This window comes from Phyllobates terribilis, unplaced genomic scaffold, assembly GCF_046119375.1.
Source record: "Phyllobates terribilis strain yellow unplaced genomic scaffold, ASM4611937v1 Scaffold_19__1_contigs__length_20705806, whole genome shotgun sequence".
Classification (NCBI taxonomy): domain Eukaryota; kingdom Metazoa; phylum Chordata; class Amphibia; order Anura; family Dendrobatidae; genus Phyllobates; species Phyllobates terribilis.
Genome location: NW_027362779.1, coordinates 11,486,816 through 11,558,904, shown reverse-complemented (window position 1 = coordinate 11,558,904; position 72,089 = coordinate 11,486,816).

The window sequence follows — 72,089 nt, the reverse complement described above, 5'->3', positions numbered from 1 at the left end:
AATGACAAAACCGAAGGAAACAAACTGAAAGTTATATTATGGAGAACTAGAAATAGGCAAGCAGATAGAGAAGTGCTGATCCTCATGGACAGGAGCGAAGAGTCCTCGTTGTAAAAAGTGAATATTAATACTAATAAAGTATATCAGTTACCTGTCCCAAGTCTTTGTGCAGGATTTGTTCTGAGCAGGTCATTAATAAGGTCCTGAGCATCGGGGGGAGGAGCGCGATCCCAATCCCAAATTATGTCTCCTGTTATATAGAAAATTACAGAAAATAAAACCTCTGTTTTGGACTGTAAGATAAAGTAGAGGAAATAACTAAATTCATGTAATCAGTCAAAGCAATGATCGGATTATTCTACTTACCAGTGACAATATTTTTATAGAGCTCAGATAGGGAATCCCCATGAAATGGTACATATCCCACCAGAAACTCATGCAGGATGATTCCCATTGACCACCAGTCCGCAGGTCTTCCATAGCCTTTCTTCAGAATGATTTCTGGGGCCATGTAAAGCGGGGTGCCACAGTCCTGGAAACCGACAGAAGGTAGAAATGAGAATCAATTAAATAATTATTATGGCAAGTTCTCGACATAAAAAGCCAATGACAGAAGATAAAATATCAGTTGAAAAGTTCTCTAGAAATGAAGAACGTAGAGAAGAGACAATAGTGTGATGAGATTTGTAAAGAACCATCTAAGTTCCTGTAAGTGATGCCGACCTCATGGTCCTGGAACTCTCTGGCGATGTCCTCCAATGATTCCTTGTGGGTGTTGGTTTCTGGTATCATGACACCAACTTTTGAAATCCCAAAATCGGCGACTTTAATGTGTCCAGCCGGTGTAATCAGGAGGCTGTGAAAGAGAAGATGGTTTTAGGCTCACGGGCTGTGTGGTAATAAATGATAACTTTCCCCCCTTTATTATACTATAGGGGGCACTTACTTTTCTGGCTTCAGGTCTCTATGCAACACACCATAGCTGTGCAGGTATTCTACAGCAAGTATCGCTTCTGCAAAGTACAGGCGGGCCAAGGGGACAGATAAAGGACCCCTGGTGCTTAGGAGGGTCCCACAGTCTCCACCTATAGAAGAAAGGAAATATGAACGGTGAGGGGTTTATACAGCAGATCACCATGATGGATCATGAGAAGTGAGCGGAGACATTGGGGCAGGAGAGAATATATACAGATATAATGTATAGAGCACAGAATATTAGTCTGAGGTCATGGTGAGATGTCGTCCATGTCACTAATAAAGTGATGTCTCATCTCGTCTACAGCTGGCGATACTGACGTGCTCAGTGCGGACATACAGGGAGATCACACACATCAATGACTTTCCATAATATCTATAGTAAATGCTCTGCGGGGATGTAACCGTCCACGGGGACAAGTCCTAATGATATGAGCGGTGATAAGATGTCAGCAGACATGGGCTGAATATAATACATGTACATGTCCTACCTCCTACATACTCCATGACCATACACAGGTGAGATCTAGTAGGGAAGGAGCAGAGCATGGAGGTCACAAAGGGACAGTCAGCGAATGTCAGGATGTCCCTCTCCAGATAGGCCGCTTCCACATGTTTTGGAGTATCCAGGTCCCGCTTGGCAATTTTCTTCATAGCGAAGATCTTCTGTGAGTCTTTATGGTGAACTAAGTGGACGGACCTGGAGAGAAGAAGAAACCATGGTTTATAGTGAATCCTTATTAACAGTCCGTCTATAGAAGTCATTATATGGTCTTCTGTTCTAATGTTTAATACCAGAAGTCCGACCATTACTAGAAATCCACATCTAGAAATACATGAAATAATACTACATAGATCATCTATGGGAGGGTCTACACAATGCCACGTCTGCCAGACCCTCACTCAGGTCACATTATCACCTATGAGAAGTCTGCACAATGCCACGTCTGCCAGACCCTCACCCAGGTCACATTATCACCTATGGGAAGTCTGCACAATGCCACGTCTGCCAGACCCTCACCGAGGTCACATTATCACCTATGGGAAGTCTGCACAATGCCACGTCTGCCAGACCCTCACCCAGGTCACATTATCACCTATGGGAAGTCTGCACAATGCCACGTCTGCCAGACCCTCACCCAGGTCACATTATCATCTATGGGAAGTCTGCACAATGCCACGTCTGCCGGACCCTCACCCAGGTCACATTATCACCTGTGGGAGGTCTGCACAATGCCACATCTTCCACACCCTCACCCAGACCACATTGTCACCTATGGAAGGTTTACACAATGCTAGGTCTGCCAGACCCTCACCCGGGTCACATTATCACCTATGGGAAGTCTGCACAATGCCACGTCTGCCGGACCCTCACCCAGGTCACTTTATCACCTTTCACCTCAGATCATGTCCCTATGATAACACTGAATGGCAAAGCACAGAGGATGAAGCATTATCATAGGGAACCCTGAGAAATGTGGCTTATGCTAACTGAAATCTCACCCAAAAGATCCGCTGCTGATCAGCTTAGATGTTTCGTAGTCGCTCATACGCGGCTTTCTCGCCGGGATCAATGATTCCATCAAGTCCTTGAAAAGAAGAAGAAGAAGAAATGATATTAAGATCTAGAAGCTGCTGGAGAAAATCTCCAGATGCAGAAACGTCTCCTCCTATATTATGTCCCAGCTGATGTCACTGATCCGATAGGTGAGCAGAAACCTGCTGACGGATTCCCTATAATATAAACGCTATTATCTAATGCAATAGTGTCATCTCCTCTAATAATAGAGGCGCCCCCTGGTTATATGGGGGATAATACTGGACGGGTCATTCACACCCCGTGATCTGGTGATACACAGACATCTCCCTCTATAATACTTACACCAGCAGGTTCTTGGATCTCCGGGATCTCTAAGATTACACTGTCAGGATCCAGCAGCTCAGTTGTTTCTAAAATAGTGATAAAATGATGAAGAAATAAAATGTATTAGAGGATATTAATCCTACAGACATAATACAGCAATATAATGGAGAAATGACTATTCTGTATGGAGGACTATGTGGGGCTCATTATTCTTTATGGAGGACTATGTGGGGCCATTATATTGTATGGAGGACTATGTGGGGCCATTATTCTGTATGGAGGACTATGTGGGGCCATTATATTGTATGGAGGACTATGTGGGGCCATTATTCTGTATGGAGGACTATGTGGGGCCTATTATTCTGTATGGTGGAATATGTGGGGCCCATTATTCTGTATGGAGGACTATATGGGGCCCATTATTCTGTATGGAGGACTATGTGGGGCCCATTATACTGTATGGAGGACTATGTTGGGCCTATTATTCTCTATGGAGGACTTTGTGGGACCCATAATACTTTATGGAGGACTATGTGGGCCCATAATACTGTATGGAGGACTATGTGGGGCCTATTATTCTCTATGAAGGACTATGTGGGGCCCATTATTCTGTATGGAGGACTATGTGGGGCCCATTATTCTGTATGGAGGACTATGTGGGGCCCTTTATACTCTACGGTGGACTATGTGGGGCCCATAATACTGTATGGAGGACTATGTGGGGCCCATTAATCTCTATGGAGGACTATGTGGGGCCCATTATTCTGTATGGAGGACTATGTGGGGCTCATTATTCTGTATGGAGGATTATGTGGGGTCAATTATCCTGTATGGAGGACTATGTGGGGCCATTATACTGTGTGGAGGACTGTGTGGGGCCATTATTCTGTATGGAGCACTATGTGGGGCCATTATTTCATAAGGAGGACTATGTGGGGCCATTATTCTTTATGGAGGACTATGTGGGGCCTTTATATTGTATGTAGGACTATGTGGGGCCATTATTCTGTATGGAGGACTATGTGGGGCCTATTATTCTGTATAGTGGAATATGTGGGGTCCATTATTCTGTATGGAGGACTATATGGGGCCCATTATTCCGTATGGAGGACTATGTGGTGCCCATTATACTGTATGGAGTACTATGTGGTGCCCATTATACTGTGTGCTGGACTATGTGGGGCCCATTATTCTGTATGGAGGGCTATCGGGGGCACGTTATACTGTATGGATGACTTTGTGCGACCCATTATTCTGTATGGAGGACTATCTGGTGCCCATTATTCTGTGTGGAGGACTTTGTGGGGCCCATTATTCTGTTTGGAGGACTTTGTGGGGCCCATTATTCTGTATGAAGGACTATGTGGGGCATTATTCTGTATGGAGGACTATGTGGGGCATTATTCTGTATGGAGGACTATGTGGGGCCCAATATTCTGCATGGAGCACTATGTGGGGCCCATTATTCTGCATGGAGGACTATGTGGGACCCATTATTCATTATGGAGGACTTTGTGGGACCCATTATTCGTTATGGAGGACTTTGTGGGACCCATCATACTGCATTCTGGTTGGCTCGTGACTTTTTCCAAGTTTTTCATTTTGGCTCTCTGTATGTTTGATTAGAGAGTGGAAAGAGTAAATGTGAAATGATCCCCTGTTCTCTTTAATATCCGGATATCTCCTGTAGAAGGTTGTGTGATCGGCTCACCTGTAGTCAGATCGCTGCTCGGTCCCGGCTGACTCGTATTAGGGTCAGGGGTTTCTGGGGTCACATTTTGCTCGTCTTCGGTGTCGCTTTTTGGTGTCTCCTGATTGATAGAATATATAGAATTACCACGAGGAACCTTCCACTAAATCACCAAATCCACAAATCAGGAAGGACTGAACCTGCATTTACAGACGCACCAACTGTAACTATACAGATCAGCCGCCATCATGAGGACTTTTATCAGATAAAATGGATTAAGATGAGGTAGCATTGCAAAAACATTAATATGGATAATAGAGGGAGACAGAGGCGGAAATACAGACTTCCCACCACTGAGCTGTGACTACATCAGCAGAATACAGACTGCCATCAGCAGAGACAGGCGGCCATATTACCTCCTGTGCTTGCCAGGAGCTGACAGGGAGGCCGATAAGATCTAACACCAGATCTTCTGATATCTGGCTGGTGATCTGGAGAAGATGAGAAAACAAGGACGTGTGATAGAGAAGATGATGGATCCTTACCGGGCGTTCCGATGAGCGGGCCGGACCTTCCAGTACACACAGGACTTTTTCGGCCAGTTCTTTAACAAAAGACAAATCTCTATATTGAGATCTTTTTTCAGCCTATAAAGAAGAAAAGAAACACAAATGAAAAATCTCGAGATGAGAAAGATCACAATGGAGGCGGCCATTGTATCTGACGTCTGCTCCTCTCTGCAGATACAATGACTACATATCTGGGGTCTTGTCCTGTTTTATATTGGAAGAAAGAAGAAGCTTCTATCCCACCATTATTATCCATTATTGTGGAGAAGACTTGTGCGGAGCGTCCACCATTTACCTGCTGTAGTAATGTCCTGATGTTCCATAGCGAGAAACTGCAAGTGCTCAGTCACTATGGAGCCAACAACGGCAGCCATGACCCTGTGTAGATTGTACACAGTGACTGTGAGCTCTGATGTCATAATGGCCGACCATCACTAGTGATGTCATCATGGAATCTTGTGATGGAATCTTATAGCGGCTGCTCTGCACAAATACATGCTGCCAAGCAATATTTAAAGTGTGTGGGGGCTCATGCTGTATATAGGGGGCTATGTGAGGGCTCAGCTATTTATAGCGGGCTATGTGAGGGCTCATACTGTATATAGAGGGCTATGTGAGAGCTAGGCTGTATATAGTGAGCTATGTGAGGGCTCATACTCTAAATAGGATTCTGTGTGTGAGCTCATACTGTACATTGGTGCTATGTATGGGCTCTTACTGTATAAAGGGTGCTGTGTGTGGGCTCTTACTGTATATAGGGTATGTGTGTGGGCTCTTTCTGTATGTAGGGGGATGCCAGCACACTTAATTCTGCTCAATAATAAGTGATACAGTTAATAATATAAAATATAATTAATATGTTAATATTGAGCAGAATTAATTTCAGCCTATTGGTTCAGCCTACACAACAGTCACATTTCTCATGTGGCCCCTCAGTAATATTACTTTCCCACCCCTGCTCTATTATGTATAGCGCTCTGTTATGTGTAGTGCACCCGAGCACCTGCATGTTAATCGAATGACTTATCACATGATCTATCAAAGGGAATTATGTGCCATGTCATGTGATACATCGGGTGCTGGGGGCTCACGGCTCCTAAACTGCCCAGGGCCCTGGCTACTCTTAATACGTTCCTGCTTCTATCCCACCATTATTATCCATTATTGAGAAGTGTTATGCGGAGCTTCCGCCACTTACCTGCTGTAGTAATGTCCTGATGTTCTGAGGTAAATCCGTCAGATACTCTGAGGTGAGATGACCTCGGTGGTATTTGGTCAGGCAGTCCCTTACAAGCTCCACCACCAGCCGGTGAGTGAAGCTGAGGACGCCATCGGGTGGTAGAAGCACAATCTCAGGGCGATTGGTGGTAAGAATCTCCCATAGAGCTTCTACTTGAAGATTGTCCAAAAGTAATTCAGCCATAGAAACTGCAAGTGCGATCAGTCACTATATATAATAGCGAGAAACTGCAAGTGCGCTCAGTCACTATGGGATAGCGAGAAACTGCAAGTGCGATCAGTCACTATAGAATAGCGAGAAACTGCAAGTGCGCTCAGTCACTATGAAGCCAACAAAGGCAGCCGCGACCCTGTGTACATTGTATATATAGTGACTGTGAGCTGTGATGTCATAATGCCCGACCATGACCTGTGATGTCATCATGGAATCTTGTGATGGAATCTTCAAGGAATGGCTCTACACACATACATGCTGCCTAGCAATATGCTTTTTTGGCCGTCCTCTTTTATTTCCAAATACAACACAACCAGGATAAGGGAATGTTCACACGTTGCGTTTTTGCAGCATTTTTTTCCACACCAAAAACCAGGTTTTACTCCGGAAAAACACTGCATACAATCCACACTTATTTGCTGTGTTTTTGCAGTGTTTATACTTGTGGGTTGTTTTTTTTCATTCATTTGAATGGGTGAAAAATGTTGCAAAACCCCTGAAAGAATTAACATCCTGCAAATTTAAAATAAAAAAAGGAAAAAAACGCAGCATGTGAATGAGACTTTAGAAATCTCATTCTCTAAGCTGGTACTGTAAAACGCAGTGTTTTAGCAGCAGAAAAATAACCCTGAAAAAAATGCCACTTGTGAACATTCCTCAAAGATATAATACTCATATTATGGGAAATATTGTGTATATTTATTCCGCGCGTGTCTTTTTTTACCAAATAACATTTACCTCATTGGTTGGAGAGTTTACTATTAACAACTGTGACAAATATTGAAGAATTAATGATAAGTGCCCCAAGTGATCAATCATTTACGTCATTAATGGTGATGGGCAAGCACTAAAATGCTCGAGTGCTCGATGCTCGGGTCGAGCACATTGGAATACTCGGCTGCTCGACCCGAGCAATGAGCCCAATGTAAGTCTATGGGAAACTCGAGCATTTTTCAGGCGGCTCCCCCCGGCGGTCTGCAGAGGGCCTAAAAATTGCCCAAATCGATGGGAACAGTGCTCAAATGACATGGGAACAGCATGGGGAAGACCCCTGGAAGCATTTCTGACTCCCAGGTCACTGCTGTCAACAATGTTGTCAGAAGTATTTACGCCACTTTTACGGACTCACAATAAAATATACAAAAACGAAACCAAAATGGATTTTCCTGGGAAGTATGTTAAGGAACATCCTTTCCAGAGTTATAACTTGTATATAAGGGAAAATAAATAACCAAAAACAAAAATACTCCTCCACACGTAGCGTTTTTGATGCGTTTTTGCACTTTTGCATTGCTTTCAACCAACACAAATGCATTCACCAGGAAATGTCATTTTAACATTTTACAACCTTATCTGGCCATGTGTTGTGTGACACATCATCAGACACATGCATACAGTGCTGAAAAGACATGGAAACAGCATGGAAGCATCTCTGACTCCCAGGTCACTGCCTAAAAGTGTGCCCATCATAAGAGATGCTTGGCGCATGCGAAGATGCCTCCCGCCATGGACCTGTCGTTACAGACTTGCAACAATCACCATCCACGTCCTTGTCCCTCCTCAGCGTTCAGTTCCTTGGAATGCAAGTGCAAGTATGCAGGCAGCCACCAACCTACCCACCGGCTGCAATACTATACTGACAAATTTTTGACAGCTACTTGCACTTGAAATGTAGCCTTTTAGGCTCGTGGAGGCGGAAGCTTTTCATAACCTCATGTCGGCGGCGGCCGGGTGTCCATACTCTTTCCCCAGCCACCACTATATTTCCCGGTATCGCCTCTGCCTTCCACAAGCACGGGTCCCACAACATTACCCGTGCCCTCCCCAGTGCACTTACTGGGAAGGACCGCCTAACCACAAACATGTGGACAGGTGAACGTGGCCAGGGACGGTACGGAGCCAGTCCACAACTTTTTTTTGCTGACAGTTGTATTTAGTTCGGTGAAAGGACTGGCATAGAGGGAAACCGTATCTACCCTGGGTGTCATTTCTCCCAGGAAGTCCTGTAATTCAGCTTGTTGCAGAAGCAATGGCAGTCCGTCCAACATCAACTCGCACTTGTCGGTGGTGCTTTAACACACACACATCTTTCTTTTCGCATTTTATTTCTTGAATACAGAGTTGGACAATGGCCTGATCTGTAATGCTTTTTGAGAAATAACATGCATAAGCATGGCCGATCCACATTAAAAAAGCAGCCACAGAGTGTCCGGAAACCTTCCCCCACAATTTTATTAGCCAGGGCAGCTTTTCGGCAGGGTTGGACGGGCCCACCAGAGAACCGGAGACTACTCCGACGGGCCCTGACTTCTCCTTCTGGAGAGTTCATAGTGCCGAGGTGAGGCCATGATGATGATAGAGGCCACCATCTGCTTAGTTTTCTGTTACTTGGAATGCAAGTGCAAGTATGCAGCCATCCACCCACCCACAGGCCGCAACACTAAACTGCCAGATTTCTGGGCAGCTGCTTGCACTTGAAATATGGCTTTTTAAACTCGTGGAGGCGGAAGCTGTCCACAATCTTATGGCGGCGGCGACTGGGTATCTATACTCGGTCCCCAGCCGCCATTATTTTTTCCGGTATTGTCTCCTCCTTCCACAAGCATGGGTCCCACAACATTACCCGTGCCCTCCCCAGTGGAAGGACTGCCTAACCACAAACACGTGGACAGGTGAATATGGCCAGAGACGGTACGGAGCCAGTCCACAACTTTTTTTGCTGAGAGTTGTATTTAGCTCAGTGAAAAGACTGGCATAGAGGGGAACATCATACTGTGTGTGGGGGAATGTACTATGGGAGCATCATACTGTGTGGGGGGAATGTACTGTGGGGACATCATACTGTGTGTGTGGGGGAATGTTCTCTGGGGACACCATACTGTGTGTTGGGGGGAAATGTACTGTGGGGACATCATACTGTGTGGGGGGAATGTACTGTGGGGGCATCATACTGTGTGTGAAGGAATGTACTGTGGGGGCATCATACTGTGTGTGGGGGAATTATACAGTATGTTGAAGGAATGTACTGTGGGGGCATCATACTGTGTATGTGTGGGAATGTACTGTGGGGGCATCATACTGTGTGTGGGGAGGAATGTACTGTGGGGAATCATACTGTCTGTGGGGGGAATGTACTGTGGGGAAATCATACTGTGTGTGGGGGAATGTACTGTGGGGACATCATATTGTGTGTGGGGGGAATGTACTGTGGGGGTATCATACTGTGTGTGGGGGAATGTACTGTGGGGACATCATACTGTGTGTGGGGGAAATGTACTGTGGGAGCATCATACTGTGTGTGGGGGGAATGTACTGTGGGGACATCATACTTTGTGTGGGGGGGATGTACTGTTTGGACATCATACTGAGTGTGGGGGAATTTACTGTGGGGGCATCATACTGTGTGTGAGAATTTACTGTGGGGACCTCATGCTGTGTAGGGGCATTATATTGTGTGTGAGGGGGAATATACTGTGGGGGCATCATACTGTGTGTGTGGGAATGTACTGTGGGGGCATCATACTGTGTGTGGGGAGGAATGTACTGTGGGGGCATCATACTGTGTGTGTGGGGGGAATGTACTGTGGGGGCATCATACTGTGTGTGTGTGGGGGGAATGTACTGTGGGGACATCATACTGTGTGTGTGAGGGAATGTACTGTGGGGGCATCATACTGTGTGTGGGGAGGAATGTACTGTGGGGCCATCATACTGTGTGTGGGGGGATGTACTGTGAGGACATCATACTGTGTGTGGAGGAATGTACTGTGGGGGCATCATACTGTGTGTGTGAGGGAATGTAATGTGGGGGCACCATACTGTGTGTGGGGAGGAATGTACTGTGGGGCCATCATACTGTGTGTGTGGGGGGGGGAAGTACTGTGAGGACATCATACTGTGTGTGGGGGGGAATGTACTGTGGAGACATCATACTGTGTGCGGGGGGGAATGTACTGTGGGGGCATCATACTGTGTGTGGGGGGGAATGTGCTGTGGGGACATCATACTGTGTGTGGTGAAATGTACTGTGGGGACATCATACTTTGTCGGGGGAATGTACTGTGGGGGCATCATAATGTGTGTGTGAAGAGCTGTTTATCATCGTACAATGATTGAATAACGGGAGCAGATGATTTATAAAAAGCACTGAATTATATGGTGTGGATTTGCTGCTACTGTGTCACCCCAGGCCTGGATGCCACAAACTTGTAAGGCTGTGTCTGAGAGCAGGAGGGAGGTTCTCTGGTCATGGACCATTAGCATGCAGCACCTCCTGTTCCAGGCCAGTAGGGGGAGCAGGCTGCCCCTATAAAAGCTGGTACTGAGGGCAGGGTTAGGGAGACCAGGACCCACTTCTGAAGCATCCAGAAGGGTTCCCAGAAGAGAGGGACAGGTCAGCGGCAGCTGAGGAGTCCAGGAGGCTAAGGAGGAACAGCAAGCCAGGGACAGAGGCGACGAGAGCTGGTCCTGGATGAGAGAGAACAACATACCGGACACTGGGATCCGAGGCTGTCAGAATTGCAAGTCCTGCAGCAGATCATCTACTTGCGAGGGATTTTAGGTCCCTTGGCCTAAGAAGCCTGGAAGGTCCGCCACACAGAGGGACCAGTACAGCACAGACAAGCTATAGGTACCTAGGGCCCGAGTCGCAAGCCATACAGGCGTAGTACACGGCCAGCTCAGGGACGTGGGCTATCATACCACTAAAGGGGGAGATAGTCAGCAAGGGCAGAGAGAGAACGGTAGGCCTACCCACTCACCCTGACCAGTGGAGCTCGCCCGAATGCCCTCAGACACCCAGGTCCATTCCTTCCTGTACTCCTGGTGGGTCTGTGATAAGATCTGCAGTAAAAGACCCTGGACTGCATTATTGGACTCTGTGTGATTACTGCTGCGCCTGCACCATCACCCCCAGCATCCTATTACATTGCCCTGAGGCTACACTCCTCCCATGGGGAGTTGTACTATTCCCTGCTGCACCCCCAACACCAGCCTCAGCGGTCTGCCCCGCAGCGGCGGTCCTCCCTGACCGCAATCCACAGGTGGCGTAGTCGGACTTTCAAAACCTACAAATACACTGCCACAGCATTTGGTCTGACCACCCTGAGCCACGGGACCGGGTCGCCACTACTACTCCCAGCATTGCCCTGTTGTCTGGTTCCGAGAGCCCCACGGCCCAGGGGGCGAGTCACTACAAGTATGGATAGACGATACAATAAGCTCTATCGTAACATGTAGCAGCGAGTCAGCGGAATGTATCAATTCTAATATTGAGCAGAATTGATTTCAGCCTGTTGATTTTTCCCTCCAGAACAGTGGAGGGCTCCTCGGGAAAATAAATTGGCCATCCCTGGTATAACGTAATACTAAAATCTCACAATTTATGAGAGAAAACTGTATTTTATAACGATGCTTCCGTGCATAAATCGAGAGAACTTCTTTTCATCAGACGACCCCTTTATCACCTATCCAAGGTGATCGGTGGTGTCCAACAGCTTAGAGCGGCACTGATGGGCAGAATGCGCCACTTTTATCACTTTTGGAATTGGGCAGCGGTGCACATGCTCAGTCTGACCTCCATTCTTGCCCTTTGGGGCTGCAGAGCGCTCTGCTTTTTCCAACAGCTCCATTGAGAATGAATGGATCAGTGGTCGGGCATCCAACCAGACGCTCAATTTTGTAACAGGGATAGAAATAGATGAGAAGATGCACTTAACTGTTTGGCCGCAGCAAGAGTGCATCGAGTGCCTGTGCTTGGTTTGAACAGTCATTCTGTGCTGACAGAGTCCCTTTAAGGCCTCAAACCTATTAGATAATTGTCAGCCCTACATTGTTTCTGGGCAGACAGTTACACAAGATTATGTCCCATTTCATGAAGATTGGCCTTTTACACGCCTGTTTTAGTGAAGGATTAGCTGGAAAAACCTGCGGCGCTGTTAAGCCTCTCCCCAAGAAGCTCCGCAAGGCTTCAAAATTTTGCCGGTACTGGTCAAGACTGGTGGACACATGGGAAAAGTCAAATTTTGGCAAAGTTGAACAATCTGCATTGTGTGTAATATTTTATGATACAATAAATGATTAGAAAAATGCAAGTTTTATTAATGAGAAAAAAACTGAACTTTGCAGAATTTGTTGGCGACATAGAAATATGTAAAAAATATAAAAGTGTAAAAATTTTTTTACAATTTTTGATGCTTACAATAAAAACTTGAGCAATTCCCCCAAAAATCATTAGAGCCATGAAATCAATACATATACAGATGAAACCAGAAGTTTCCATCCACTATATAAAGAGACACATCTGCATGTTTTTATCAATATCTGACATGAAATCAGAATAAATCTTTCCCGTTTTAGGTCAATTAGGATTACCATCATTTTTGATATTTTCCAAATGCCAGAATAATGAGAGAGAGAGAATGTTTTAAGGCATTTTTATTACTTACTGCAAAGTCTTAACATTATTCTAATCACTAATCAGTGTGTATATTTGTTCACTACACAATAGAATCCCATAATTTCTGCCTATTCACATCTTAGTATTATGTATGATCAGGTTAGAGTGTATGGCTGCTGAGCGCTAGCATTTATGGGCGCCTCCCCCTGACCTTGGCTGTTTCTGGCTCTTAGACCCTGCTGGCACGCACTGCCGTCATGTCCGTGACTGCACTGCCGGCCTGCGGGTCAAATGCCAGAAGCCGCAGAGTCACATGTGGGGCGGGCACAGAATGTCTCGCGCCGTATACCAGCCAGAACACATACCGGAAAGTCAGGTGACACACTTTTTCTCTCCGGCTCGGTTCATGATTGGATTAGGCTCCCTATATAACATCTGGCGTTCCCCTCCCTGGCACGACCCCTGAGGAAGTGTTGATGAAACGCGCGTCGGGGTGGAGGGACGCGTGCTTACCCTGCCTAGAAGCTGCCATTCTAACCAGGTATTTCTTTCTCATGATGTGTTGAGCTGTTTTGTCTATTTGTGGACAGTGCCACTATTACACTATAGTTATTCTATGGGACCGTACCCAGCCTCTTTTATGTACCCAGTCTCCCCTGATAGATATACTAACATTATTAACCGCTATATGCATTAGTTTCTTTGAGGCTGGAAACAATACGTTATCTTTATCTAAGCACTTTGCACTTTTTTGCTGGACAGTCGACTCTATATCATCATATGCACTGCCGCTTTACATTTTATAGGCGTATCTCAAACTCATCAGTGATAGTCTAGTGACCGTTATAATAGCATATGCATTTCTTTCTTTCTATTTTTGCCACATGAGCGGTTATTCAGATTGAAATCTTTTGTAGTGCATTTGTATAGTCACATTATTTCAGTAATGGGGTAATATATGGTTATTACTCTTGCTGCGCAGATATAGGGTACATCATTTGTTTGTCCCTCACATTTGAGGCCCCTGGTATTTTAATTATTGTTATTTTATGTTCTAATAAAATTATATTGTTAATATTATTTGAAGTGTTCATGTTTTTGTTTATCCTACCAGGGTTCTGGTTATAGCAGAATCAATTTTTGATATATATAAAGTCAAAAGTTTACATACATTTCATTAGTATTTGGTACCATCACCCTTAAACTGAATGACTTGGGTCAAACTTTTGGGATATCCTTCCACAAACTTCTCACAATAGTTGGTCGGAATTTGGACCCATTCCTCCTGGCAAAACTGGGGTAACAGATCCAGGTTTGTAGGTCGCCTTGCTCGCAGCAAGTGTGCCCATAAATTTTCAATAGGATTGCAATCAGAGCTTTGTGATAGCCACGCCGAAACATTGACTTTGTTATTCTTAAGCCACTTTGTTCCCATTTTGTCAATATGCTTCGGGTCATTGTCCATTTGGAATACCCATTTCCGCCCAAGCTTTAACTTCCTGGCTGATGTCTTGAGATGTTGCTTCAGTATTGCCACATAATCTTCTTTTCTCATGGTGTCATCTATTTTGTGAAGTGAACCAGTCCCTCCTGCAGCAAATCAACCCCAGATCATGATGCTGCCACCCCCATGTTTCACAGTTGGGATGGTGTTCTTAGGCTTCCAAGCTTCTCCCTTTTTCCTCCAAACGTAGCGATGGTCATTATGCCAAAAAAGTTCAATTTTAGTTTCATCAGACCACAGACATGTCTCCAAAAATTAAGGTCTTTGTTCCTGTGTGCATTTGCAAACATTAATTTGGCTTTTTTATGTTTCTTTTGGAGTAACGGCTTCTTCCTGGCAGAGTGGCCTTTCAGCCCATGTTGATACAGTACTCGTTTCACTGTGGTTATTGACACAATCTTACCTGCTTCCGCCATCATCTTCACAAGGTCTCTTGCTTTTGTCCTTGGGTTGATATGCACGTGTCGGACCAAAGCACGTTCATCTCTGGGACACAGAACCCGTCTCCTTCCTGAGCGATAAGATGGCAGTACATTCCCATCTTGTTAGTACTTGCGTATAATTGTTTGTACAGATGACCGAGGCACCGTCAGGTATCTTGAAATTGTATCTAAGGATGAGCCAGACTTGTGCAAGTCCACAATTCTCTTCCTGATATCTTCGCTAATTTCTTTAGACTTTCCCATGATACTACAGAAAAAAAAACTATTAGAAGCTTCCAAACACATTACATCATCATATGGGCAGTCCAGAATTGTTTAAAGGCATAGTAATCTTAGTGTGTGTAAACTTTTGACTTTGCAGTAAGTAATAAAAATGACTTAAACATTCTCTCTCTCTCATTATTCTGGCATTTGGCAAATTTTAAAAATGATGGTAATCCTAATTGACCTAAAACGGGAAAGGTTTATTCTGATTTCATGTCAGATATTGAGAAAAACATGCAGATGTGTCTTTTTATATAGTGTATGGAAACTTCTGGTTTCAACTGTATGTGTGTGTGTGTATGTATATATGTTTATATTACACATACAGTTATGGCCGAAAGTGTTCACTCCCTTGAAATTGTTTCAGAAAATGAAGTATTTCTCCCAATTATTGCTGTTACACATGTTTTGCTATACACACTTTATTTTCTTTGTGTGTATTGCAACAACACATAAAAGCAGAAAAAAAGGCAAATTGGACATAATTTCACACACAGCCCCAAAAATGGTCTGAACAAAATTGTTGGCACCCTCAACTTTAATATTTGGTTGCTCACCCTTTGGAATAAAATAACTGCAATCAATCGCTTCCTATAACCATCAACAAGCTTCTTACACCTCTCAGCTGGAATTTTGACCACTCTTCTTTTGTAAACTGCTCCATGTCTCTCATAGTTGCTGCTACTTCATACCTCTCCAGCGCTATGTTTCCATCCATTTCTGCGGGCTTCTTGAAGTATGTTTGGGGTCATTCTCCTGGAAGAACCATGACCTAGGACGCAAACCCAGCTTTCTGACACTGGGCACTACATTGCGACCCAAAATCCGTTGGTAATATTTTTCAACAATTTTGGTTCTCAAGTACTCAGACAGTTCTCTTCTCTTTCTGTACTCCATGCTTAGTGTGGCACACACAGACACAATGCAAAGATTGAGTCAACTTCTCCACTTTTTATCTGGTTTCAGGTGTGATTTTCATATTGCCCACACCTGTTACTTGCCACAGGTTAGTTTGAATGAGCATCACATGCTTGAAACAAAGTTGTTCACCCACAATTTTGGAAAGGTGCTATCAATTTTGTCCGGCCCATTTTTGGGGTTTTGTATGAAATGATGTCCAATTTGCCTTTTTTCCTTTTGTTTGTTTTTTTCTTTTGTTCCAATACACACAAAGAATATTAAACATGTGTATAACAAAACATGTATAATTGCAATAATTTTCTGGGAGAAATACTTCATTTTCTGGAACAATTTTAAGATTGCCAACACTTTCGGCCGTGGCCATATATAGTAGCTGAGTACAGGTGGCTGCTGGGGCCCCTGATACCATTACTATGTGGCCCTTACACCTGATATACAGTGGTGGCCAAAAGTATTGGCACCCCTGCAATTCTGTCAGATAATACTCAGTTTCTTCCTGAAAATGATTGCAATCACAAATTCTTTGGTATTATTATCTTCATTTAATTTTCTTGCAAAGAAAAAACACAAAAGAGAATGAAGCAAAAATCAAATCAATGATCATTTCACACAAAACTCCAAAAATGGGCCAGACAAAAGTATTGGCACCTTCAGCCTAATACTTGGCTGCACAACCTTTAGCCAAAATAACTGCGAACAACCGCTTCCGGTAACCATCAATGAGTTTCTTACAATGCTCTGCTGGAATTGTAGACCATTCTTCTTTGGCAAGCTGCTCCAGGTCCCTGATATTTGAAGGGTGCCTTCTCCAAACTGCCATTTTGAGATCTCTGCACAGATGTTCCATGGGATTCAGGTCTGGACTCATTGCTGGCCACCTTAGAAGTCTCCAGTGCTTTCTCTCAAACCATTTTATAGTGCTTTTGGAAGTGTGTTTTGGGTCATTGTCCTGCTGGAAGACCCATGACCTATGAGGGAGACCCAGCTTTCTCACACTGGGCCCTACATTATGCTGCAAACTTTGTTGGTAGTCTTCAGACTTCATAATGCCATGCATACGGTCAAGCAGTCCAGTGCCAGAGGCAGCAAAGCAACCCCAAAACATCAGGGAACTTCCGCCATGTTTGACTGTAGGGACCATGTTCTTTTCTTTGAATGCCTCTTTTTTTCCTGTGCACTCTATGTTGATGCTTTTTCCCAAAAACCTCTACTTTTGTCTCATCTGACCAGAGAACATTCTTCCAAAACGTTTTAGGCTTGCTCAGGTAAGTTTTGGCAAACTCCAGCCTGGCTTTTTTATGTCTCGGGGTAAGAAGTGGGGTCTTCCTGGGTATCCTACCATACAGTCCCTTTTCATTCAGACGCCGACGGATAGTACGGGTTGACACTGTTGTACCCTCGTACTGCAGGGCAGCTTGAACTTGTTTGGATGTTAGTCGAGGTTCTTTATCCACCATCCGCACAATCTTGCGTTGAAATCTCTTGTCAATTTTTCTTTTCCGTCCACATCTAGATAGGTTAGCCACAGTGCCATGGGCTTTAAACTTCTTGATGACACTGCGCACGGAAGACACAGGAACATTCAGGTCTTTGGGGATGGACTTGTAGCCTTGAGATTGCTCATGCTTCCTCACAATTTGGTTTCTCAAGTCCTCAGACAGCTCTTTTGTCTTCTTTCTTTTCTCCATGCTCAATGTGGTACACACAAGGACACAGGACAGAGGCTGAGTCAACTTTACTCTGTTAGAACCCTCCTGTTAGTTTTTGCTATCTTGTGTTTTGCGGTCACGTGACTAGCTGCCTATATATTCCAGCTCCGCCCTTCTGGCTTTGCTGGACTTCAGTGTTTTTTGCCTGTCTCTCTAGCCAGGTGCTTCGGTGCCTATCTCTGTCTAGTTTGCTTGGTCCTCTGGACCTCTAGTACTTTTTGTTCAGTTTGTATTTTTGCTCTGCAACAACTTCTGTTAGGAGGTGTCCATTTTTTGTCCCAGTCCTTAGTTCTTTTAGGGACCCCTCCCTTTATTCTATAGGTCTCTGTTCAGACTAGCCGAGGATGAAGGCGGGTCTGTTCACAAAGAACAGGCTGCCCGCTACATCGTAGGGATTCAGCTTAGTCTTACTGTAGGGACAGCTTTTCCCTTGCTTTCCTTAGTTTATGTTGCAGATCATAACATAATCCATGTTAACTGGCTGCAAGTGTGATTTAGTTATTGCCAATTGTATCCAATTTGGCTTTAGGACAATTCTTTTTGTGTTTTTTCATTGAAGACAAATTAAATGAAGATAATAAGACCAAAGAATTTGTGATTGCAATCATTTTCAGGAAGAAACTGAGTATTATCTGACAGAATTGCAGGGGTGCCAATACTTTTGGCCACCACTGTATAGGAGCTGAGTACAGGCAGCTGCCGGGGCCCCTGATACCATTACTATGTGGCCCTTACACCTGATATATAGGAGCTGAGTACAGGCGGCTGCTGGGGCCCCTGATACCATTACTATGTGGCCCTTACACCTGATATATAGGAGCTGAGTACAGGCAGCTGCCGGGGCCCCTGATACCATTACTATGTGGCCCTTACACCTGATATATAGGAGCTGAGTACAGGCGGCTGCTGGGGCCCCTGATACCATTACTATGTGGCCCTTACACCTGATATATAGGAGCTGAGTACAGGCGGCTGCTGGGCCCTTGATACCATTACTATGTGGCCCTTACCCCTGATATATAGGAGCTGAGTACAGGCGGCTGCTGGGGCCCCTGATACCATTACTATGTGGCCCTTACCCCTGATATATAGGGGCTGAGTACAGGCGGCTGCTGGGGCCCCTGATACCATTACTATGTGGCCCTTACACCTGATATATAAGGGCTGAGTACAGGCGGCTGCTGGGCCCTTGATACCATTACTATGTGGCCCTTACACCTGATATATAGGAGCTGAGTACAGGCGGCTGCTGGGGCCCCTGATACCATTACTATGTGGCCCTTACCCCTGATATATAAGGGCTGAGTACAGGCGGCTGCTGGGGCCCCTGACACCATTACTATGTGGCCCTTACACCTGATATAAAAGGGCTGAGTACAGGCGGCTGCTGGGGGCCCTGATACCAGTACTATGTGGCCCTTACACCTGATATATAAGGGCTGAGTACAGGCGACTGCTGGGGCCCCTGATACCATTGCTATGTGGCCCTTACACCTGATATATAAGGGCTGAGTACAGGCGGCTGCTGGGGCCCCTGATACCATTGCTATGTGGCCCTTACACCTGATATATAAGGGCTGAGTACAGGCGGCTGCTGGGGCCCCTGATACCATTACTGTGTGGCCCTTACACCTGATATATAAGGGCTGAGTACAGGCGGCTGCTGGGGCCCCTGATACCATTACTATGTGGCCCTTACACCTGATATATAGGAGCTGAGTACAGGCGGCTGCTGGGGCCCCTGATACCATTACTATGTGGCCCTTACACCTGATATATAGGAGCTGAGTACAGGCGGCTGCCGGGGCCCCTGATACCATTACACTGGTGCCTTGTTATTAGGTCAATTCCATTATAAAACATTGTATCCGTCATTGTTGAGCTCTGCTGGGACTGTGTATCCCGCCTGCATTGCATAATGGGGCCCCTGAATACTCTGCACATAAGGGCCCATAGCTCTAATTATGTTGTTTGCAATAGTCGCCCTCCTGCCACCCTGTAATATCGGGTCCCTGCCTGGTGTGGCCCCTATGACTTAATGTCCCCCTGTAAGTGCAGTACACCAGTTATCAGTCTACACGGCCAGGGTCCGGGACCCCTGTTGTTTTTGTTCTGGCTTTGTAATATATGCTCATTATCAGGGCGCCCTCTTCTCAGACATCCATCTAATCATCCGTCTGTCTCATCCATATTTGCCATATGGAGGTTTCCAGAAATAGGGCAGAACCTACTGGACTTCTGTGAAAGTTGACGAATCTGTTGAGCGCGGCTGAAGCCTCCTGGGAGCCGAGGTAAAATCAGTGGCCGTGGTAAAATTGTGGAGCGGTGGGGTCTGAAAAAGGAATCATGACTATAAGGACAACGTTTGCACAAAGTTATTTCTTTCGAGCCCAACAGCCACTGTGTAAACCTGACAAAAATGCCCCCATCTATCCATCCATTCATCACTCTCATACTCTGTCTATGCAGGTATGTATCTCATCATTCTTCCTTACGGAGTTTCACATGGCCCAGTCGGGGCTTTGGTCCGAACTTCCCCACAAAACTGGATTCGGTAGTGTGACGAGGCCATAGGCTTAGTAGACTGCGCCTCCAGTAGGCGTACACACCTGATGCACGACAGAGGGCACATTCACTCTGTCTGGACCATTATAGTCTATGGCCACGTCAGATCATATGCCCGAATCCCGTTCAGGTAAAGGCTGCAGCAGGTGGCTGCTGCCTTCTGTGCCCCTCTCCTCCGCCACTGCCATTCCCCCCAACACTCAGAGCCACAGTGTATGTATATATATATATATATATATATATATATATATATATATACACTACTCAAAAAAATAAAGGGAACACTTAAACAACAGAATATAACTCCAAGTAAATCAAACTTCTGTGAAATCAAACTGTCCACTTAGGAAGCAACACTGATTGACAATCAATTTCACATGCTGATGTGCAAATGGAATAGACAATAGATGGAAATTATTGGCAATTATCAAAACACTCTCAATAAAGGAGTGGTTCTGCAGGTTGGGACCACAGACCACATCTCAGTACCAATGCTTTCTGGCTGATGTTTTGGTCACTTTTGAATGTTAGTTGTGCTCTCACACTAGTGGTAGCTTGAGATGGACTCTACAACCCACAGAAGTTGCTCAAGTAGTGCAGCTCTTCCAGGATGGCACATCAATGCGTGCTGTGGAAAGAAGGTTTGCTGTGTCTGTCAGCGTAGTGTCCAGAGGCTGGAGGCGCTACCAGGAGACAGGCCAGTACACCAGGAGACGTGGAGGGAGCCGTAGGAGGGCAACAACCCAGCAGCAGGACCACTACCTCCGCCTTTGTGCAAGGAGGAACAGGAGGAGCACTGCCAGAGCCCTAAAAAATGACCTCCAGCTGACCACAAATGTGGATGTGTCTGCACAAACGGTTAGAAACCCACTCCATAACGGTGGTATGAGGGCCCGACGTCCACAGATGGGGGTTGTGCTCACAGCCCAACACCGTGCAGGACGCTTTGCATTTGCCACAGAACACCAGGATTGGCAAAGTCGCCACTGGCACCCTGTGCTCTTCACAGATGAAAGCCGGTTCACACTGAGCACATGTGACAGACGTGACAGAGTCTGGAGACGCCGTGGAGAGCGATCTGCTGCCTGCAACATCCTTCAGCATGACCGGTTTGGCAGTGGGTCAGTAATGGTGTGGGGTGGCATTTCTTTGGAGGGCCGCACAGCCCTCCACGTGCTCGCCAGAGGTAGCCTGACTGCCATTAGGTACCGAGATGAGATCCTCAGACCCCTTGTGAGACCATGTGCTGGTGCGGTTGGCCCTGGGTTCCTCCTAATGCAGGACAATGCCAGACCTCATGTGGCTGGAGTGTGTCAGCAGTTCCTGCAAGATGAAGGCATTGAGGTTATGGACTGGCCCGCCCGTTCCCCAGACCTGAATCCGATTGAGCACATCTGGGATATCATGTCTCGCTCCATCCACCAACGTCACGTTGCACCACAGACTGTCCAGGAGTTGGCGGATGCTTTAGTCCAGGTCTGGGAGGAGATCCCACAGGAGACCATCCGCAACCTCAGGACATTACATCAAAGTTGAATGAGCCTGTAGTGTGTTTTTCCACTTTAATTTTGGGGGTGACTCCAAATCCAGGCCTCCATTGGTTAATAAATGTGATTTCCATTGATGATTTTTATGTGATTTTGTTTTCAGCACATTCAGCTTTGTACAGAACACAGTATTCAATGAGAATATTTCATTCATTCAGATCTAGGATGTGTTATTTCAGTGTTCCCTTTATTTTTTTGAGCAGTGTATATATAAATATACCAGGATGGGGGATATTAACAGAATTGGGGGACATTACCCCTATAACAGTGTAAGCAGCAGACCCCCTCCCCCTTAACAGGGCATAATGACCACATTTTTTGCTTACATTTTTTTTCTATTTTCCTCCTCTAAAACCTAGGTACGTCTTATGGTCCGGTGCGTCTTATAGTCCGAAAAATACGGTATATGCATTCAGCATATATATACTACTAGCTATTGAACCCGTTCTACGCCCGGGTGGCGAGCATTTTTATTGGTATATGGTCTCCCATGCTGGTATGTGCTGCCCCCCTCCTTGTATTTGTGCTGCCCCCATCCTGTCCCCACCATCCAATCCTGGTATGCGTGGTACCCCTCACCCCCAATCCTGGTATGCGTGGCACCCCTCACCCCCAATCCTGGTATGCGTGGCACCCCTCACCCCCAATCCTGGTATACGTGGCACCCCTCATCCCTATCCTGGTATGTGTGGCACCCCTCATCCCTATCCTGGTATGTATGGTACCCCTCATCCCTATCCTGGTATGTATGGTACCCCTCATCACTATCCTGGTGTGTATGGTATCCCTCATCCTGGTATGCATGGTACCCCATCCCTCATCCCGGTATGCATGGCACTCCATCCCTCATCCCCAATCCCGGTATGCGTGGCACCCCTCATCCCCAATCCCGGAATGTGTGGCACCCCTCATCCCCAATCCCGGCATGCGTGGCACCCCTCATCCCCAATCCCGGCATGCGTGGCACCCCTCATCCCCAATCCTGGCATGCGTGGCATCCCTCATCCCCAATCCCGGCATGCGTGGCACCCCTCATCCTCAATCCTTGTATGTGTGGCACCCCTCATCCCCAATCCCGGTATGCGTGGCACCCCTCATCCCCAATCCCGGTATGCATGGTCCCCTCACCCCCCAATCCTGGTATGCGTGTTACCCCTCACCACCCAATCCTGGTATGCGTGGCACCCCTCACCCCCGCAATCCTGGTATGCGTGGCACCCCTCACCCCCCAAATCCGGGTATGCGTGGTACCCCTCACCGCCCAATCCTGGTATGTGTGGCACTCCTCACCCCCCAATCCTGGTATGTGTGGCACCCCTCACCGCCCAATGCTGGTATGCATGGTACCCCTCACCCCCAATCGTGGTATGTGTGTTATCCCTCACCCCCCAATCCTGGTATGCGTGGTACCCCTCACCCCACAATCCTGGTATGTGTGGTACCCCTCACCCCTCACCCCCAATCTTGGTATGTGTGTTACCCCTCACCCCCAATCTTGGTATGTGTGTTACCCCTCACCCCCAATCCTGGTATGTGTGGTACCCCTCACCCCCAATCCTGGTATGTGTGGTACCCCTCACCCCCCAATCCTGGTATGTGTGGTACCCCTCACCCCCCAGTCCTGATATATGCATGGTACCCCTCACCCCCCAGTCCTGATATATGCATGGTCCCCTCACCCCACAATCCTGTTATGTGTGGCCCCCTCATCCCTTTCACACTGTACACACATACACAAAAAAAAAAACAGTTATACTCACCTTTCTTCTCTGTACTGTAAATGTGTCTTCAGTAAAATGACGCCGGATAGCGCAATGCGCATGCGTCAATCTGACGCCTTCACTCCGCCCCCGGTCTCCAGCAAAGAGAGGCGCCGCAGCAACGCTCCTCCCGGTCAGGTAAATATGTAAGTATGGCGCCGGAGATCGCGGTATGCGTTCAGTGTCTACGCATCCCGCGATCTCCGGCGCCATACACCTCCTCTTACCTGTAACGGCTGGATGCCTGCTTCTCTCTGGAGCCAGGCTGCGCATCACGCATGCGCAGTTTATCGAATCTTCAGACAAAGACACGCATGCCGCCTTATATATACTATGGTAGATCGGCCCACTCAGTTGCACACAGAAGTAGCCACCGGAGCGCCGTCTCCTTAAGTCTCTCACTGGTTTATTTGTAGATGCTGCATAAGCCAGTGAGGAGTTAGCAAAAATAAATACGTGCTTTCTGACCTAAGGAAAAACAAAACATAACATACAGCCGTGTTGCTGTGGGGATCTGCCCGCTCAGGAGAACAACCATCCACTAGTTCAGCTTTTCCTTCTTAGGACACAAAGCGCTGGAGTTCCTCTCTACAGCCCTACTGAACACTGAATGCCTTAGAAGGACGACTATATACATCCTAGTCCCCACCCTGGGGTGGAGATATGGTGAATGACCTCCCAACCCGTTCTATGGTCGTTCACAAAAACCCAGCCCTTAAAATGGCCGATTAATCCCTCTCAACACATAGTATGCTGGTGTAAAACTTATGGGCTTCAAATCACTGAACCTAATAGCCTCAGTGAAACATACCTCCCCTCCAGCACTTTGCCAGTGACTTTGTCACCATGTATATATAATCAGCATACTGTATATATATTATAAGCATACTCTATATATCCTTTTAAAAGCAGAAGTGTCAATAAATTATTTTTATCAGTTAACAAAATGCAGAGTAAAGTTTGATGGATGAACCAAGATCTCAGTAATAATAATTGTATTTTTTTTTTATTAATATTAGGATAGAAGGGAGGGACAAAACCAGGAACAGAATCAGTAGGCAAACTCATAGTCAGGAGGACAGCCGGGGTCAGATACCAGGTGATCAGTAACCGCCACGTCTGCGAGCAGTATGAATACCGTGGAGCCTGGTGACAGAGGTGATACTGAGATTGTCCGGGCAGAGATGTAACAGTCAGAAGGCCACCGGTAGATGGTGAAGGTCCTTCTGTACAGCTCCAGCAGTGATGGTGGATCTGCTGGACTTCAGGGCGCTGGATGCGGAGGTTTACCGTCTTTTAGATGTCTCTAGGGGAACGGTGACAACACGCAAATACGCGAGCAGCCCTGGATAATCCACGCCGGCAGGATGATAAGATCCGGCGGAAGATGGAACCTATGAGAAGAGAAGGAAATATAATGTAAGTGATGGGACTCCATATGACATGATACTACTGTGCGGTCACTGTGGCCGGACGCAGAGGAATCTCATCACACAGAGGTCAGGGATCATCGTCAGCCATCATACATGTGACAATCCCATCACCGACAGATGACATCTGCTCCACATGAATTATTCTCACTGACGACATCACACAACATGGAGATGACTCTCACACTTACCTCGTCTCTTTTTCCCCTTTTTCCCATTTTCTGATTTTTCGTTGTCAGCTGGAAATTCTGATCAGAAAGAAGAAAAAACAACAACTCACTAAAGACATATTGTTATGGGGTCTGCATTGTATCGCTCCTGTATATAGTACATAGATTGTTCTAGTCCTGTCCCCTATAGTCCTGACAATCTGGTATTACACAATAGGGCAGAATAAGTCCTATATACCGGACATGACCTCATATGAGGGGCATTAGATGTGTCACTAATATGGAGCAGTGAACGCCCTGTGTGCCGCCATATGGTGCATCCCTAATGAGCGATATTCTACTATAGGAGACGATATCTCATTATGATGGCGGAGGTTACTGGATGCAACAATGTATCACAGAATCCATGATAATACTGTACAAAATTACAGAAATGGAGACACAGTATGGGCCCATGGGCAAAGTAATTGGGTTCCTTGAAACATGGATAACATAGGAGACCCATTAAAGAAAAACTATGTGGAAATATTTCACCCTTGATGACAACATTCACATTGTTTGTGCTATAGACATGTACATACCTGACAATGGGGACGAGGATGGCAAGCTGGTTATAGCATCGTCTCTAGCAGATTCAGGAAAAGATCCTTTCTGCCTGTTAGGAAGAAGAAAAACGTGTAAATCACAAGTAAATTCAGTATAAATGGGATTGTCTCACTAGAAGAACCCTGACTATAAGGCCTAATAGGACATATGAAAGTCATAGTGGGGAAGTCTCCTGCTCAAAACTACCTTCTATGGAAACAACTAGCAACAATGGCCGGCATGTAATACTACATATCTCCTGCAGTGTGGGCAAAACTAACATTGCCTGACCGGCAGCAATTATGGGTTGTTATCTCCAGCGGATTCTGAAGCCAATAGCCAATGACCGCTGATCATGGGGCGGTGGATGCTGCATTCAATATTATGGTATTTATGTCCTATATTTGGTATTGTGCACATATATTAGCCTGGAGCTCCCAATAATGACCCCATAATCTACTCACATATCTGAGATGTTTCTGCTGGATGCCGGGGTACACTCTGGAGGAAACTTGATAGCGGTGGTACAGAGCTAAAAAAGGACAAAAATAAGATATGAAATTCAATTTTTTACTTTTAGAGGTCTTTTTATGTATTCTGGATTTATTGATCACTTACTTTAGAAAGCCTTTTAGAGGATGTTGTAAAATTTTGGAAGAAAAGGCTCTCATTATCCTCACTTGTGTCCTTCTCCTCTGAGACAATAGGCTTGTTTGTATCAGCATGATCTACAAGACATAGGTAATGAAGTGTTATTAGCGGTTGTCAGTATAACACAGTCACCATTTATCACTACTATTAATGGGAACCGATTGTCACATATTATTGAAGACGAGACAAACAGCCGCTTAGTCTAGATGACGTCTTCTACTTACTGATAAATAAGCTGGTGTCCTCATCTGAAACAAGCCGAGGAATGTACTCCGGCTTCTGACTTAGAAGGTTTTCAAATTCTAAGTCACTCAGGAATGGATAACTCTTGATCTCAAATGCTCCTCCTGGAAAAAGAAAAACAAAAGTGATGCGGACATTGTTAGAGGCTGCTCCATATCTGAACAGTATATCTTAATCTTAAGTAATGACAAAACCGAAGGAAACAAACTGAAAGTTATATTATGGAGAACTAGAAATAGGCAAGCAGATAGAGAAGTGCTGATCCTCATGGACAGGAGCGAAGAGTCCTCGTTGTAAAAAGTGAATATTAATACTAATAAAGTATATCAGTTACCTGTCCCAAGTCTTTGTGCAGGATTTGTTCTGAGCAGGTCATTAATAAGGTCCTGAGCATCGGGGGGAGGAGCGCGATCCCAATCCCAAATTATGTCTCCTGTTATATAGAAAATTACAGAAAATAAAACCTCTGTTTTGGACTGTAAGATAAAGTAGAGGAAATAACTAAATTCATGTAACCAGTCAAAGCAATGATCGGATTATTCTACTTACCAGTGACAATATTTTTATAGAGCTCAGATAGGGAATCCCCATGAAATGGTACATATCCCACCAGAAACTCATGCAGGATGATTCCCATTGACCACCAGTCGGCAGGTCTTCCATAGCCTTTCTTCAGAATGATTTCTGGGGCCATGTAAAGCGGGGTGCCACAGTCCTGGAAACCAACAGAAGGTAGAAATGAGAATCGATGAAATTATTATTATGACAAGTTCTCGACATAAAAACTCAATGACAGAAGATAAAATATCAGTTGAAAAGTTCTCTAGAAATGAAGAACGTAGAGAAGAGACAATAGTGTGATGAGATTTGTAAAGAACCATCTAAGTTCCTGTAAGTGATGCCAACCTCATGGTCCTGGAACTCTCTGGCGATGTCCTCCAATGATTCCTTGTGGGTGTTGGTTTCTGGTATCATGACACCAACTTTTGAAATCCCAAAATCGGCGACTTTAATGTGTCCAGCCGGTGTAATCAGGAGGCTGTGAAAGAGAAGATGGTTTTAGGCTCACGGGCTGTGTGGTAATAAATGATAACTTTCCCCCCTTTATTAAACTATAGGGGGCACTTACTTCTCTGGCTTCAGGTCTCTATGCAACACACCATAGCTGTGCAGGTATTCCACAGCAAGTATCGCTTCAGCAAAGTACAGGCGGGCCAAGGGGACAGATAAAGGACCCCTGGTGCTTAGGAGGGTCCCACAGTCTCCACCTATAGAAGAAAGGAAATATGAGCGGTGAGGGGTTTATACAGCAGATCACCACGATGGATCATGAGAAGTGAGCGGAGACATTGGGGCAGGAGAGAATATATACAGATATAATGTATAGAGCACAGAATATTAGTCTGAGGTCATGGTGAGATGTCGTCCATGTCACTAATAAAGTGATGTCTCATCTCGTCTACAGCTGGCGATACTGACGTGCTCAGTGCGGACATACAGGGAGATCACACACATCAATGACTTTCCATAATATCTATAGTAAATGCTCTGCGGGGATGTAACCGTCCACGGGGACAAGTCCTAATGATATGAGCGGTGATAAGATGTCAGCAGACATGGGCTGAATATAATACATGTACATGTCCTACCTCCTACATACTCCATGACCATACACAGGTGAGATCTAGTAGGGAAGGAGCAGAGCATGGAGGTCACAAAGGGACAGTCAGCGAATGTCAGGATGTCCCTCTCCAGATAGGCCCCTTCCACATGTTTTGGAGTATCCAGGTCCCGCTTGGCAATTTTCTTCATAGCGAAGATCTTCTGTGAGTCTTTATGGTGAACTAAGTGGACGGACCTGGAGAGAAGAAGAAACCATGGTTTATAGTGAATCCTTATTAACAGTCCGTCTATAGAAGTCATTATATGATCTTCTGTTCTAATGTTTAATACCAGAAGTCCGACCATTACTAGAAATCCACATCTAGAAATACATGAAATAATACTACATAGATCATCTATGGGAGGGTCTGCACAATGCCACGTCTGCCGGACCCTCACCCAGGTCAAATTATCATCTATGGGAAGTCTGCACAATGCCACGTCTGCCGGACCCTCACCCAGGTCACGTTATCACCTTTCACCTCAGATCATGTCCCTATGATAAGACTGAATGGCAAAGCACAGAGGATGAAGCATTATCATAGGGAACCCTGAGAAATGTGGCTTATGCTAACTGAAATCTCACCCAAAAGATCCGCTGCTGATCAGCTTAGATGTTTCGTAGTCGCTCATACGCGGCTTTCTCGCCGGGATCAATGATTCCATCAAGTCCTAGAAAAGAAGAAGAAGAAGAAATGATATTAAGATCTAGAAGCTGCTGGAGAAAATCTCCAGATGCAGAAACGTCTCCCCCTATATTATGTCCCAGCTGATGTCACTGATCCGATAGGTGAGCAGAAACCTGCTGACGGATTCCCTATAATATAAACGCTATTATCTAATGCAATAGTGTCATCTCCTCTAATAATAGAGGCGTCCCCTGGTTATATGGGGGATAATACTGGACGGGTCATTTACACCCCGTGATCTGGTGATACACAGACATCTACCTCTATAATACTTACACCGGCAGGTTCTTGGATCTCCGGGATCTCTAAGATTACACTGTCAGGATCCAACAGCTCAGTTGTTTCTAAAATAGCGATAAAATGATGAGGAAATAAAATGTATTAGAGGATATTAATCCTACAGACATAATACAGCAATATAATGGAGAAATGACTATTCTGTATGGAGGACTATGTGGGGCCTATTATTCTGTATGGTGGAATATGTGGGGTCCATTATTCTGTATGGAGGACTATGTGGGGCCCATTATTTCGTATGGAGGACTATGTGGTGCCCATTATACTGTATGGAGTACTATGTGGTGCCCATTATACTGTGTGCCGGACTATGTGGGGCCCATTATTCTGTATGGAGGGCTATCTGGGGCACGTTATTCTGTATGGATGACTTTGTGGGACCCATTATTCTGTATGGAGGACTATCTGGTGCCCATTATTCTGTGTGGAGGACTTTTTGGGGCCCATTATTCTGTTTGGAGGACTTGTGTGGCCCATTATTCTGTGTGGAGGACTATGTGGGGCATTATTCTGTATGGAGGACTATGTGGGGCCCATTATTCTGCATGGAGCACTATGTGGGGCCCATTATTCTGCATGGAGCACTATGTGGGACCCATTATTCATTATGGAGGACTTTGTGGGACCCATTATTCGTTATGGAGGACTTTGTGGGACCCATTATACTGCATTCTGGTTGGCTCGTGACTTTTTCCAAGTTTTTCATTTTGGCTCTCTGTATGTTTGATTACAGAGTGGAAAGAGTAACTATGACATTATCCCCTGTTCTCTATAATATCCGGATATCTCCTGTAGAAGGTTGTGTGATCGGCTCACCTGTAGTCAGATCGCTGCTCGGCCCCGGCTGACTCGTATTAGGGTCAGGGGTCTCTGGGGTCACATTTTGCTCGTCTTCGGTGTCGCCTTCTGGTGTCTCCTGATTGATAGAATATATAGAATTACCACGAGGAACCTTCCACTAAATCACCAAATCCACAAATCAGGAAGGACTAAACCCGCATTTACAGACGCACCAACTGTAACTATACAGATCAGGCGCCATCATGAGGACTTTTATCAGATAAAATGGATTAAGATGAGGTAACATTGCAAAAACATTAATATGGATAATAGAGGGAGACAGAGGCGGAAATACAGACTTCCCACCACTGAGCTGTGACTACATCTGCAGAATACAGACTGCCATCAGCAGAGACAGGCGGCCATATTACCTCCTGTGCTTGCCAGGAGCTGACAGGGAGGCCGATAAGATCTAACACCAGATCTTCTGATATCTGGCTGGTGATCTGGAGAAGATCAGAAAACAAGGACGTGTGATAGAGAAGATGATGGATCCTTACCGGGCGTTCCGATGAGCGGGCCGGACCTTCCAGTACACACAGGACTTTTTCGGCCAGTTCTTTAACAAAAGACAAATCTCCATATTGAGATCTTTTTTCAGCCTATAAAGAAGAAAAGAAACACAAATGAATAATCTCGAGATGAGAAAGATCACAATGAAGGCGGCCATTGTATCTGACGTCTGCTCCTCTCTGCAGATACATTGACTACATATCTGGGGTCTTGTCCTGTTTTATATTGGAAGAAAGAAGAAGCTTCTATCCCACCGTTATTATCCATTATTGTGGAGAAGATTTGTGCGGAGCGTCCACCATTTACCTGCTGTGGAATGTCCTAATGTTCCATAGCGAGAAACTGCAAGTGCTCAGTCACTATGGAGTCAACAACGGCAGCCATGACCCTGTGTAGATTGTACACAGTGACTGTGAGCTCTGATGTCATAATGGCCGACCATCACTAGTGATGTCATCATGGAATCTTGTGATGGAATCTTATAGCGGCGGCTCTGCACAAATACATGCTGCCAAGCAATATTTAAAGTGTGTGGGGGCTCATGCTGTATATAGGGGGCTATGTGAGGGCTCAGCTATTTATAGCGGGCTATGTGAGGGCTCATACTGTATATAGAGGGCTATGTGAGAGCTTGGCTGTATATAGTGAGCTATGTGAGGGCTCATACTCTAAATAGGATTCTGTGTGTGAGCTCATACTGTACATTGGTGCTATGTATGGGCTCTTACTGTATAAAGGGTGCTGTGTGTGGGCTCTTACTGTATATAGGGTATGTGTGTGGGCTCTTTCTGTATGTAGGGGGATGCCAGCACACTTAATTCTGCTCAATAATAAGTGATACAGTTAATAATATAAAATATAATTCATATGTTAATATTGAGCAGAATTAATTTCAGCCTATTGATTCAGCCTACACAACAGTCACATTTCTCATGTGGCCCCTCAGTAATATTACTTTCCCACCCCTGCTCTATTATGTATAGCGCTCTGTTATGTGTAGTGCACCCGAGCACCTGCATGTTAATCGCGTGACTTATCACATGATCTATCAAAGGCAATCTTGTGACATGTCATGTGATACATCGGGTGCTGGGAGCCCACGGCTCCTAAACTGCCCAGGGCCCTGGCTACTCTTAATCAGCCCCTGCTTCTATCCCACCATTATTATCCATTATTGAGAAGTTTTATGCGGAGCTTCCGCCACTTACCTGCTGTAGTAATGCCCTGATGTTCTGAGGTAAATCCGTCAGATACTCTGAGGTGAGATGACCTCGGTGGTATTTGGTCAGGCAGTCCCTTACAAGCTCCACCACCAGCCGGTGAGTGAAGCTGAGGACGCCATCGGGTGGTAGAAGCACAATCTCAGGGCGATTGGTGGTAAGAATCTCCCATAGAGCTTCTACCTGAAGATTGTCCAAAAGTAATTCAGCCATAGAAGCTGCAAGTGCGATCAGTCACTATATATAATAGCGAGAAACTGCAAGTGCGCTCAGTCACTATGGGATAGCGAGAAACTGCAAGTGCGATCAGTCACTATAGAATAGCGAGAAACTGCAAGTGCGCTCAGTCACTATGAAGCCAACAAAGGCAGCCGTGAACCTGTGTACATTGTATATATAGTGACTGTGAGCTGTGATGTCATAATGCCCGACCATGACCTGTGATGTCATCATGGAATCTTGTGATGGAATCTTCAAGGAGTGGCTCTACACACATACATGCTGCCTAGCAATATGCTTTTTTGGCCGTCCTCTTTTATTTCCAAATACAACACAACCAGGATAAGGGAATGTTCACACGTTGCGTTTTTGCAGCATTTTTTTCCACACCAAAAACCAGGTTGTACTCAGGAAAAACACTGCATACAATCCACACTTATTTGCTGTGTTTTTGCAGTGTTTATACTTGTGGGTTTTTTTTTTTCATTCATTTGAATGGGTGAAAAATGTTGCAAAACCCCTGAAAGAATTAACATCCTGCAAATTTAAAATAAAAAAAGGAAAAAAACGCAGCATGTGAATGAGACTTTAGAAATCTCATTCACTAAGCTGGTACTGTAAAACGCAGTGTTTTAGCAGCAGAAAAATAACCCTGAAAAAAATGCCACTTGTGAACATTCCTCAAAGATATAATAGTCATATTATGGGAAATATTGTGTATATTTATTCCTCGCGTGTCTTTTTTTACCAAATAACATTTACCTCATTGGTTGGAGAGTTTACTATTAACAACTGTGACAAATATTGAAGAATTAATGATAAGTGACCCAAGTGATCAATCATTTACGTCATTAATGGTGATGGGCGAGCACTAAAATGCTCGGGTGCTCGATGCTCGGGTCGAGCACATTGGAATACTCGGCTGCTCGACCCGAGCAATGAGCCCAATGTAAGTCTATGGGAAACTCGAGCATTTTTCAGGCGGCTCCCCCCGGCGGTCTGCAGAGGGCCTAAAAATTGCCCAAATCGATGGGAACAGTGCTCAAATGACATGGGAACAGCATGGGGAAGACCCCTGGAAGCATTTCTGACTCCCAGGTCACTGCTGTCAACAACGTTGTCAGAAATATTTATGCCACTTTTACGGACTCACAATAAAACATACAAAAACGAAACCAAAATGGATTTTCCTGGGAAGTATGTTAAGGAACATCCTTTCCAGGGTTATGACTTGTATATAAGGGAAAATAAATAACCAAAAACAAAGATACTCCTCCACACCTTGGGCTATGTTCACACGTAGCGTTTTTGATGCGTTTTTGCACTTTTGCATTGCTTTCAACCAACACAAATGCATTCACCAGGAAATGTCATTTTAACATTTTACAACCTTATCTGGCCATGTGTTGTGTGACATGTCATCAGACACATGCATACAGTGCTGAAAAGACATGGGAACAGCATGGAAGCATCTCTGACTCCCAGGTCACTGCCTAAAAGTGTGCCCATCATAAGAGATGCTTGGCGCATGCTAAGATGCCTCCCGCCATGGACCTGTCGTTACAGACTTGCAACAATCACCGTCCACGTCCTTGTCCCTCCTCAGCGTTCAGTTCCTTGGAATGCAAGTGCAAGTATGCAGGCAGCCACCAACCTACCCACCGGCTGCAATACTATACTGACAAATTTTTGACAGCTACTTGCACTTGAAATGTAGCCTTTTAGGCTCGTGGAGGCAGAAGCTTTTCATAACCTCATGTCGGCGGCGGCCGGGTGTCCATACTCTTTCCCCAGCCACCACTATATTTCCCGGTATCGCCTCTGCCTTCCACATGCACGGGTCCCACAACATTACCCGTGCCCTCCCCAGTGCACTTACTGAGAAGGACCGCCTAACCACAAACACATGGACAGGTGAACGTGGCCAGGGACGGTACATAGCCAGTCCACAACTTTTTTTTTGCTGACAGTTGTATTTAGCTCGGTGAAAGGACTGGCATAGAGGTAAACCGTATCTAACCTGGGTGTCATTTCTCCCAGGAAGTCCTGTAATTCAGCTTGTTGCAGAAGCAATGGCAGTCCGTCCAACATCAACTCGCACTTGTCGGTGGTGCTTTGACACACACACATCTTTCTTTTCGCATTTTATTTCTTGAATACAGAGTTGGACAATGGCCTGATCTGTAATGCTTTTTGAGAAATAACATGCATAAGCATGGCCGATCCACATTAAAAAAGCAGCCACAGAGTGTCCGGAAACCTTCCCCCACAATTTTATTAGCCAGGGCAGCTTTTCGGCAGGGTTGGACGGGCCCACCAGAGAACCGGAGACTACTCCGGCGGGCCCTGGCTTCTCCTTCTGGAGAGTTCATAGTGCCGAGGTGAGGCCATGATGATGATAGAGGCCACCATCTGCTTAGTTTTCTGTTACTTGAAATGCAAGTGCAAGTATGCAGCCATCCACCCACCCACAGGCTGCAACACTAAACTGCCAGATTTCTGGGCAGCTGCTTGCACTTGAAATATGGCTTTTTAAGCTCGTGGAGGCGGAAGCTGTCCACAATCTTATGGCGGCGGCGACTGGGTATCTATACTCGGTCCCCAGCCGCCATTATTTTTTCCGGTATTGTCTCCGCCTTCCACAAGCATGGGTCCCACAACATTACCCGTGCCCTCCCCAGTGGAAGGACTGCCTAACCACAAACACGTGGACAGGTGAATGTGGCCAGAGACGGTACGGAGCCAGTCCACAACTTTTTTTTGCTGAGAGTTGTATTTAGCTCGGTGAAAAGACTGGCGTAGAGGGGAACATCATACTGTGTGTGGGGGAATGTACTGTGGGGGCATCATACTGTGTGGGGGGAATGTACTGTGGGGACATCATACTGTGTGTGTGGGGGAATGTACTGTGGGGACACCATACTGTGTGTGGGGGGGAAATGTACTGTGGGGACATCATACTGTGTGGGGGGAATGTACTGTGGGGGCATCATACTGTGTGTTGGAGAAATGTACTGTGGGGGCATCATACTGTGTATGTGTGGGAATTTACTGTGGGGACATCATACTGTGTGTGGGGGAAATGTACTGTGGGAGCATCATACTGTGTGTGGGGGGGAATGTACTGTGGGGACATCATACTTTGTGTGGGGGGGATGTAGTGTGGGGGCATCATACTGTGTGTTGGAGAAATGTACTGTGGGGGCATCATACTGTGTATGTGTGGGAATTTACTGTGGGGGCATCAAACTGTGTGTGGGGAGGAATGTACTGTGGGGAATCATACTGTCTGTGGGGGGAATGTACTGTGGGGACATCATACTGTGTGTGGGGGAATGTACTGTGGGGACATCATATTGTGTGTGGGGGAAATGTACTGTGGGAGCATCATACTGTGTGTGGGGGGGAATGTACTGTGGGGACATCATACTTTGTGTGGGGGGGATGTACTGTGGGGGCATCATACTGTGTGTGGGGGAATTTACTGTGGGGTCATCATACTGTGTGTGAGAATTTACTGTGGGGACATCATGCTGTGTAGGGGCATTATATTGTGTGTGAGGGGGAATATACTGTGGGGGCATCATACTGTGTGTGTGGGAATGTACTGTGGGGGCATCATACTGTGTGTGGGGAGGAATGTACTGTGGGGGCATCATACTGTATGTGTGGGGGGAATGTACTGTGGGGACATCATACTGTGTGTGGAGAAATCTATTGTGGGGACATCATACTTTATGGGGAGGAATGTACTGTGGGGGCATCATACTGTGTGTGGGGAGGAATGTACTGTGGGGCCATCATACTGTGTGTGGGGGGGTGTACTGTGAGGACATCATACTGTGTGTGGGGGGGAATGTACTGTGGGGACATCATACTGTGTGTGGTGGAATGTACTGTGGGGACATCATACTTTGTCGGGGGAATGTACTGTGGGGGCATCATAATATGTGTGTGAATAGCTGTTTATCATCGTACAATGATTGAATAACGGGAGCAGATGATTTATAAAAAGCACTGAATTATATGGTGTGGATTTGCTGCTACTGTGTCACCCCAGGCCTGGATGCCACAAACTTGTAAGGCTGTGTCTGAGAGCAGGAGGGAGGTTCTCTGGTCATGGACCATTAGCATGCAGCACCTCCTGTCCCAGGCCAGTAGGGGGAGCAGGCTGCCCCTATAAAAGCTGGTACTGAGGGCAGGGTTAGGGAAACCAGGACCCACTTCTGAAGCATCCAGAAGGGTTCCCAGAAGAGAGGGACAGGTCAGCGGCAGCTGAGGAGTCAAGGAGGCTAAGGAGGAACAGCAAGCCAGGGACAGAGGCGACGAGAGCTGGTCCTGGCTGAGAGAGAACAACATACCGGACACTGGGATCCGAGGCTGTCAGAATTGCAAGTCCTGCAGCAGATCATCTACTTGCGAGGGATTTTAGGTCCCTTGGCCTAAGAAGCCTGGAAACTCCGCCACACAGAGGGACCGGTACAGCACAGAGAAGCTACAGGTACCTAAGGCCCGAGTCGCAAGTCATAAAGGCGTAGTACACGGCCAGCTCAGGGACGTGGGCTATCATACCACTAAAGGGGGAGATAGTCAGCAAGGGCAGAGAGAGAACGGTAGGCCTACCCACTCACCCTGACCAGTGGAGCTCGCCCGAATGCCCTCAGACACCCAGGTCCATTCCTCCCTGTACTCCTGGTGGGTCTGTGCCCCGAGCAACTACAGAGTCCAAATGAAGATCAAGATGACCTTGAATCCGCAGAGGACAAGGAAGAGATGATCAGCACAGTTCTCAGAGAGTTCCCCCGGACCTGGACTCAGATAAATGGCGCAATACTGGTACCCGTCCTACACTTCCTTCAGCCTACCCAGCAGGAGCCTACCGGAGAGCAAGAAGAGCAAGTGACTCGCCCCCTGGGCCGTGGGGCACTCGGATCCGGGCAGTGGGGGAACGATGGGAGTAGTAGTGGCAACCCGGTTCCGTGGCTCAGGGTGGTCAGGCCAGTGGTAGTCCGTTATGTGCTGATGTTTATGTCTGACTATGCCACCCGTGGATTGCGGTTATTAGGAACCGCCGCTGCATGCAGACCGCTGGGGCTGATGAGGTGTGCAGCTAGGGTAGTGTGACTCCCCACGGGAAGAGTGCGGCCCCAGGGCAGTATAATGGATGTTGGGAGTGATGGTGGTGAGAGTCCCAGTACCGGTAGTGCTGGAGGCGCGAAGGAGCACACAGACAATAGGTTGCAGTCCAGGGTCTTTACTGAAACAGGTAAACTGACCCATAAACAGTCCCAGCTAGGAGGGGACCTGGATGTCTGAGAGCAACGGGGAAATTGGCCCTGGTCAGGGTGAGGGTGTAGGCCTACCGTGCTTTCTGCGCTCCTTCTGGCTATCTCCTCGTTATAGGGTAACAGCCCACGTTTCCGAGCTTTCTGTGTATTCTCGCCTGTATGGCCTGCGACGTGGGTTCCTTTCTGCTCCCAGCCTTGTACGGCTTTACTGGTCCCTTCGGTTGTGGCAGGGCCTCCAGGCTTCTTAGGCCAAGGAATATACAGTCCCTTGCGGACTGGTTCTCTGCTGGAGGATGTGGAATCCTCCCAGCCTCAGACACCAAAGTCTGGTAAAGTCAGTCTCTTATCTGCCAAGACAGGCTTGCTTCGCCTCTTGTCTCTGGCTTGTGGCTCTCCTCCTGCCACACTTCCTCTTAGGTGCAGTGCAACTGTCTGTCCCTGTTCTGCTCTGGGACAAGTCTCAATGCTGAGACAGGCCATCCAGTTCTCCCTAACCCTGCCCCCAGCACCAGCTTTTATAGGGGCAGCCTGCTCCCCCTACTGGCCTTAGACAGGAGGCATTGCATGCTAATGTTCCCCTGACTAGAGAACCTCCCCCTTGCTCTCAGACACAGCTTTAATTACACTTGTGGCATCCATGCTAGGGTGACACATTCCCCCCTAGTGAAATTTAGTACTCCGGGACTAAACAATATACAAAGACAATATGCATACCATAAAACATTAGTATACAAGTGACGCACAGATTGAGTTCTTAAGGTCACAGTGTGGTCTGTGACCAGGTGTCCATATCACCAACACAACGGGGAGCCTTAACCAGGTGGGGGTCTGTCCTACCCCAAGTCCTTTACAGTCTTAGTTCATTCCTTGGTTAGGCTCCGAACGCAGTCCATACAAGGTCCTGGTTATAAAAAGTCCATAACCTGTGAGTCCTTAACCCACTGTCTGGTGGTGGACCAACCTGGCTTTCCCCACTAGCGTTAGGGTTACAGCTACCAGCTGGGTGTACAGGTAGGGCAGGCAGCTGTCTGCAGGTTCTTTGGCTTACCGCAGGCATGGCAGGCTCACTGTCAGCAGAGGGTTGACTCTCCTGGGCTGCTGGTACAGGCTCTTCTGCCTCTGGAACCGCTTGCTCCTCTTCACTTTCCGGCTCTGGTGTTGGTTGTTGCTGTGCCGGTTGCAGGAAATGCAGGACAGGTACCACTATGGCATCATTTATGCGAGTTCAGGACTGAGGGAACTCTCCGAGAACGGTGCTGATCATTTCTTCCTTGTCCTCTGCGGGTTCAAGGTCACTCTGATCCTCTTCTGCACTACGGAGTTGCTCGGGGCATCTTTTGAGGTGGTCTCTGGAGACAACACTAGTGGTTTCTCCTCCGTCCTTGGTGATTACGCACACCTTTGGGTTGTCATGGTCAGACTGCAGTACGGTGTAGGGTTCCCTTTCCCACTGGTCGTCCAACTTATGTAGCCTTCTTTTTCGCTTTAGGACTTGCTCACCAGGTTCTAGGGGACCAGCAGGGGCGTGTTGATTGAAGAGTTTTTCTTGCCTCTCTCTCACCTGGGCCAGGCTCTTCTCCACACTCTCCTGTACCTTCTTGTACTGCAGTTGCCTTTCCGTATCCCAGTCCGCATCCGGGGAGGTGTCCTCAGGTATTAGGACTCCCATCTCCAGGTCTACGGGCAGCTTACCTGGTCTAGCTCGCATCAGGTAAGCCGGGGTGCAGTTTGTAGCATTCACCGGGATATTGTTGTATAGGTCTATTAGGTCCGGCAGTTTTTCTGGCCACAGGCTGCGTTCCTCCAGGGGCAACGTCTTCAGGAGATCAATGACTATATTGTTCATCTTCTCACACATCCCGTTGGTTTGTGGATGGTAAGGCGTTGTCCGAATCTTCTTACAGCCATAGAGGTTGCAGAACTCCTGGAAGATTTCAGCCTCGAACGCTGGACCCTGGTCTGTCAGGACCTGTTCCGGATACCCGTGTGGATGGCAGAAATATTGCTGGAAGGCTCTGGCCGCTGTTTGGGCTGTCAAGTCCTTTACCGGGACCACCACGAGAAAACGTGAATAGTGGTCCACGATTGTCAGGGCGTAGATGTACCCTGACCGGCTTGGAGCCAACTTGACGTGGTCTAGAGCTACCAGCTCAAGAGGCTGCGTGGTGACGATGGGCCTCAAGGGTGTCTTCTGGCTGGTGCGGTCCTTCCTTCTTAGGTGACAAGGGCCACAGTCTCTGCACCACTTTTCTACAGCTCCTCTCATGCCGACCCAAAAGAACCTTCCTCTTAGCTGGAACTCCAGTTTCTTCCAACCGAAGTGTCCCGCTCTGTCATGGTAAGCTCCCAGGACCATAGCTGCATCCCGCCTTGGAACCACGACTTGCCAGGTCAGCTCATGCGTCCGGTGGTTGACAATCCTTCTGCACAACTTGCCTTCGTAGAGGAACAGCTTGCTCTTCTCTTTCCATAGCTGCTTGGCTTCCTCTGGGGCATCTGGATCTAGGCGGGCGTCTTCCCGGGTCAGCAGATCTTTCACCAGGCGGACTGCAGGGTCACTATCTTGGGTCTCGGCCCAGCTGTGGTGAGGTAGGGGATTGATCATCACGGTTGTTAGATCCTCCTCTTTCACGCGGTGGGAGTATTGAGCGACTCCATACCGGTGAAACGCGGGGAGTTCTACCTCCTCCAGCTCTTCTGGGTCTTCGTCACCTTCAGGTAAGTGAGGCATCCTCGACAGGGCGTCTGCGTTGGCATTGGTTTTGCCGGCCCGGTACTTCATCACGAAGTCATAGTTGGAGAGACGGGCCATCCACCGCTGTTCTAGGGCACCCAGTCTTGCATTGTCCAGGTGTGTCAACGGGTTGTTGTCCGTGTACACGGTGAACTTTGCGGAGGCCAGGTAATGCTTGAAGCATTCCGTCACGGCCCACACCACCGCCAAGAATTCTAGCTTGAAGGAGCTGTAATTCTCCGGGTTCCTCTCGGTGGGTCTCAGCTTCCGGCTGGCGTACGCGATCACCCTTTCTCTGCCCTGTTGGTTTTGGGACAGTACGGCTCCCAGTCCCACATTACTGGCGTCTGTGTGGAGGATAAAAGGCTGGCCATAATCAGGGTAGGCCAGGATCTCATTCCCCGTGAGGGCCATCTTCAACTGGCGGAAGGACTCCTCTTCCAGTTTATCCCACTTGAAGGGTGGCTTTTGACTCCTGGACTTAGACTGTCCGATCAGGAGGTCCTGCATAGGAGCTGCCATCTTGGTGAACCCGGGGATGAATCTTCGTTAGTAGCCTACCAACCCGAGAAACTGTCTCACCTCTTTGATGTTCGAGGGGCTTGGCCAGCTCTTGATTGCCGTGACCTTGTCAGGGTCGGGGGCCACTCCTTCCGCGCTTACCACGTGCCCTAGGTACTGGACCTTTGGTTTCAGCAGGTGACACTTCGATGGTTTCACCTTCAGGCCATAGCCTGCCAGGGCTTCGAACACCTCGGCCAGGTGCTTGAGATGGTCCTCGTAGGTCTTCGAATAGACGATCACGTCGTCCAGGTAAAGGAGGACCGTCTCGAAGTTTCGGTGCCCTAGACAGCATTCCATCAGCCGCTGGAAGGTCCCTGGTGCGTTGCAGAGCCCGAAAGGCATGCAGTTGAATTCGCTCAGTCCCATCGGGGTGGTGAAGGCGGTCTTCTCCTTGTCAGCCTCTGCCACAGGAACCTGCCAGTACCCGCTAGTAAGGTCCAAAGTAGAAAACAAGTTAGCTGATTTTAGTGCGGCTAAAGACTCTTCTATTCTAGGCAGCGGATATGCGTCTTTGTGGGTGATACGGTTGATTTGTCTATAGTCGACGCACATTCTCATGGTGCCGTCTTTCTTTTTCACCAGAACCAAGGGGGCTGCCCAGGGGCTACAGTTGTCTCTAATGACCCCAGCTTCTTTCATCTCTCTTAGCATGCCCTTTGCGTTCTGATAATGTGCAGGGGGTACAGGTCGGTGTCTTTCTTTTATTGGTGGGAGGCTCTCTGTGGGGATGTGGTGTTCTATCCCTTTTACTCTGCCGAAGTCTAGCGGGTGCTTACTAAAGACTCTCTCGTACTCCTGTACCACCCGGTAGACTCCTTGTTTTTGGTGCAGGGGAGTGGAGTCAGCACCCACGTGGAGTTTCTGGCACCAGTCCTCCTTTTGTTTCTGGGAGCCATTACCCTCCGCCTGTGGAGATGGAAGCAAGGGTTCCACGGCCCTGATAGCTTTGTGTTCGACAACAAACAGTTTGGCGAGTGTAGCGTATCTGGGTAAGTGTACTTCCCTCTCCCCAATGTTGAGGATGCGGACGGGCACCCTCCCATGACGGACATCAACCACCCCACGGGCTGTCAAAATGGTGGGCCTGCTGTCTGAGTACACGGGTTCTACCATGGCTTGGTAGTCTCTACCTCTCAACCCGATTGCAGTCCGACACCAGATCATCATTTCACTTTTGGGAGGCATGGAAATGGGGAATGGGTCACTCAGTCTTACGCTACCGATCTCACCACCAGACAGTTCTACCTGCTGCCGTCTCATCAGCGCTTTTATCTCCTTGTTGAGGACTCTCTGTTGGCTGGAACTAGCATTCACCGCCACCTGTTGTAGAATTACAATTACCTCTGAAAGACAATTTTCAATTACATTAGTACCCACAGTTATTTTAGGGTGACTTTCACGACGGTCAATGTCCACAATAATTACTCCCTGTGCCGGCTGTTCAACTTTACCAATTTTAATGGTCATCTCCTTGAACCCCATCTGCGGCACGGGTAAGCCATTACTGGCGATGATGCTCAAGTTACTGTCTGGATACCGTGTGATATCTGTCACTCTGTCTCTGTATACTGGAGGTAGGGAGCCTAAGCTGACCCTAAGCTGGGGCCCTGACTAATCCCTCAACCTGGAGGTACTGTTAAAGGTACAGAGGTCCAGGCCGCCAGCGTAACCCCTACCTCCTGAGGATCCCTGCACCTAAGTAATCTAGTCCTGAGAAGGACCCCGATCACAACAAAAGAGGACAAGTAATAATATGCCCACACACAGTACTTAGACGAACGAGACAGTACAAGGGAAAAACCAAAACCACCTTGCATACAAAAACTACACAACTACAACAGAGGGAACTCCAACGGGAAAGGAGATAAATGATAAAGCGAGGAAGGGAAAAAACACTCCAAATACACTTATCTCAGAAACTCCAAATACAACGATCCGCTCTGTAAGTCTGTGTGAAATGCTTTCACCGACACTTCCCAAACAGACCAGCAGGCATATGAAGGAGTCTCATTACAGCAACATTGATTGCAGCTGGGCGAGGCTGGACCTCGTCTAGCACAGAGAGAGAGAGAATTAACTCCCTCACTGCCGAAAACACCAAGCACCAAAAAGTCAGCTGCGAGAAGTCAGGCTGTGTAATCGTGACGATCTTCGTGGCGACACACCCGTGACAGTACCCCCCCTTCTACGAGGGGCCTCCGGACCCTCAGGGCCAGGTTTATCCGGGTGAGTCGTGTGGAAGGCCCGAACTAATCGGTCTGCGTTAATATCCGACGCAGGAACCCACATCCTCTCCTCAGGACCATACCCTTTCCAATGAACCAGGTACTGAAGGGACCGGCGATTAAAACGTGAATCGATGACCCTTGATACCTGGAACTCCAAGTTACCATTGACCACCACTGGAGGGGGAGGTAAAGGTGACGGTACCACCGGCGCCACATACCTCTTAAGCAACGATCTGTGGAACACGTTGTGAATTTTAAACGTAGGGGGGAGGTCAAGACGGAATGCCACCGGATTAATAATAGAACTGATTCTGTACGGCCCGATGAACCTGGGACCCAGTTTCCAGGAGGGAACCTTAAGTTTAATATTCCTGGTAGACAACCATACCCGATCGTTCACACTTAGGTCCGGACCAGACACTCTCCTCCTATCAGCCATACGTTTGTATCGGTTCCCCATAGTATTCAGATTCTTCAGCACCCCTCTCCATACTGAAGCGAGTGATGAGGAAAATCGTTCCTCCTCAGGAACCCCCGAAGAGCCCCCCCTACTGAAAGTACAAAACTGGGGGTGAAAACCATATGCCCCAAAAAACGGGGACTTACCAGTGGACTCGCTCCGCCTATTATTAAGAGCAAACTCTGCCAGAGGTAAGAAAGAAGCCCAGTCCTCCTGGTTCTCTGACACAAAACACCGGAGATATGTCTCCAAGCTCTGGTTCATACGTTCCGTCTGACCATTGGTCTGAGGGTGAAAAGCCGATGAAAATGACAAATGCATCCCCCGCCGTGCACAAAACGCCTTCCAGAACTTGGACACAAACTGAGACCCCCGATCAGACACCACATCGGAGGGTACCCCGTGAAGCCTCACAATCTCCCCAATGAACACCTGCGCAAGAGTTTTAGCATTAGGGAGAGCCGGAAGAGCGATAAAATGTGCCATCTTGCTGAACCTGTCCACTACAACGAGTATGACCGTTTTACCCGAAGACGGAGGGAGGTCCGTAATAAAGTCCATAGACAGATGAGTCCAAGGACGCTCCGGGATCTTCAAAGGTAAGAGGGCCCCAGACGGACGGGTATGTGAGGTCTTAGAGCGCGCACAAACCCCACAGGACGCGACAAAAGTTACCACCTCCTTATGTAAGTTAGGCCACCAAAACCGACGCGAGAGGAGATCCACAGTTGCTTTACTCCCCGGGTGTCCTGCCAAAACTGAGTTATGGTGTGCCTCGATCACCTTTTGTCGCAACTGATCTGGAACAAACAGTCTCCCTGGAGGTCCAACAGGGGCGTCCCCCTGAGCCTCCAATACCTCCTCCTCCAGCTCAGAGCATACTGCCGAAACCACCACCCCCTCCTGAAGGATAGGAATCGGGTCGTCCGTATTCCCGGCCCCAGGGAAACTACGAGATAAGGCATCCGCCTTTACATTTTTTGACCCAGGACGATATGTAACGACAAAATTAAACCTGGTAAAAAACAATGACCACCTAGCTTGTCTGGGATTCAGACGTTTCGCGGACTCCAGATATAGCAGGTTCTTGTGATCGGTGATGACGGTGACCGGATGGACTGCCCCCTCCAAAAAATGGCGCCACTCCTCAAAGGCTAACTTAATGGCCAAGAGTTCCCTATTGCCGACATCGTAATTCCTCTCAGCGGACGACAATTTTTTAGAGAAAAAGGCGCACGGATGCCACTTACCAGGGGACGAACCTTGTGACAATACTGCTCCCACCCCTACCTCGGAAGCGTCTACCTCTACAATGAATGGCTGTGACGCATCAGGTTGAATGAGTATGGGTGCCGAGGCAAAACATTTTTTCAAGGAGGAGAATGCTTGACAAGCCTTGTCAGACCACCTAGAAAAATCCGTCCCCTTTTTAGTCATGTCTGTGAGAGGCTTAACCATGGACGAGAAATTACGAATGAACTTCCGGTAATAATTAGCAAACCCCAGGAAACGTTGTAGTGCCTTAAGATTCTCTGGCCGATCCCACTCAAGAACTGCCCGCACTTTCCCAGGGTCCATACGAAAACCGGACGCTGAAACCAGGAAGCCTAAAAACTGGAGTTCCTGTACGGCGAACACACACTTTTCCCATTTGGCATACAGTTTATTATCCCGCAAGATCTGTAACACCTGCCTAACGTGCTCCTGATGAGACACCAGATCCGGCGAGTAAATTAAGATATCATCCAGATATATGACAACAAACTGTCCCACCAGGTGGCGAAAAATGTCATTAACAAAGTGTTGGAACACCGCCGGGGCATTAGTCAGACCGAATGGCATGACAAGGTTCTCATAATGCCCCTCCGGAGTGTTAAACGCCGTCTTCCACTCATCCCCCTCCTTCATCCTAATCAGATTGTACGCCCCCCTGAGATCCAACTTAGAGAACCATTTGGCGCCCACGATCTGATTAAAGAGATCGGGAATAAGTGGGAGTGGATACGGATCTCGGACCGTAATCCGATTAAGTTCACGGAAATCCAGGCAAGGGCGTAGGCCTCCATCTTTCTTCTTAACAAAGAAGAACCCCGCAGCCACCGGTGAAGATGAAGGTCTAATATGCCCCTTAGCCAGACTTTCTGAAATATAATCCTTCATGGCCTGCCTCTCAGGACCAGAAAGGTTATACAACCTAGCTTTAGGTAACTTGGCCTCAGGGAGCAGTTTTACAGAACAGTCATACTCGCGATGAGGAGGTAGTTCCTGACACCCTTTCTCCGAGAATACATCCTCAAAGTCCGCCAGAAATGGAGGTAAGACCCAAGGAGTAACCGCACCGATGACCGTGTTCATGCAGTTTATATTACAGAATTTACTCCATTGGCTTATCTCTCTGGTTTGCCAATTAATAACCGGGTTATGCTTAGTTAACCAAGGAAGGCCCAACACTATAGGAGCGGGAAGACCCTCCAACACGTAGCAAGACAACAGTTCTTTATGTATCGCCCCCACTTGAAGTTTTACGTCATGCACAGCTTGCAAAAAACTTCCCTGACCGAGAGGCCTGGCATCGATCGAGAATATGGGGATGGGTTTAGCCAACTCACTCAATCGCATACCTTGAACCCGGGCAAACCGAGCATCAACCAGATTAGCCCCGGCCCCACTATCCAGAAGAACAGATATCCTCTCAGTTCTCGTACCCACCACCACCTCCGCCGGTACGAGAAACTGAGACGAACCTAGGGACGAAATACCTATTCCCAGATTGCCGTCCACCACACAACCTGGGATCAACAGTTTTCCGACGACTCTTCACTCTGCAAGGGACGGGATGGACACCCCCCAATAAAATGTCCCTTTCTCGCGCAGAAGAAACACCTTCCTGTCTTATGGCACACCACCGGTCCCCTCCCCCGAAAAGATGTCCCTCCTAATTGCATAGGCTCCTCTGGACTGACCAGGGGAACCACCATATGAGGGGACCTTGTAGGAGGTGGAGTCATCACAGGGGGTCGAGTTATCCCGCACCTCTCCCGAAGCCGTCTGTCAACGCGAATAGCCAGGGCCATAGCGGCTTCCAGTGACGCGGGAGAGTCATACTGTGCCAACACATCCTGTAATTTGTCGGATAAACCTTGACAAAACTGGCTGACCCTAAGCTGGGGCCCTGACTAATCCCTCAACCTGGAGGTACTGTTAAAGGTACAGAGGTCCAGGCCGCCAGCGTAACCCCTACCTCCTGAGGATCCCTGCACCTAAGTAATCTAGTCCTGAGAAGGACCCCGATCACAACAAAAGAGGACAAGTAATAATATGCCCACACACAGTACTTAGACGAACGAGACAGTACAAGGGAAAAACCAAAACCACCTTGCATACAAAAACTACACAACTACAACAGAGGGAACTCCAACGGGAAAGGAGATAAATGATAAAGCGAGGAAGGGAAAAAACACTCCAAATACACTTATCTCAGAAACTCCAAATACAACGATCCGCTCTGTAAGTCTGTGTGAAATGCTTTCACCGACACTTCCCAAACAGACCAGCAGGCATATGAAGGAGTCTCATTACAGCAACATTGATTGCAGCTGGGCGAGGCTGGACCTCGTCTAGCACAGAGAGAGAGAGAATTAACTCCCTCACTGCCGAAAACACCAAGCACCAAAAAGTCAGCTGCGAGAAGTCAGGCTGTGTAATCGTGACGATCTTCGTGGCGACACACCCGTGACAATATCAGCATCAGTCCAATACTGCTTAAAAAGTACATAAGGGATAGTGGTTACTTGCGACCCAGTATCCAGCAAGGCGCTCATGGGGATACCGTCCAGCACCACGGGTAAAACCGGGCGCCCCCCAACGTACTTATCACGCCAATTATAAGGGCCTGGTGATCTTATGCCTGGGGGTTGGCCCTCTGCCCCAGGTTGGACCCGTTTAAATTACAGTACCTGGAAGTGTGTCCAGGCTGGTTGCATCGACGGCAAATGGGCTGTCCATCCTCTGCGTAGCGGTCTGTGGGCCTCCCTCGGAACGACGGGATCCTCCTCTGTCGACGCCACGGGACATCCTCCGGACTTGAAGCCAGCTCGATGGGTCTTGACGGGTCCACTTGTAACGCCTGGACGGTCCTGGTCAACGCCGCGACGCTCCTGGTCAGCTCCTGGACTTGGTGGTGCAGGTCTTTCGACGGGGCTTGGTTCAGGGCCTGTGCATCAGCCCCCACGGGGTCCATAGAGGAGGGCGCCGCCTCCTGGTGGTAGGTGAGAGCAGGGCGCCAGGGGTTTATAGCGCCACTGGTTGCAGATTCACGGAGCACCCTTATGGCCCTGTCCTTAAATTGGGCAAAGGTCAGGTCGGGGTTCTGAAAGAACATGAGGCGCAGTTGGGCCCTGTGGGCGCTAGACAGCAGACCTTCTATGAATTGTTCTGTTAGCAGCTTATCCGTTTCCTGCACACTGCCAGGGTCAGTTTGTTGAATAGCCCTCAGGGCTTCCTGCAGATTTAGGGCATAGTCTCTGATGCTGTCCTGTGCCCGCTGCTTACATCCATAGAACCTCATTTTAATCTCAGCAGAGGTACGTGTGTCAAAGGTACCCCACAGCCGGGCCAGAATACCCTTCACAGTCCTTTTCTCCTCAGTGGGCCATGATTTTACCTCCCTTTGGGCTGCGCCAGTTAACTGCCCTGTCAGTATGCTGACCTTCTGTTCCTCTGTCAGGGGGTAAACGTGGAACAAACTGTATAGCCTTTCCTTGAAGTCAGTTAGGGCATGGGGCTCCCCTGAGTATTTGGGCAGCCAGGCTGCTCCAGGGATGTAGGGCAGGGAAAATGGCATCACCGCTGCTGCAGCTGCGTTGGTGGTAGTGGGCGCCTCCGTGTCCGACATCTTCCTCCCCCCTAGTTAAGCGTGGCCTACCTTCCGACGATCCTCTTCTGTAGGCCGCGGCTCCGCTGCTGCTGCTATGGACGAGGACCTGGCGTCGCGTCCTGATGACGTCAGCGTCACTCTCTCTCCCTTCCAGGACCTTGTGCAGCGTCGGTGCGGTGGGCGGAGCTTCGGATCTCGCGCGGTTTTGACGTCCACGCCCCTCTTCTTCCCGCGCGGCGTCCTGAAGATGGCGTCCGATGGCGGGAAACAGCTGCGGATGGCGGGAAGACGGCGGGAAACGGTCCAAGATGGCGTCTGATGGCGGGAATCGGCTCCGGATGGCGGGAAACGACTCCGGACGGCGGGAAACTTCGCCACAGGTAAGTTACAAAAGTCTTTTTCAGGCACGCAGTACCCGGTGGTTGTGGACACGAAATCCTGCCGACTACGCCAAAGCTGACTCGCCCCCTGGGCCGTGGGGCACTCGGATCCGGGCAGTGGGGGACCGATGGGAGTAGTAGTGGCAACCAGGTTCCGTGGCTCAGGGTGGTCAGGCCAGTGGTAGTCCATTATGTGCTGATATTTATGTCCGACTACGCCACCCGTGGATTGCGGTTATTAGGAACCGCCGCTGCATGCAGACCGCTGGGGCTGATGAGGTGTGCAGCTAGGGTAGTGTGACTCCCCACGGGAAGAGTGCGGCCCCAGGGCAGTATAATGGATGTTGGGAGTGATGGTGGTGAGAGTCCCAGTACCGGTAGTGCTGGAGGCGCGAAGGAGCACACAGACAATAGGTTGCAGTCCAGGGTCTTTACTGAAACAGGTAAACTGACCCATAAACAGTCCCAGCTAGGAGGGGACCTGGATGTCTGAGAGCAACGGGGAAATTGGCCCTGGTCAGGGTGAGGGTGTAGGCCTACCGTGCTTTCTGCGCTCCTTCTGGCTATCTCCTCGTTATAGGGTAACAGCCCACGTTTCCGAGCTTTCTGTGTATTCTCGCCTGTATGGCCTGCGACGTGGGTTCCTTTCTGCTCCCAGCCTTGTACGGCTTTACTGGTCCCTTCGGTTGTGGCAGGGCCTCCAGGCTTCTTAGGCCAAGGAATATACAGTCCATTGCGGACTGGTTCTTTGCTGGAGGATGTGGAATCCTCCCAGCCTCAGACACCAAAGTCTGGTAAAGTCAGTCTCTTATCTGCCAAGACAGGCTTGCTTCGCCTCTTGTCTCTGGCTTGTGGCTCTCCTCCTGCCACACTTCCTCTTAGGTGCAGTGCAACTGTCTGTCCCTGTTCTGCTCTGGGACAAGTCTCAATGCTGAGACAGGCCATCCAGTTCTCCATAACCCTGCCCCCAGCACCAGCTTTTATAGGGGCAGCCTGCTCCCCCTACTGGCCTGAGACAGGAGGCATTGCATGCTAATGTTCCCCTGACTAGAGAACTTCCCCCTTGCTCTCAGACACAGCTTTAATTACACTTGTGGCATCCAGGCCAGGGTGACACACAAGCAGCCCCAGAGGCAGAAGAACCCATGCCAGCAGCCCAGGAGAGTCATCCCTCTGCTGACAGTGAGCCTGCCATGCCTGCGGTAAGCCAAAGAACCTGCGGACAGCTGCCTGCCCTACCTATGAACCTAGCTAGTAGCTGTACCCTCAATGGTAGTGGGGAAAGCCAGGTTGGTCCACCACCAGACAGTGGGTTAAGGAGATCAACCAGCAGCACTAGGGGACAAACACCAGCTCGCTGGAGGATATAAGTGCGAGATCTAAACGTACCATGTATATATTTAATATATTTTTTAACTGTAACTAATAGTGTTTTCTCCAGTTTTTCTACATATATGGACTGACAGGTTATGAACTTTGGATAACCGAACTACCTTGTAAATAGTTGCACTTGGTGCCTCTTGCGAAGACGGCCACGGAAGAAAAACCTGTCTGGCGTGGCCCCGAGTGGTCCAAAGTAGTTTGCTTCGCCTTGCAGCCACGCCCAGGGCCAACGCTTGGGGTTTGCTTTGGACATGTCCCCGCACCGGTTAAGACTTCGCCTTACTGGGTGAAACGGACACCCGGTCACAGACCACGCTGTGACCTAAAGAACTCAATATGTGGTGTTGTTTGTTGTTTTCTTCTCTGTTGTGTTTATGTTATAATTTATACCCGGTATTCGTGTTTCTTGTTAGTCCCGGAGTACTAAACTTTACTAGGGGGGAATGTGTCACCCCAGGCCTGGATGCCACAAACTTGTAAGGCTGTGTCTGAGAGCAGGAGGGAGGTTCTCTGGTCATGGACCATTAGCCTGCAGCACCTCCTGTCCCAGGCCAGTAGGGGGGGCAGGCTGCCCCTATAAAAGCTGGTACTGAGGGCAGGGCTAGGGAGACCAGGACCCACTTCTGAAGCATCCAGAAGGGTTCCCAGAAGAGAGGGACAGGTCAACGGCAGCTGAGGAGTCCAGGAGGCTAAGGAGGAACAGCAAGCCAGGGACAGAGGCGACGAGAGTCGGTCCTGGCTGAGAGAGAACTACATACCGGACACTGGGATCCGAGGCTGTCAGGATTGCAAGTCCTGCAGCAGATCATCTACCTGCGAGGGATTTTAGGTCCCTTGGCCAAAGAAGCCTGGAAGCTCCGCCACACAGAGGGACCGGTACAGCACAGAGAAGCTATAGGTACCTAAGGCCCGAGTCGCAAGCCATACAGGCGTAGTACACGGCCAACTCAGGGACGTGGGCTATCATACCACTAAAGGGGGAGATAGTCAGCAAGGGCAGAGAGAGAACGGTAGGCCTACCCACTCACCCTGACCAGTGGAGCTCGCCCGAATGCCCTCAGACACCCAGGTCCATTCCTCCCTGTACTCCTGGTGGGTCTGTGATAAGATCTGCAGTAAAAGACCCTGGACTGCATTATTGGACTCTGTGTGATTACTGCTGCGCCTGCACCATCACCCCCAGCATCCTATTACACTGCTCTGAGGCTACACTCCTCCCGTGGGGAGTTGTACTATTCCCTGCTGCACCCCCAACACCAGCCTCAGCGGTCTGCCCCGCAGCGGCGGTCCTCCCTGACCGCAATCCACAGGTGGCGTAGTCGGACTTTCAAAACCTACAAATACACTGCCACAGCATTTGGTCTGACCACCCTGAGCCACGGGACCGGGTCGCCACTACTACTCCCAGCATTGCCCTGTTGTCTGGTTCCGAGAGCCCCACGGCCCAGGGGGCGAGTCACTACAAGTATGGATAGACGATACAATAAGCTCTATCGTAATATGTAGCAGCGAGTCAGCGGAATGTATCAATTCTAATATTGAGCAGAATTGATTTCAGCCTGTTGATTTTTCCCTCCAGAACAGTGGAGGGCTCCTCGGGAAAATAAATTGGCCATCCCTGGTATAACGTAATACTAAAATCTCACAATTTATGAGAGAAAACTGTATTTTATAACGATGCTTCCGTACATAAATCGAGAGAACTTCTTTTCATCAGACGACCCCTTTATCACCTATCCAAGGTGATCGGTGGTGTCCAACAGCTTAGAGCGGCACTGATGGGCAGAATGTGGCACTTTTATCACTTTTGGAATTGGGCAGCGGTGCACATGCTCAGTCTGACCTCCATTCTTGCCCTTTGGGGCTGCAGAGCGCTCTGCTTTTTCCAACAGCTCCATTGAGAATGAATGGATCAGTGGTCGGGCATCCAACCAGACGCTCCATTTTGTAACAGGGATAGAAATAGATGAGAAGATGCACTTAAATGTTTGGCCGCAGCAAGAGTGCATCGAGTGCCTGTGCTTGGTTTGAACAGTCATTCTGTGCTGACAGAGTCCCTTTAAGGCCTCAAACCTATTAGATAATTGTCAGCCCTACATTGTTTCTGGGCAGACAGTTACACAAGATAATGTCCCATTTCATGAAGATTGGCCTTTTACACGCCTGTTTTAGTGAAGGATTAGCTGGAAAAACCTGCGGCGCTGTTAAGCTTCTCCCCAAGAAGCTCCGCAAGGCTTCAAAATTTTGCCGGTGCTGGTCAAGACTGGTGGACACATGGGAAAAGTCAAATTTTGGCAAAGTTGAACAATCTGCATTGTGTGTAATATTTTATGATACAATAAATGATTAGAAAAATGCAAGTTTTATTAATGAGAAAAAAACTGAACTTTGCAGAATTTGTTGGCGACATAGAAATATGTAAAAAATATAAAAGTGTAAAAATTTTTTTACAATTTTTGATGCTCACATTAAAAACTTGAGCAATTCCCCCAAAAATCATTAGAGCCATGAAATCAATACATATACAGATGAAACCAGAAGTTTCCATCCACTATATAAAGAGACACATCTGCATGTTTTTATCAATATCTGACATGAAATCAGAATAAATCTTTCCCGTTTTAGGACAATTAGGATTACCATCATTTTTGATATTTTCCAAATGCCAGAATAATGAGAGAGAGAGAATGTTTTAAGGCATTTTTATTACTTACTGCAAAGTCTTAACATTATTCTAATCACTAATCAGTGTGTATATTTGTTCACGACACAATAGAATCCCATAATTTCTGCCTATTCACATCTTAGTATTATGTATGATCAGGTTAGAGTGTATGGCTGCTGAGCGCTAGCATTTATGGGCGCCTCCCCCTGACCTTGGCTGTTTCTGGCTCTTAGACCCTGCTGGCACGCACTGCCGTCATGTCCGTGACTGCACTGCCGGCTTGCGGGTCAAATGCCAGAAGCCGCAGAGTCACATGTGGGGCGGGCACAGAATGTCTCTCGCCGTATACCAGCCAGAACACATACCGGAAAGTCAGGTGACACACTTTTTCTCTCCAGCACGGTTCATGATTGGATTAGGCTCCCTATATAACATCTGGCGTCCCCCTCCCTGGCACGACCCCTGAGGAAGTGTTGATGAAACGCGCGTCGGGGTGGAGCGACGCATGCTTACCCTGCCTAGAAGCTGCCATTCTAACCAGGTATTTCTTTCTCATGATGTGTTGAGCTGTTTTGTCTATTTGTGGACAGTGCCACTATTACACTATAGTTATTCTATGGGACCGTACCCAGCTGCTTTTATGTACCCAGTCTCCCCTGATAGATATACTAACATTATTAACTGCTATATGCATTAGTTTCTTTGAGGCTGGGAACAATACGTTATCTTTATCTAAGCACTTTGCACTTTTTTGCTGGACAGTCAACTCTATATCATCATATGCACTGCCGCTTTACATTTTATAGGCGTATCTCAAACTCATCAGTGATAGTCTAGTGACCATTATAATAGCATATGCATTTCTTTCTTTCTATTTTTGCCACATGAGCGGTTATTCAGATTGAAATCTTTTGTAGTGCATTTGTATAGTCACATTATTTCAGTAATGGGGTAATATATGGTTATTACTCTTGCTGCGCAGATATAGGGTACAGCATTTGTTTGTCCCTCACATTTGAGGCCCCTGGTATTTTAATTATTGTTATTTTATGTTCTAATAAAATTATATTGTTAATATTATTTGAAGTGTTCATGTTTTTGTTTATCCTACCAGGGTCCTGGTTATAGCAGAATCAATTTTTGATATATATAAAGTCAAAAGTTTACATACATTTCATTAGTATTTGGTACCATCACCCTTAAACTGAATGACTTGGGTCAAACTTTTGGGATATCCTTCCACAAGCTTCTCACAATAGTTGGTCGGAATTTGGACCCATTCCTCCTGGCAAAACTGGTGTAACAGATCCAGGTTTGTAGGTCGCCTTGCTCACAGCAAGAGTGCCCATAAATTTTCAATATGATTGCAATCAGAGCTTTGTGATAGCCACGCCAAAACATTGACTTTGTTATTCTTAAGCCACTTTGTTCCCATTTTGTCAGTATGCTTCGGGTCATTGTCCATTTGGAAGACCCATTTCCGCCCAAGCTTTAACTTCCTGGCTGACGTCTTGAGATGTTGCTTCAGTATTGCCACATAATCTTCTTTTCTCATGGTGTCATCTATTTTGTGAAGTGAACCAGTTCCTCCTGCAGCAAATCAACCCCAGATCATGATGCTGCCACCCCCATGTTTCACAGTTGGGATGGTGTTCTTAGGCTTCCAAGCTTCTCCCTTTTTCCTCCAAACGTAGCGATGGTCATTATGCCAAAAAAGTTCAATTTTAGTTTCATCAGACCACAGTCATGTCTCCAAAAATTAAGGTCTTTGTTCCTGTGTGCATTTGCAAACATTAATTTGGCTTTTTTATGTTTCTTTTGGAGTAATGGCTTCTTCCTGGCAGAGTGGCCTTTCAGACCATGTTGATACAGTACTCCTTTCACTGTGGTTATTGACACAATCTTACCAGCTTCCGCCATCATCTTCACAAGGTCTCTTGCTTTTGTCCTTGGGTTGATATGCACATGTTGGACCAAAGCACGTTCATCTCTGGGAAACAGAACCCGTCTCCTTCCTGAGCGATAAGATGGCAGTACATTCCCATCTTGTTTGTACTTGTGTATAATTGTTTGTACAGATGAACGAGGCACCGTCAGGTATCTTGAAATTGTATCTAAGGATGAGCCAGACAATTCTCTTCCTGATATCTTCGCTGATTTCTTTAGACTTTCCCATGATACTACAGAAATAAGCAGTGTGTTTCAGGTGTGCATTAAAATACATCTACACGTGTGTCTCTAATTAACTCAGATGTTGCCAAAAAAACTATTAGAAGCTTCCAAACACATTACATCATCATATGGGCAGTCCAGAATTGTTTAAAGGCATAGTAATCTTAGTGTGTGTAAACTTTTGACTTTGCAGTAAGTAATAAAAATGACTTAAACATTCTCTCTCTCTCTCATTATTCTGCCATTTGGCAAATCTTAAAAATTATGGTAATCCTAATTGACCTAAAACGGGAAAGGTTTATTCTGATTTCATGTCAGATATTGAGAAAAACGTGCAGATGTGTCTTTTTATATAGTGTATGTAAACTTCTGGTTTCAACTGTGTGTGTGAGTGTGTATGTATATATGTATATATTACACATACAGTTATGGCCGAAAGTGTTCACTCCCTTGAAATTGTTTCAGAAAATGAAGTATTTCTCCCAATTATTGCAGTTACACATGTTTTGCTATACACACTTTATTTTCTTTGTGTGTATTGCAACAACACAAAAAAGCAGAAAAAAAGGCAAATTGGACATAATTTCACACACAGCCCCAAAAATGGTCTGGACAAAATTGTTGGCACCCTCTGTAGCGTCGGCGTCCCTGCCTCCTGCTAGGCAGGGACGCTGTTCCCCTCACCTCTCCGCTCCGTGCCCGGCGTCCTCCTCCCACTCTGCTGGCAGCGCGCGCTGCTTCCCGGCCACTGCGCTTAGGGCGCGCGCACGCACTCCCCCTCTCTTAAAGGGGCCGCGCGCGCCGTCCTAAGGAGTCCCCGGCCAATGGCCGGAGGACCTCACCATATATAAGGCACCTCCTCCAAAATGGAGGTGCCCGAGCATTGTTGTTGCAAAGCCTTCACTCTGCTTCAGCCCTCAGGTCCCGTTACCAGTTACCTGCCAGTCACCTGCCATATTCCTGCTTGATACCTGCCTGATATCCGCTTACCTGCTTGCAAGCCTGTGGTCCGACGGTCTGCCTTCCGACACCTGTCTGTCTATGGACCAGCCTGCCCGCTCACCTGGGAGCGCTCACCTGCTACCTGCCTGCTAGTCTACCTGGAGGCTCTGCCGTCACTTGCCGTGACCACCTGCCAGTCCAGAGACTCTTGCCCGCTCACCTGGGAGCGCTCACCTGCTACCTGCCTGCTAGCCTACCTGGAGGCTCTGCCGTCACTTGCCGTGACCACCTGCCAGTCCAGAGACTATTGCCCGCTCACCTGGGAGCGCTCACCTGCTACCTGCCTGCTAGCCTACCTGGAGGCTCTGCCGTCACTTGCCGTGACCACCTGCCAGTCCAGAGACTCTTGCCCGCTCACCTGGGAGCGCTCACCTGCTACCTGCCTGCTAGCCTACCTGGAGGCTCTGCCGTCACTTGCCGTGACCACCTGCCTGTCCAGAGACTCTTGCCCGCTCACCTGGGAGCGTCCACCTGCTACCTGTCTGCTAGTCTACCCAGAGACTGTCCCTGTGACTACCTGCCCTTCTACCCAGAGACTGTCCCTGTCACTTGCCGTGACTACCTGCCCTTCTACCCAGAGACTGTCCCTGTCACTTGCCGTGACTACCTGCCCGTCTTCCCTGGGAGCCACCCGCTTCCTTACAAGGACCGCCCCCTTGTATAGTTGCTCAGAGGTTCCGCCTCCCAGACCCGTTACAGTTTGCTCGGGCCATGGAACCCGGTGGCACCCAAGCTCCCTCGCTCTCGGACCTATGTCATGAACTGTCCCGTCAGATATCCCAACAGGAGTCCATCCTGAGTCATCTACGTAATGTCAACTCTCGCCTGGACACTCTGACTGCTCCATCAGCAACCACCACTAGTGTCATGACTCTCAGCCCGGCAGCGCCGCTGCCCATCAATACCATGGCATCCTGCCCCGGACCCCGGCTTTCTGCACCTCCACGCTTCGGAGGCGACCCCGCTCAAGCTCGGGGCTTCATAAACCAGTGCACCCTGCACTTTGAACTCCTGTCCCACCAGTTTATCTCCGACCGGGCCAAAGTAGCCTTCATCATGTCCCATCTCACGGGGGAGGCACTGGCTTGGCTAAATCCTCTATGAGAGAGAGGAGACCCCCTGGTGTCCAACCTGCCAGCCTTTCTCACGGCTTTCCGGAAAGTCTTCGACGAACCCAGACGGAAGACCTCATCCACATCATCTCTGCTATGCCTCCATCAAGGAAATCTCACCGTGGGCCAATATGCCATACGGTTCCGTACCCTTGCTTCGGAGCTGGCCTGGGATAACGACGCCCTGGTGTCTGTCTTTTGGGAGGGTCTGTCCGGCCGTATTAAAGATGAACTCGCCGGTCGGGACATACCTACCACTCTCGACGACTTAATAACTCTTGCCACCCGGATTGACATCCGGTTCCAGGAACGCGCCAAAGAGGTCACCCGTGAGAGGAGGTTTCCACGTCTAGCCTCTACCTTTCAGAAACCTGTCACTTCTCCCGCTACTCCCCAGGCGCACTCACCCGAGCCTATGCAGGTCGACCAGACCAAGATGGTCAAAACTCGTCAAGAGTTACGCCGTGCCGAGGGGAGCTGCTTCTACTGTGGCAGTGAGAAGCACCGGATCCGTTCCTGCCCGAAGAGGTCGGGAAACGCCTGTGTCTAGGATCGCTCAGAGAGGTCGTCCTAGACAAGAGTAAACCCTCTCCATCTCTGTTGCTGTCGGTCTCTATCATCTGCGGGGAGAACCGTTATTTTGAACTAGCCCAACTTGACTCTGGAGCTGCCAGAAATCTCATTTCTCAGTCTCTGGTAGAGAAATACCGCATTCCCACCAAACCTCTAGCTGTACCCTTATCTGTCGCTGCCGTGAATGGGGGCCTCTTACCACATCCCATCCAACTCATCACCGAATCCATAACCCTGCAGGTGGGAATGCTGCACTCTGAGAGCATCTTCTTTCATGTTCTACCTGGACTCTCTCACGCCCTCTTACTAGGCCTACCTTGGCTTCAGAGACATGCACCCGTGCTTGATTGGCAGACCGGAGAAGTCCTTCGCTGGGGACAGGACTGCCATAAGACTTGTTTAGTTCCCATCCATCCTGTCCGTCCTTCTCCTACTCCAGCCAATCTACCTGGTCTTCCGGCTCCTTATTGGTCGTATGCGGACGTCTTTAATAAAAAGGAGGCAGAGACATTACCCCCTCATAGACCATACGACTGCCCAATCGACCTGATGCCCGGCGCTACTCCTCCCCGTGGGCGCATTTACCCTTTGTCCGCTGCTGATACCCGATCCATGTCAGAATATATTAAGGAGAATCTGGCCCGGGGATTCATCCGGAAATCTACTTTCCAGGCAGGAGCAGGTTTCTTCTTCGTCAAAAAGAAGGACGGCTCACGCTCACTCCGTCCCTGTATAGACTATAGAGGCCTTAACCAGATCACGGTGAAGAATAAATACCCCCTTCCGCTCATTCCGGAATTATTTGATCGTCTGAGGGGGTCTAGAATCTTCACCAAGCTGGACCTCTGTGGGGCGTATAACCTGGTCCGTATCCGTCAGGGGGATGAATGGAAGACGGCATTCAACACCCGGGACAGCCACTATGAATACCTGGTAATGCCCTTCGGTCTCTGTAACGCTCCCGCCGTCTTTCAAGAGTTGGTCAATGACATCTTCCGGGACCTTCTCTACTCCTGCGTAGTGGTGTACCTGGACGACATCTTGCTCTTCTCTCCGGATCTCCCCACACACCGGAGGGATGTTCGTCAGGTTCTGCTCAGGCTCAGGCAGAACCACCTCTACGCTAAATATGAGAAGTGCCTCTTTGAGCAGACCTCGCTTCCGTTTTTGGGCTACATAATTTCTCAGACCGGCCTACGAATGGATCCTGAGAAACTGTCTGCCATCGAGAAGTGGCCTCGACCAGAGGGGTTGAAGGCTATTCAGCGGTTCCTGGGCTTCGCCAACTACTACCGCCTCTTCATACCGCACTTCTCTTCCCGGACTGCCCCAATCTCTGCGCTCACCCGTAAGGGCACTAATCCCAGAGAATGGCCGCCCGAAGCTGAGGAAGCCTTTCTTTCCTTAAAACAGGCTTTCTCTTCCGCCCCGGTGCTGCATCGCCCGGACGGCAACAAACAATTCTTCCTGGAAGTTGACGCCTCCTCCTCTGGAGCCGGAGCGGTACTTACCCAAAAATCGTCTTCCGGGAGAATGGTAACTTGCGGCTTCTTCTCCAAACTCTTCTCCTCTTCCGAGCGCAACTATTCTATAGGAGACCGAGAGTTATTGGCCATCAAGCTGGCATTGGAGGAGTGGCGTTACCTGCTCGATGGGGGCTCTTCACCCGGTAATAATTTACACGGACCACAAGAACTTGACTTACCTCCAGAGTGCCCAGAGACTTAACCCGCGCCAAGCCCGGTGGTCCTTGTTTTTTGCTCGCTTTGATTTTGTTCTTCATTTTCGCCTGGCTGACAAAAACATCAAAGCTGACGCCTTGTCCCGATCCTTCCTGGTGTCTGATCTTGAGGAGGAACCTAAACACATCATCGATCCCGCCAGAGTAATGCAGGTGGCCCCCGTGAGTCTAAATCGTCTCCCTCCCGGAAAGACGTTCGTAATGGTACCTGATCGGGAGAGGATCCTACACTGGGGTCACTCGTCTAAGCTTGCTGGCCATGCCGGTCAGAAAAAGACCCTCCAGCTTATCACCCGGCACTACTGGTGGCCTACCCTGCACAAGGAATTAATAGACTTTGTTTCTGCCTGTGTGTCCTGCGCCTGCAACAAGGTTCCGAGACACCTGCCAGCCGGTCGCCTCCTTCCTCTTCCAGTACCTGCTGCCCCCTGGCAGCATATAGCTATGGACTTCATAACAGATCTCCCTGTCTCTGCCGGTTGTACGGTCATTTGGGTGGTCGCTGACCGCTTTTCCAAAATGGCTCATTTCATTCCCCTGCCAGGCCTCCCGTCTGCACCCGAGCTGGCTAAAGACTTTATCCGCCACATCTTCCGTCTCCATGGCCTGCCCCTCCACATCGTGTCGGATCGTGGGGTTCAGTTTACCTCACGCTTCTGGAGAGCCACATGTAAGCTGCTAGACATCACCCTGGACTTCTCCTCCGCATACCACCCACAGTCCAATGGTCAAGTGGAGCGGATCAATCAGATCCTGACCAGTTACCTCCGGCACTTCGTTAATGCCCACCATTCAGACTGGGTGGATCTCCTGCCATGGGCCGAATTCTCTTACAATAATCACGAGAGCGAATCTTCCTCCAAATCCCCGTTTTTTGTAGTCTTCGGTCAGCATCCTCGGATCCCTTTTCCCGTCTCCACCTCGGTGGACAATCCGGCTGCGGAATCTCTCGTTAGCAAATTTTCCTCCATTTGGGAGAGTACCCGATCCGCACTCCTTCAGTCGTCCGAGCGGATGAAAAAACACGCTGACAAAAAACGCCTGGATCCTCCACAATTCCGTCCTGGAGATAAAGTCTGGCTCTCGTCCAAGTATGTCCGGCTCAAGATTCCTTCCTACAAGTTAGGGCCTCGGTTCATCGGCCCACTAGAAGTTATCAAACAAATCAACCCAGTGGCCTATGAATTGAAACTCCCGGCCAACTTGCGGATCCCTAACTACTTCCATGTATCTCTCCTCAAACCCGTGGTACTTGACTCTTTTTCCAAGTCTACAGGTACGCCTCCTGCTCCGGTTTCCGCTGAAAACGAGTTTGAGGTAGAGAACATTCTGGCCACCAAAAGGGTAAGAGGAAAAACCTTTTTTCTGGTAGATTGGAAGGGGTTTGGTCCTGAGGAGAGAACGTGGGAGCCCCAGGAGAACATCCATGCCCCACTCATCCTTGATAAATTTCTGTCTGGCCTAAAAAAGGGGGGGCCTAAAGGGGGGGGGTACTGTAGCGTCGGCTTCCCTGCCTCCTGCTAGGCAGGGACGCTGTTCCCCTCACCTCTCCGCTCCGTGCCCGGCGTCCTCCTCCCGCTCTGCTGGCAGCGCGCACTGCTTCCCGGCCACTGTGCTTAGGGCGCGCGCGCGCTCGCTCCCCCTCTCTTGAAGGGGCCGCGCGCGCCGTCCTAAGGAGTCCCCGGCCAATGGCCGGAGGACCTCACCATATATAAGGCACCTCCTACAAAATGGAGGTGACGCGCCCCTGGGCCTGTGTCGCGCTGCGTTGCGCACGCGGGAGCCTACCCGGAGCCGGATCAGTGGAGGGTTGTAGTCTCGTGGCGGTGACCCGGTCCGTGCCCAGGGAGTCAAACTAGACGGCAGTCTATTAGTAGTAAATAGTTGATGACTACGCCACCCGTTGAGTGCAGCCAGGAGGCTGCTGCTGCAGGGCAGACCGCTGAGGCCGGTGGTAGGATTGTGCAGCGTGATAGTATAACCCCCAACGGGAGGGGTATGGCCTCAGGGCAGCCGACGTGGATGATGGGGGTAGCAGGAACCACTCAGAGACGGTACGGTGTAGTTCAGGGTCTTTACTGGTAACAACGACAGACCCTCCCGGAGTACTTGCTAGCAAACGGGGCCTGGTCAGTCTTTGAGCAGATGGGATCTCCCCTGGCCAGGCGTAGTTGTAGGCCTCCCAAACTGACTGTACTCTTCTGGCTACCTTGCTAGAAGCTGATGTAAGTAGCCCACGTCCCTGAGTGTACCGTGTGGTGCTCACCCGTATGGCCGGTGACTCGGGGCCTTCTAATGGCTTCCGCTCCACGATGGCGGTGCTGGTCCCACGCGTGTGACCGTGCCTTCGGGCTTCTGGGCCAGAGGACCTGAAATCCCCTGCCTGACGGATTCTGCTGCTGGGTAGGAGTTAGTCCCCACAGCCTCGGACTCCGGGTCCGGTAAAGAATCTTCTTAGTCAGGGCGAGCTCTGCAGCTGCCAGCCCCTGACTCCTTGTAACTCTGCTGTTTCCTATGCTGCTTCTTGTCTCCACTCTCCTTGTCTGACTCACCCTGCCTCAGCCCCGGGTTTATACAGGGGAAGTTCTTCCCCTCCCAAGACTGGGCAGGAGGTGTGGCATGCACAGGATCCCTGACCAAAGGACCTCCCACCTGCTCTCAGACATAACATTACATTACTGTGGAAAACCAGACCCCTGGGGTGCCACATTCCCCCCTAGTGAAATTTAGTACTCCGGGACTAAACACATTTAGAAAAACATAACAAAGTATAACAATAACAATACTATAAGAAAAACACATAAGATGGTTACGGCGTGTCCGCAACCGGATGCAGTCTCTGAAGAAAAGCAAAGGTGTCCATTTCACCAACACAGGGAGACGTAACCAGGTAGGGGTCTGTCCTACCCCGAGTCCTTAACAGTCTCTAGTCCATCCTGGGTTACGCTCCAACTATATACAAGGATTCCCGGTAAATCCACCAAGGATTTCTAAAAATAACTAGAAACACAAAATTATACACAAGCAACAAGACACAGAAAAACATAAATAAAACAATTTATACACTTTAAATTCTCCAGCGTGCGGGTAACTGGCCTCTAGTGGCCCGAGTGGACCTACGGAGCTGACTGTCTGGCCCTGAACTACAGGGTGTAGGAGCTGTCAAGGGTAAACTGGGCAGCTGTCTACCGGCTCTTTGTCTCACTAGGGGTACGGCAGGCTCACTATAAGCAGAGGGTTGATTCTCCTGTTCTGCTTGTGTGGAGTCTTCTGCCTCCTGGACCGGCTGTTCTTCCAGCTCTACCCGTTGCTCCGTAGGTTCTTGGGATGATGGTTGGAGGAAGGTGAGTACGGGTACCACAACTGCACCATTGACTTGAGTCCAAGACTGAGGGAAGTCCCCGAGCACGGTACTAACCATATCTTCCCTTTCTTCCACGGGTCGATGGTCTTCTTGTTCCTCTTCAGGGTTCCTCAGTTGTTCGGGACACTTCTTCAGGTGGTCCCGGGATACAATGGCTGTGGTTTCCCCTCCGTCTTTACTGATGGTACAGACCTTCGGGTTCTCGTGGCTTGAGGGCAGTACGGTGTACGGGTCCTTCTCCCACTGGTCGTCCAACTTGTGGAGCCGTCTCTTCCTCTTCAAGACCTGCTCTCCGGGTACCAGGGGAACAGCGGGAGCATACTGGTTGTAAGTTTTCTCTTGTCTTTCCCTAGCCTGACAGAGACTTCGCTCCACGCTCTCCTGTACTCTCCGGTACTGCTGCTGCCTCTCTGTGTCCCAGTCTGTTTCTGGTGAAGTGTCCTCGGGGGTCAGGACTCCCATTTCCAGGTCAACAGGTAACTTACCAGGTCTTGCCCTCATTAGGTAAGCCGGGGTACAGTTGGTGGAACCTACCGGGATGTGGTTGTATAGGTCCACCAGATCGGGCAACTTTTCAGGCCACAGACTGCGTTCTTCCAGGGGCAACGTTTTTAGAAGATCCATTACCACCTGGTTCATTTTTTCACAAAGTCCATTAGTCTGCGGATGGTAGGGTGTCGTCCTTATCTTCCGGCAGCCATACAGATTGCAGAATTCCTGAAAGACCTCCGCTTCAAAGGCAGGTCCCTGGTCCGTCAGCACTTGGTCCGGGTACCCGTGTGGACGGCAGAAGTGCTGCTGGAAGGCTCTAGCTGCTGTTTGAGCCGTTAAGTCCTTGACGGGGACGACAACCAAGAACCGGGAGTAATGATCCACGATGGTTAACGCGTAGACGTAGCCACTTCTGCTTGGGGTCAGTTTTACATGATCCAAGGCTACCAGTTCCAACGGTTGCCGGGTGACGATGGACTGCAGGGGAGTCTTCTGGCTGGCTCGGTCCTTCCTTCTCAGGTTGCACGGGCCACAATCTCTGCACCACTTCTCGATGGTTCCCCTCATGCCTACCCAGTGGAACCGCTCGCGCAGCAGGAACTCCAGCTTTTTCCACCCAAAGTGTCCAGCTCCGTCGTGGTATGCCTCCATCACCATGGCTGCGTCTCTTCGTGGCACCACTACTTGCCAGAGTAATTCATGCGTCCGGGAGTTAACCATTCTGCGGCACAACTTCCCTTTGTAAAGGAACAGTCGACTCTTCTCTGCCCATAGTTGTTTGGCTTCCTCCGGAGCGTCTGGTTCAAGGCGAGCCTCCGGCCGAGTCAGCATCTCCTTCACCAGTCGGACGGCAGGGTCGCTGTCTTGCGTTTCCGCCCAGTTGTAGTGGGGTAAGGGGTTCAACGTAGCAGCCTGCTTACTCCTTACCCGGTGGGAATACTGAATAGTCCCATGACGGTGGAACGCAGGGAGTTCAACTTCTTCCAGTCCCTCCGGATCTTCTCCTCCGTCCGGCAGGTTGGGCATCCTGGACAGGGCGTCCGCGTTGGTATTGGAGCGTCCTGCCCGGTATTTAATTGTGAACTCGTAGTTGGACAGACGGGCCATCCACTTCTGCTCCAGGGCACCGAGTCTTGCCGTGTCCAGGTGTGTCAGCGGGTTGTTATCCGTGTACACGGTGAACCGGGAAGAAGCGAGGTAATGCTTAAAGCGCTCAGTGATTGCCCATACTACGGCCAGGAACTCTAACTTAAATGAGCTGTAATTCTCGGGGTTCCTTTCGGTGGGTCGCAGTTTTCGGCTGGCGTAGGCGATTACTCGTTCCTTCCCCTGCTGGATCTGGGACAGTACGGCTCCTAGCCCTATGTTACTGGCGTCGGTGTAGAGGATAAAGGGCTGGCTATAATCCGGGTACGCCAAGATTTCATCCCCCGTGAGGGCCATCTTCAGCTGGCGGAAGGACTCTTCTTCTAGCTCTTCCCATTTGAAGGGCGGCTTCTGGTTCTTGGCCTTTCGGGACTGGCCTATCAGGAGGTCCTGCATAGGCGCTGCCTTTTTGGTGAAACCGGGAATAAACCTTCGGTAGTAGCCTACCAACCCTAGGAACTGCCGCACTTCTTTTACGCTGGAGGGGCTTGGCCATCCCTTAATTGCGGTGATCTTATCGGGGTCGGGAGCCACTCCGTCAGCGCTCACCACGTGTCCCAGGTATTGCACCTTTGGTTTCAGGAGGTGACACTTGGAGGGTTTCACCTTTAGGCCGTAACTCGCCAGAGCTTCGAACACCTCCGCCAGGTGTTTCAGGTGGTCCTCATAAGTTTTGGAGTATACGATGACATCGTCCAGGTACAACAGGACCGTCTCGAAGTTTCTGTGGCCCAGACAGCACTCCATTAATCGTTGGAAGGTTCCTGGGGCGTTGCAGAGTCCGAACGGCATGCAGGTGAACTCGCTAAGTCCCATCGGGGTGGTGAATGCGGTCTTCTCCCGGTCCGCCTCTGCTACAGGAACCTGCCAGTACCCGCTAGTGAGATCCAAGGTAGAGAAGAAGTTAGCAGATCTTAAAGCAGCCAATGACTCCTCTATCCTTGGTAAGGGGTACGCATCCTTGTGTGTGATACGGTTGATTTTCCGGTAATCTACACACATCCTCATGGTGTTGTCTTTCTTTTTGACTAAAACTAGTGGGGCTGCCCAGGGGCTACAGCTATCCCGGATTACCCCAGCCTCCTTCATGTCTCTAAGCATCCCCTTGGCGTGTTGGTAATGTGCAGGGGGTACGGGTCGATACCTCTCTTTTATGGGAGGATGATCTCCCGTGGGGATGCGGTGTTCTACCCCCTTGACTCGCCCGAAGTCTAACGGGTGTTTACTAAACACTCTCTCATACTCTTGAACCACCCGATAGACTCCTTGTTTCTGATGTGAGGGAGTGGAATCAGTACCCAAATGTAGTTGCTGACACCAGTCCTCCATGTCTTTCTTAGAGCCGTTACCTTCCTCCGGGTGAGATGGAGGCAAGGGTTCCACAGATTGTATAGAATTTTGATTAGTGGTATATAATTTGGCTAGCGTGGCATACCGGGGCAGGTACACTTCCCTCTCCCCGATATTTATTATGCGAATGGGCACCCTCCCATGGCGTACATTGACCACCCCCCGTGCTGTCAAAATGGTGGGCCTACTGTCTGAGTAAACTGGTTCTACCATTGCCTGGTAATCTCTACCTCTCAGACCAATAGCTGCCCGGCACCAAATCATCATTTCACTTTTTGGGGGCATGGCAATAGGAAAAGGGTCACACATTCTTACGCTACCAATCTCACCGCCGGAGAGTTCCACTTGTTGCCGTTGCATCAGTGCCCGGATCTCTTTCTGGAGCACCCGCTGCTCGCCGGAGCTGGCGTTCTTGGCAACCTGCTGTAAAAGGAAAATCACCTCTGCAAGACAATTTTCAATTACGTTAGTTCCTAGAGTTATTTTTGGGTGACTCTCATGTTTATCAATATCTACAATGATCAGTCCCTGTGCGGCCAGTTCGACTCTACCGATTTTGAGGGTCACCTCTTTAAATCCGATCTGTGGCACGGGCTGGCCATTGCTGGCGATGATACTCAAGTCGTCGTCAGGGTAGCGGGTAATATCCGAGTCATTCCAGTACTGCTTGAAGAGCACGTACGGGATGGTGGTGACCTGTGACCCGGTATCCAGTAGGGCACTCATGGGAATGCCATCCAGTACCACAGGCAAGACTGGACGTCCTCCCACATATCTGTCGCGCCAGTTCGATGGGCCTGGTGATCTTTTTCCTGGGGGTTGGCCCTCTACCCCAGGTTGTGCCCGTTTAAAGAACAGTACCTTTCCATATGTCCGGGTTGATTGCAGCGGCGGCAGATGGGTCGTCCGTCCTCGCTGTATCGGTCACTGGGTCTTCCTCTGGCCGGTGGGGTCCTCCTTGGTCGACGCCACGGGATGTCCTCCGGTCCGGATGCCAGCTGGATCTTCCCTGGGGTGGAAACCTGTAAAGACTGCACAGTTCGGGTTAGCGCAGCAACGCTCTTAGCTAGCTCTTGGACCTGATGGTGTAGGTCTGGAGCCGGGTCATTGTCCAAAGCCTGCGCATCAGCTCCCACAGGCCCTGCCGACAAGGGCGCCGCCTCCTGGTGGTAAGTGATAGCTGGGCGCCTGTGGGTAACAACGCCACCCGGTGCTGGTTCTCGGAGCACCCGGATAGCTCTATCCTTGAACTGTGCAAAGTCCAGATGGGGATCCTGTAAGGCCATTGCCCGCAACTGGGTTCGGTGGGCATTGCAATATAAACCCTCTATAAATTGCTCAGTCAATAGCCTGTCCTCGTTTCCCACCCCATCAGGGTCGGTCTGCTTTATGGCCCTCAGGGCCTCTTGTAGGTTTAGTGCATAGTCCCTTATACTCTCATGCGCTCGCTGCTTGCACCCGTAGAATCTAAGCTTAATCTCGGCTGAGGTGCGGGTATCAAAGGTGTCCTTCAGCCGGGTTAGTATCCCTGCGACAGTCTTCCTCCCAGGTGGCCAGGATTTTACTTCCCTTTTGGCTGCCCCGGTTAGTTGGGCCACCAGGATGCTCACTTTTTGCTCTTCTGTGAGGGGGTACACCTGGAAGAGGCTATCCAGCTTTTCTCTAAAGTCATGCAGGGTATGTGACTCCCCTGAGTACTGGGGTAGCCAAGCTGCTCCCGGGATATAGGGCATGGTGAAGGGCATAACTGCAGCAGCGGTAGCGCTGGCGGGGGTTGAGGCAGTGAAGCTCTCCTCCGTATCCGACATCTTCCTCCCCCCTAGTGGACCGTGGCCTACCTTGCGATGATCCTCTTCCGTAGGCCGCGGCTCCGCAGTGGATCGTCAGGGTTGAGGACCTTCCGTCGCGCTCCTGTGACGTCGGCGTCTGCTGGGCTCCTTCCAGGACCTTACGCAACGTCCGGACGTGAGGCGGGGCTTCAGTTCTCGCGCGCTTTCGGAGTCCACGCCCCTCTTCTTCCCGCGCGGCGTCCTCAAGATGGCGTCCAATGGCGGGAAAACTCCACGGATGGCGGGAAGAAGGTCGAAGATGGCGCCGGATGGCGGGAAAACTTCGCGGATGGCGGGAAGAAGGTAGAAGATGGCGCCGGATGGCGGGAAACCTTCACCACTGGTAAGTTTGAACAGTCTTTGATTTTCAGGCACGCAGTACCCGGTGGTTGCGGGCACGAAATCCTGCCGACTACGCCAAAGTTGACGCGCCCCTGGGCCTGTGTCGCGCTGCGTTGCGCACGCGGGAGCCTACCCGGAGCCGGATCAGTGGAGGGTTGTAGTCTCGTGGCGGTGACCCGGTCCGTGCCCAGGGAGTCAAACTAGACGGCAGTCTATTAGTAGTAAATAGTTGATGACTACGCCACCCGTTGAGTGCAGCCAGGAGGCTGCTGCTGCAGGGCAGACCGCTGAGGCCGGTGGTAGGATTGTGCAGCGTGATAGTATAACCCCCAACGGGAGGGGTATGGCCTCAGGGCAGCCGACGTGGATGATGGGGGTAGCAGGAACCACTCAGAGACGGTACGGTGTAGTTCAGGGTCTTTACTGGTAACAACGACAGACCCTCCCGGAGTACTTGCTAGCAAACGGGGCCTGGTCAGTCTTTGAGCAGATGGGATCTCCCCTGGCCAGGCGTAGTTGTAGGCCTCCCAAACTGACTGTACTCTTCTGGCTACCTTGCTAGAAGCTGATGTAAGTAGCCCACGTCCCTGAGTGTACCGTGTGGTGCTCACCCGTATGGCCGGTGACTCGGGGCCTTCTAATGGCTTCCGCTCCACGATGGCGGTGCTGGTCCCACGCGTGTGACCGTGCCTTCGGGCTTCTGGGCCAGAGGACCTGAAATCCCCTGCCTGACGGATTCTGCTGCTGGGTAGGAGTTAGTCCCCACAGCCTCGGACTCCGGGTCCGGTAAAGAATCTTCTTAGTCAGGGCGAGCTCTGCAGCTGCCAGCCCCTGACTCCTTGTAACTCTGCTGTTTCCTATGCTGCTTCTTGTCTCCACTCTCCTTGTCTGACTCACCCTGCCTCAGCCCCGGGTTTATACAGGGGAAGTTCTTCCCCTCCCAAGACTGGGCAGGAGGTGTGGCATGCACAGGATCCCTGACCAAAGGACCTCCCACCTGCTCTCAGACATAACATTACATTACTGTGGAAAACCAGACCCCTGGGGTGCCACAGAGGTGCCCGAGCATTGTTGCTGCAAAGCCTTCACTCTGCTTCAGCCCTCAGGTCCCGTTACCAGTTACCTGCCAGTCACCTGCCAGATTCCTGCTTGATACCTGCCTGATATCCGCTTACCTGCTTGCAAGCCTGCGGTCCGACGGTCTGCCTTCCGACACCTGTCAGTCTGTCTATGGACCAGCCTGCCCACTCACCTGGGAGCGCTCACCTGCTACCTGCCTGCTAGTCTACCTGGAGGCTCTGCCGTCACTTGCCGTGACCACCTGCCAGTCCAGAGACTCTTGCCCGCTCACCTGGGAGCGCTCACCTGCTACCTGCCTGCTAGCCTACCTGGAGGCTCTGCCGTCACTTGCCGTGACCACCTGCCAGTCCAGAGACTCTTGCCCGCTCACCTGGGAGCGCTCACCTGCTACCTGCCTGCTAGCCTACCTGGAGGCTCTGCCGTCACTTGCCGTGACCACCTGCCAGTCCAGAGACTCTTGCCCGCTCACCTGGGAGCGCTCACCTGCTACCTGCCTGCTAGCCTACCTGGAGGCTCTGCCGTCACTTGCCGTGACCACCTGAGAGTCCAGAGACTCTTGCCCGCTCACCTGGGAGCGCTCATCTGCTACCTGCCTGCTAGCCTACCTGGAGGCTCTGCCGTCACTTGCCGTGACCAACTGCCAGTCCAGAGACTCTTGCCCGCTCACCTGGGAGCGCTCACCTGCTACCTGCCTGCTAGCCTACCTGGAGGCTCTGCCGTCGCTTGCTGTGACCACCTGCCCGTCCAGAGACTCTTGCCCGCTCACCTGGGAGCGTCCACCTGCTACCTGTCTGCTAGTCTACCCAGAGACTGTCCCTGTGACTACCTGCCCTTCTACCCAGAGACTGTCCCTGTCACTTGCCGTGACTACCTGCCCTTCTACCCAGAGACTGTCCCTGTCACTTGCCGTGACTACCTGCCCGTCTTCCCTGGGAGCCACCCGCTTCCTTACAAGGACCGCCCCCTTGTATAGCTGCTCAGAGGTTCCGCCTCCCAGACCCGTTACACCCTCAAATTTAATATTTGGTTGCTCACCCTTTGGAATAAAATAACTGCAATCAATCGCTTCCTATAACCATCAACAAGCTTCTTACACCTCTCAGCTGGAATTTTGACCACTCTTCTTTTGTAAACTGCTCCATGTCTCTCATAGTTGCTGCTACTTCATACCTCTCCAGCGCTATGTTTCCATCCATTTCTGCGGGCTTCTTGAAGTATGTTTGGGGTCATTCTCCGGGAAGAACCATGACCTAGGACGCAAACCCTGCTTTCTGACACTGGGCACTACATTGCGACCCAAAATCCTTTGGTAATCTTCAGATTTCATGATGCCTTGCACACAGTCAAGGCACCCAGTGCAAGAGGCAGCAAAACAACCACAAAACATCTTTGAACTTCCACCATATTTGACTGTAGGTAGTGTGTTCTTTTCTTTGTAGGCATTATTCCATTTTCAGTAAACAGTAGAATGATGTGCTTTACCAAAAAGCTCTGTCTTGGTCTCATCTGTCCAAAAGATGCGTTCCCAGAAGGATTTTGGCTTGCATACATTTTGGCACACTTTAGTGTAGCTTTTTATGTCTCTGTGTCAGCAGTGGGTTCTCTTGGGTCTCCTGCCATAGCGCTTATTTGCACTAACACTGATGCACCCTGAGCTTGCAGGACAACTTTGAATTTCTTTGGAACTTGATTGGCACTGCTTATCCATCATCCGGACTATCCTGCATTGCAACCTTTCATCAATTTTTCTCTTCCATCCACGTCCAGGGAGATTAGCTACAGTGCCATGACTTGTAAACTTCTTAATTATGTTGCGCACCGTGGACAAAGGGACATCAAGATCTCTGGAGATGGAATTGTAACTTTGAGATTGTTGATATTTTTCAACAATTTTGGTTCTCAAATACTCAGACAGTTCTCTTCTCTGTTCTCTGTTCTCTGTTCTCCATGCTTAGTGTGGCACACACAGACACAATGCAAAGATTGAGTCAACTTCTCCACTTTTTTTCTGGTTTCAGGTGTGATTTTCATATTGCCCACACCTGTTACTTGCCACAGGTTAGTTTGAATGAGCATCACATGCTTGAAACAAAGTTGTTCACCCACAATTTTGGAAAGGTGCTATCAATTTTGTCCGGCCCATTTTTGGGGTTTTGTATGAAATGATGTCCAATTTGCCTTTTTTCCTTTTGTTTGTTTTTTTCTTTTGTTCCAATGCACACAAAGAATATTAAACATGTGTATAACAAAACATGTGTAATTGCAATAATTTTCTGGGAGAAATACTTCATTTTCTGGAACAATTTCAAGATTGCCAACACTTTCGGCCGTGGCTGAATATAGGAGCTGCGTACAGGCGGCACCTGGGGCCCCTGATACCATTACTATGTGGCCCTTACACCTCATATATAGTAGCTGAGAACAGGCGGCTGCTGGGGCCCCTGATACCATTCCTATGTGGCCTTTACGCCTGATATACAGTGGTGGCCAAAAGTATTGGCACCCCTGCAATTCTGTCAGATAATACTCAGTTTCTTCCTGAAAATGATTGCAATCACAAATTCTTTGGTATTATTATCTTCATTTAATTTTCTTGCAAAGAAAAAACACAAAAGAGAATGAAGCAAAAATCAAATCATTGATCATTTCACACAAAACTCCAAAAATGGGCCAGACAAAAGTATTGGCACCCTCAGCCTAATACTTGGTTGCAGAACCTTTAGCCAAAATAACTGCGAACAACCGCTTCCGGTAACCATCAATGAGTTTCTTACAATGCTCTGCTGGAATTGTAGACCATTCTTCTTTAGCAAACTGCTCCAGGTCGCTGATATTTGACGGGTGCCTTCTCCAAACTGCCATTTTGAGATCTCTCCACAGGTGTTCTATGGGATTCAGGTCTGGACTCATTGCTGGCCACCTTAGAAGTCTCCAGTGCTTTCTCTCAAACCATTTTATAGTGCTTTTGGAAGTGTGTTTTGGGTCATTGTCCTGCTGGAAGACCCATGACCTCTGAGGGAGACCCAGCTTTCTCACACTGGGCCCTACATTATGCTGCAAAATTTGTTGGTAGTCTTCAGACTTCATAATGCCATGCACACGGTCAAGCAGTCCAGTGCCAGAGGCAG